Raw genomic sequence first — 72,089 nt, forward strand, 5'->3', positions numbered from 1 at the left:
CGGATCAATGATTCTCTCTCATCATTGATGTTTCTATCTCTCTCTCCCTCTCTGAAATCAATAAAAATATCTATCCTATATAATAAGACAGTAATATGCAAATTAACCATCACCCCGCTACACCCACAAGCCATGCCCACCAGCCAATCAGGAGCAAATATGCAAATTAACCCAACCAAGATGGTGGTTAATTTGCATATCCAGGAGCAGAGTGAAGACTGAAGACAGCATAGAAGGAAGCCAAGCATTGCAGAAGGGAGCGAAGCTGCGAAGAAGCAAGCAAGTGGGTCTGCGAAGAAGGGAGGGAAGAAGGCGGGGTGGGGGAGGAAGCCCTATTGCAGGACTCTTCCTGCAAAGGGCCTCTAGTATATATATAAAAGCATAATATGCAAATCGACCGGACAGTGGAATGACCGGTTGGCTATGATGTGCACTGACCACCAGGGGGCAGACAATCAACGCAGGAGCTGCCCCCAGCCCGCAGGCCCCAATTGGGGCCTGCTGGCCAACCTCTTGGTCCCTCCCCCTGGCCAGCAGGCTCTGATCGCCTGATGGGGAACGAGGAACCCGGGGTGGGTGGTGGCTGATGTGGGCGGCGCCAGGGCCCCATCACCCCGCAGGTCGTCCGACACACAGAGGGTGACCAGTGGCGGTGGCGGGGGGCGGGGCTGGCAGCTGGGGAAGATCAGCCCTGATTGCAGGCCAGGCCTAGGGACCCTACCCATGCACGAATTTCATGCGCCGGGCCTCTAGTATTTAAAAGAAAAATACACACACAAAAAAAGTACAAAAAAATATGGGAGAATATGTTTATTCTGGGGATAGAGGAATCTTCTTTAAAAACCATAAAATGTGCCGGGTCAGCATGGCTCAGTAGTTGAGTATGGACCTGTGAACGAGGAGGTCATGGTTTGATTCCTGGTCAGGGCATATGTTGGGGTTGCAGGCTCAATCCCCAGTGTGGGGTGTGCAGGAGGCAGCCAATCAATGATTCTCTCTCATCATTGATGTTTCTATTTCTATCTCTCTCTTCCTCTCTGAAACCAATGAAATAAATAAAAACTATAAAATGCAAAGCCATAAAGGAGAGGGCCTATACATTTGATAAAAAATAAAAAGCCTCTGTATAGCCTGAGGAACCACTGATAAGTTTAAAAGGACCAGCTGGCCTGGAATGGGGGGGTGGGGGGGGTTTGGCTCGTTTTACCTGGAAGCAGAGTGGGAGACCATATGGCCTTGAAGGCCTGTCTTTTCCTTCACAATTTCTTCTCAGAAGCCCAGGTTCAGGAGGAAGCAAAATAAGTACCAGCGGGTGATTATTCCCCATTGTTCATCATCCCCAGAGTCCTACAATCAAGAGATAACTCAAGTCATAGTTATTAAGACACAGCTCAAAACGGTTGGATTAAGTGGAACAGGGTGCATGAGAGGAGACTTGAAGTAAGATGGAAGGAGTAAAATTAGTTTTGCTGGCCCTGAGGGGTGGGAGGAAAAGCTGCCTCTCAGACATCATGGTCTCCAGTCCTTAGGACGATCTTTCACAGAGTAGATGTTGCTCAGGCAGGCCCTCCTAAGACCACATTTTTCCTCTTTTAGGAAGAGCAGGCAGAGAAAATGTCACCCTGTGTGGGCCTTAATCACCTCCAAGACCCCTCAGCTCTGTGTGGATCAGGGAAGTCCTGGGATGATGGCAGACTCGCCCAATGGCAGTGTCAGTGGATGTGCCTATGTTTTTGGTGGGCTGGGTGGTCTTGCATGGTTTGATGACTCCAAGTCAGAGGCTTATGTTTTGGAGATTTGACTGTTTCATATCTGGAAAACATTCCGACTTAAGGTCTCCAAAGCAAAGTGAAACTCTTGTCTCATGGAGCCTTCAACCAATTCATCCGATGGGGATCAGGCTCTGCTCTTGGGGGAGCCCAGGGAACCACTGTGCTCAGCTATTCCCAGCCCGTAACTTCCCACTGTGAGCTGACTCTGAGCTCAGAGCACATTAGGCTGGTTCAGGCAGGATAGCCACATCTTAGGAAAACTCTGCAGCATCTAATTCTAGTAAGATGGGTTGAGCACATGGACTTGGGGTTTGAGAGGAGGGGAAAATTCTCAGCAGGCAGGTCACTGCCATTTTCTAGTTTGGATATGAAGTTGCAAAAAGGAGTGATGGGTATTAAGAAAAGCAGGAGACAGTGCCATACTGCCCAGAACTGGGGTGTAGCTTCAACAATAAAATAATATTCCAGGAAGTATCAACCTCACAGGCCTCATCCAAGTTGGCTTTCAGAGATATTTTTCAGGGTTTGAAGGGTGAAGGGTAAGGAGTAAATAAGCACAGTTGGGTTAAGACCAAGGCACCTGACCCCTCATGAAAGGATGCCATTGGGGTAAGGAGAAGCCACTGGCCTCTGGGAAATTAAAAAAATGGACTATGGCACTTAGATTCATGTCTCCAAAAGAAAAGGAAACCACTCCCATATCAATGCATAAACTGTGGCTAAGTACCAACTATATAGCAAGCATTCAAATGAGGGCAACATAAAGAGACCCCTGCACCCTCCACCATTACTTTCACCAACACACACCTAGTGAAGTCACCCAAAGCTGCTTCCTACTTTTTAGATGACACCAAACCAGTTCTTCATCTGGCACAAAATGTGGCAGTTTAGAGCAGCGGTCGCCAACCGGTGGTCCACGGACCACTGGTGGTCTGTGAGGTCCGAAAGGTTGGCGACTGCTGGTTTAGAGTACCTTATAATATTGCAACTAAATTTCAGGGAAAATAAAAGATACTTAGCTAGTTCAAGAGCTCCAATTTCCCAAATGGGTGTGGCAGACTCCAACCATCTAATACAGGTCCAACAAGGAGAGTAGCTCTGTTTCTTCGAAGCCTAAACAACTAACAGTCCTGCTGATCAGCCAGGCTGAAGGAGGCAGCCTCTTGGAGACCACCTAGAAGAGGGTTCTATTTCTACTCTCAGATCAGGAACAGTGATTCTGACCTATTTGGGTTGTGACTTCCCTTGAGAGTTTTGAAGAAAACTATGGATCCTTGTCTCAGAAAAATGCACCTTGCACATACAGGTAATCTTATATAAAACTTTAGGAGCTTTATAGACCCCAAAAAGCCCAGGCTTAAGAATTTCTGCCATAGGCGAATCACTCTTTTTCTTACGCAAGAGCTGTTTCCTGTGGCTGATTAACTGCTATCTTAGATGTCCAACAGGTGAATTAATATTCAGCATTGACCTCTAATCACCCCACATCCTTGGCAGATGGCAGAGTCTATGCTGTTGCCTATAGCCAGAAGGAAACAGAGTCCCTAGATGGAGACCACATATTGTTTTCCAAAAGAGCATTCTCTTCTATCACCAGAAAACCTCAGACACACCAGACCTGGAACAAAGACACTAAGTGACAGATCAAAAATAAACCTGGTCCAGTATACAACAAGGCCTGTGAAGAGAGAGCCACAGACTGAACCCTCTTTGGACTTACAGGAAAAAGGTAAGAGGGTAGGCCAAAAGCTGAACAGAAAGGGACCCTTTAGCTAAATGCAGGCTAATTAATGGTTCTACAGAGGCATGTGCTGTTTTCATGGTTCCTCCACTGGGAATGCAGAGGCTGCTGGAGGCAGTGCTCCTATCGACTACTCAGGTCCCACATTTGTCTCCCCTTTTTCCAACAAGAAGGTTGATGATGATGATAGCAGTTATTGAACATTATTCTGTGCTAAGAACTGTGTAATAAACTCTTAAGAAAAATTATTTAATTTAACATTCCCAACAATCAAATGAGGTAGGCACTTTTATCCCATTTTCAGCTGAGGAAACTGAGACTAAGAGAGGTTAGGTAGAGACGCTTAAGACCACAGAGCTAGTGACAGAGCCTGGATTTGCATCTAGGCCTGATGCCAAACCTAATACTTTTATCTCCACCTCCATGCTTCTTCAAAACAAAAAACAAAAAACAAAAAAACAAAAACAAAAACAAAACAGGACTCAAAGGCCTTGGAAATCCTCCAGAGTGGTGGTCTGATTTCCTAGTTCTCCCTCTGCCCACCATGCAACAGCCTGGTTCTCATCAGGGACTCACTTTATGGAGAGTTGGTTGCAAACTGTCAAACTCTATCTCCACATAGGGATCTAGAGGGAAGTATGTTCTAGGAAAAGCCAAAGACCCTTAGTTGGCAAAGGGCTCTGTGCATTCAATATATGGAAAGATGTCCAATATGGCTTAAGAGAAATGAATATGGAGGTGAAAGGACAGAATACTGTAGAATTAGGCAGGGGCCAGATCATAAGAGCCTTGTAACTACATTTACAAACTAGCTGCTGTGTGGAGAATGGATTGCAGGGGGCAAGCATGGCAGTGAGGAGGTTGTTAGGTGAGAAAATGGGTGACCATATAATTTGTCATCCAAACCAGGATACTTGTGCAAGTGAACCGGGATGCTACAAACAATTAATCAGAGACAACAGGCATAACCAGGACTTGCCATTGACTAAGCTCTAGCTGCAGTCCACATTCCCAGTTAGGATGATCACAGGAAGTTCAGCAGTTTTTATTTAGCAGCTCTGCTCTGACAGAGCTCCCAGCTCCAGGCTGGGAGGGGAAAAATGAAAAGAAGGAATCACTTTTCTATTTGGTCCAGGCCCCTGGCCTGGTGCCCCATGCCTGAGCATTTGGTTTTTGTCTCAATGCATGGGCTACAGTTACAGCACATACAAGGAGCAGCAAGCCTTTTTCTCTGTGCTATCTGGTGCAGGGGCTGCCCACTCTCAGTGACAACCAACAGTATACGTTGAAAAAGCAAAGAGGGAGTATGTTGCCACCCCTTCATGAGGTTGTGTTGAGGGGGTGGAAGCCACAGAGACATGAACAATTTCTGAGTTCCACAGCAGGAATTCTTAACTTGGACCTTGGGGTTTGGGCGGGGGGTGGCGGGGGGGAGGAGTCTGTGAAGCAGGTGATGGGGCCCTAAACTTTCATCATTCTCAAATCTAAGATTTCAAAAGAGTCGACCTTTGCTTTAGAGAGCAGTGGTTCTCATACTTCAATGTGCATCAGAATCAGCTGGAGGGCTTGTTACACTGAGCATTGCTGGGCTCTAGGCAGGTTCTGATTCTGTTCAGTCTGGAGTGAGGCCCAAGAATTTACATTTCTAATAATTTCCAAAGGATGCTAATGCTCTTAGTTCTGGGGCCACACTTTGAAAATCACTGTTAGAGGATACAAAAAACATGAGGGTTTCCAGTTTAAATTATGATATTCCTTTTTCGGATAAGAGTTCTAACAAATGCCACCGCCCTCTAAACCACCCTTAAGTCCCAAGGAATTTCATATTTTATTTTTGGAAGAAGCCCCAGGAGAGTGACAGACTCTGGACCTCCCCTTGGAGGTCAGGAAGCATCTGGGAAATAGCATTTTAGAGGACAGAGGAAAATGCTTTCAGAAACGTAAAAGCCTAAGGCCCCGTGGTCGGCAAACTGCGGCTCGAGAGCCACATGCGCTCTTTGGCCTCTTGAGAGTGGCTCTTCCACAAAATACCACAGCCTGGGTGAGTCTATTTTGAAGAAGTGGCATTAGAAGAAGTTTAAGTTTAAAAAATTTGGCTCTCAAAAGAAATTTCAATCGTTGTACTGTTGATATTTGGCTCTGTTGACTAATGAGTTTGCCGACCACTGGCCTAAGCAAAACTCTGAGCTGGAAACTACAGAGCTGGTCCTGGCAGATCCGGGCAGACACAGACCTCCTCGAGACTGCCTCCAGATCCTTTTTGAGCCTAACTGAACATAAATGGGTCAAGATAGGAGGTTTGTTGTAAGAAAGATAGGGTGTCTGCTGGGGGCGGAAGGGGAGGTGGTATAATCTGGGAACAATAAAGAAATCAACAACTCCACTAGACAGAATTCAAGAGCTTCATTCACACAGCCCTTTGATCAGGTCATTGTGGTGAGGGCGCCAAGAGGCAGGAATAGTACTCAGGGCCGCGCTTACTTTAAGCAAAAGCAGTGGAGAGAGCCTGGGAAGGCCATTTGCCAGCTTTTTTCAGACCTGCTCTAAGTCATTCCCTCATGAAAGGATAGGGGAAAAATGAAAATGTAGATTCATTCATGAATCAACTTTCAAAACAGGAATTGTGGCTTTTGAGCTATACAGAGAAATCATCGTTTGCTACAGAGAACACTGGCTTTGCCATCCAGCTAAATACATCCTGAGGTGAGGCAACATCAAAGTCAGGGAGACCGTACACATTAGGGAAAGAGGAGACAGAACCTTACAGGGAAGGCAATGCACTGGAGTGATGGGATGTGCTTTGGCATCAGCCTGCTGGAACTGGTGACTTGAATTCTAACTACATGACCCTGGGCATGTTAATTTCTCCGTACGTTAGTTTCCTCTTCTGTATGATGGGGATATTAATAGTGCCTATCTCACAGGGTTGTACTAAGAATTAAAAGAAATAACCTAGAGTACAAAACACTTACTTGGTGCCTTGCATATTTTAAGCACTCAACATTAGTTTAAAAAAAAGGGGTGGGTTTGGAAAAATTTAGGATAGTAACAGTACAGACTCATCCTGGTGTCACAGACAGAGATAGAGAAAAGAAAGCAGAGCTAGGTTGGAGATACTGCCAATCTCTCCAGGAGGCTGACAAACTCCTGCTCCCTGGGGAAGGTCTGAGGTATGAGTTGGGCATGTAGGGTTAGTCAGAATTCTTAGGGGTTAACTGGATAACTCTGCAGGGTATAAGGTGGGGATATCCTGCTCTTTAAACATTACAACATTCAGTGAGTGTTTTGTGACTTTTCCCACTGCCAACCTAAGTGCCAAATGGCCTGATTTGAAAAAATCAAGATGAATGAAAATCAATGTTGGTAGAAATGACGTTATTGGAAATGCTATGGAGATTTGCAATATTAAGGTAGAATCCCTGTTTTCAAGGGAAAAAAAGTGGCTCCTCCCCATCAAGTTCTAGAAGTATGGGGGATAATGCTGAGGTGAAAGCAGTGGAGACGTATGCTGGCCTTGGGGTTAGGAAGCAAAGCCTGAAAAAGAGATCTCTCTTTACTCTGATCCTGAATGAACAGAACTGTGCCCAAAACCCAGTTCTCCGAATCAAAAAGTCCTGTCTTCTTAGAAAAAAGTTGTTACTGGAAGTAGAAACAAAGAGATTTCCAAAACCATGCAAAAGAGCCAAAGTAAATGACATACCACAATCTTAAATAAAAGTTAACAACAATGGGAGGTGGGGGTGGACAAAGATTGTCAAATACATCACTAGAAAAGAAATGGTTCTGTTGAACATGGTGGACTTCTTATTTAAGGGGTTCCTGTGGCCCTACAAGGCCTGGCTCTGTAGTTAAAACCTATTTCAAATCTGGGATGTTACCCTGCAGCCCTGTATTTGGATTCTTTAAAGATTAAGGCCACAGGACAGTTAGGAAGGGGCCTGGCTTCTGGCTTATTACTTCCTATACTTACTGCAAACCATGGCTAGAGTTTCTACTACAAGCTCCTGTGCCTGAAAAGCCCTCTTCTCAGACTGAGACCAGGAGTTGGTCTGACCCCCCTCTTTGAGGAGAAAGAGGAATCTAGTGTCCTTAAGACCCACCCGTCCTCTGTATGCCCGCCCCCCCCCCCCCAAATCAGAGGCATGCAAAAGATAGGGAAAACTAGTTTCTTTAAAAAAAATATTTTTATTGATTTTAAAGAGGAAGGGAGAGGGAGAAGGAGAGAGATAGAAACATCTATAATGAGCCCTAGCTGGTTTATCCCAGTGGATAGAGCATCGGCCTGTGGACTGAAGGGTTCTGGGTTCAATTCCAGTCAAGGGCACAATCCCCAGGTTGTGGCTTGATCCCCAGTAGGGGGCATGCAGGAGGCAGCTGATCAATGATTCTCATTGATGTTTCTATCTCTCCCTCTCCCTTCCTCTCTGAAATCAAGAAAAATATATATTAAAAAAAAAGAAACATAATGATGAGAATCATTGATTGGCTGCCTCCTGCACGCCCTCTACTAAGGGTCAAGCCTGAAACTTGGGCATGTGCCCTGGCCAGGAATCAAACCGTGACCTCCTGGTTCATAGGTCAACACACTCAACCACTGAGCCATAACGGCCGTGCGAAAACCTCACCTACCTCCCCAAAACAGTAGCACATGTTAAGTTTTTATATGGTAAAGTCTCTACATTATTTTTTATTGGACTTAGTGGTTATCAGAAGTAGAAGCTAGTTCAATAGCTAGTCAGCTGTTCTTTAGAAAGAAGGGACATTTTAGCAGGAAAAACAAAACAATAACGACAACAGTTTCTTAGGATTCGCCCAGGGAAGCCTGGAACTGTGATACTGTGAACCTGAAATACTTCAATGGCCATGCATTTTCAGAATATAATCACTGTCATACACATTTAAATAACATTGTATTTTTCCATAACGTAATTTCTGCAAGAACCCTGTTCCTGCAATTACTTGTTTCAAACCTTCCTACATCCAGGCTGAAGGTAACTGAAAGCACCAGAAAAGATAAAATGAGGAGAATGCCACAAATAAAACTTCTAACTCCATTTCTAAAGGTCAAGGAAATGTCATATCCCTGGGCTTCCACTGATTTTTGAATTAGGGGCAAAAACTGGGATGGTTCTTCTTGGTCAGATAATCTAAAATTCAATGAGAAGGTCCCATTAAAATTATTCTGAAGGATCACTCCTGTGCCACACCTTTATTGGTAACTTTACTCATTGTCCACCATTCCACTTACTGGAAAAGCAGTTTTAAAATACCTGATTTTCAAGCACTTCTATTATTTCAGAATATTCTCTTCATCTTTTGTCATATACTCTTTTATAACCCTTCCACTTCCCCAAACCAACTCCAAATTTAAAACAGAAAACAAAAACCTTCCATGGGAGAGGCATGATATAGGGGAAAGTTTTTCTTTCTCTTCAACTGTGATAACAAGGTTAACAGTCTCACAATCAGAAAATTTTCAAAATGAACTCAAGAAGCAAGATAGGGACTCCATTTATGTTGTCATCAATAATGAAAAAACCAAAACCACCACCAAAAAACCCCACAAACCCAATTCGTTTTAAAAAATCGTTTTCCAGTGTGTGAGTACACTTAATGCTGCAGCCAATTAATGACCAGGCAAGTATACCTGTCACTGGGTCCTAAAAATAGTTTCCATCAATCAAATATTAAAAAAAAAAGAGACTATCCAGGAGCAACCAGACCCTCCCCAAAGGCACTGAAACAAAAGACTGATCTGTTTATATAGTCACATGAAAAATAAACATCTTTATTTTTTGCCTACTTTATTTCATTTTTTTCAAATAAAATTTAAATCTGTACAAAGTATACTGTTACAGTATATATTTTGTAAGAATCAATGCCTAAAAGAATCACAATACTTCAATAAGCAGTACAGCAGACCTCGCTAGTTTCAGCTTTGATATTGAACAAACTCAAGCCGGCTGATGCACAACACATTTGCTTGGTTTCCACATGGTGAGTTCCCAGCACTGAGATGGGAGAACATGACAGCAAGTATGGTTTATATTACAGCCTGACACACGGTGCTTCTTCATATGATAATAACTACACATATTTAATACAGAATGCTCAAATTTACTTTTTAAATTGCATTTGCTTACATCTTTGTTGGCAAATTTCAGCATTCTTAATGGGGTCCCCAAACAGTGCAAATTAATGATATTCTACTATATAATTGGCACATCTCCAATAAGGATTAACTTGTAAACTCAAAGAATATCACAACTTTGTCCTAAAATTTAACTGATACACATCTGGTCCATTTAACCAAAGTCATTTTGGAAAGATATTAAAGAACAATTCTATTTCTGAAAGGATATCACTTTGACCATTCTTTAGAGAAGATAAATTTTTAAATTGTCATTAAAATGCTTTACTATAAAAATTTTACAAACTTGATTAGAAATTTCAAGATGATTCACAGCAGACAAAAACGAACTGTTTATGTTCCAACAATACCTACTTTTAGACTTTCAAACAGAGCACAACCAGGTCAGCTGTGTTAACTGAAATTCTGAACAATGTGCTAAATTTGTAAGTGGTGCTGGGTCTAGCAAGTGTAAATACACAGTATATTTTAATGAAAAGAATTGTCTTCTTTATACTTTATTTGTTTTCCCATAAGGAAACATTAATGTTTACATTCTTTAATAAAGTTAATCTTACATCAGAATATAACTTAATACTGTCAGCAACAAGAACCACACACAGTAAATAAGAAGCACATTTAAAATAAGTCTGAATTCACATAGATTAACATTTGTTGGTTAATAAAATATCGACAGTATTACAATCTTACAATATTTACAGTAAGAAAAATCTAGAGTAATATATACCTTTCACAGCAGGATTCCTCTTTTTTTTTTTTTTAAATTTCTTCCAGTTTGGGATTGTGTATACACAAAAAGCTCAAATAAAGCAACTCTGTAATATAATCTTAAAATAATGGCTACTGGGGGAAATTCTATCACAACCATTGAAAATAATGGTGACTTTTCACGGAGTCTGTGGCATCTGAGAATCCAGTTAATTAACCAAAGTCTTGCTCAAACCAGCCTCAGTTACCTAGATTAAAGCTGCAGAACTCCGGCTTTCCCTGACTACTGAAAACCCAACAGATTTTCTCAAAATGCTGTAAGAAAAGAGGGAAAATAGGTTTTAGCTCACACCTCATGGCTAGAAGCCTCTGGCCAGTGCACATTCCCCAACTTATATTAAAAGAGGGCCAATTTAATCACCAAAGTATTACAAGAGTTTACCCTCTGATTACAGGGCACTCTGACACTGCGCTCAATCAATCCTTAACTCTTGTTCAATTGGGGTAAGACAAGAACTTGGCCCATATAATACACACCAGCATCTTAAGAGACTTGGGACTGGGGCAAAGAAACAGACTAGGTTGGTTTGCATTGAGACCAACAGGGAAAATGGAAAGCAATGCACATTTCCAATTAGAATGGCAAGAAGACCCACATCCCTAAACTGGAATTTTGCCAGGGCATCAGAGTTAGCACCCCCTCTCTGAGTACCACAAGCTATTAGAATGTGTGCTCTGGGCCTCCTCTAAGAGAGAGCAACTACAGTAAGTAACACTGTGTGGGACATTATTTCAGTGATGACTCCCAAGAAAGCAGTTACAATTCTTGAAGCTGGGGCTGTCCACAGCACCTGAGAGCACTCATCTGAGCTGTGACTTGTCCCAACCCTGCTTACTTTAAGACATCTGATGGGCACAGAGTTCTCAGGGATATAGCTGCTGGCTACTTTGGACTCTAGATCTTACAGGTAATCAACAGGTATCTGAGATTGAATTAGCAAACTGTACCATAGCTCCTTAAACAGACACAGTCAGGTTTGAAATCAGGTGAAGTATGAATCTTCACTGTCAGGTCAGAAATCAAAGTGGGAATCTCCCCACATCAGCCAAGGTTATTTTGTCAAAACCTTAGAGGAGTTGGACAGTTTTTCATGTTGCAAGTGATTAGTTAACTTATTTCAGTCAAGCTGGATTGGCAAATCAGACTGATCTATTTAGTTAGCTTCGTTTTATTGATTCTTAATGTATGTGTAAACCCAAAACTGTTGTATTTGGGTTAAATACACTGACAGAGAAAATTCAAACAACAAAAGTTTTCAGCAAACTTCTGTGGCATTTTCTTTTTGTAAGTCAATGCAAGATCTAAAGGTATTTCTACCCAACAAAATCTGTTTAAGTGTTTAATGTTATTTCCTTTTTGGTCCTATACAGAATGCTATGACTTCTATATAGGTCTGAATGCTGCTCCATGTAGATTCCTTCTGTATATCTAAAAATATATACTTCTCAGTAGTTCAATACATGGTTAATCTTCCCACAGAGGAAGATTTTTGTAATCACATGTTGCAAAGTAGAAAAACATCTCCTTTCTAAGAAAGGAAATATACTTTCCTATTGTACACTTTTGAATAAGCCCAAAGGCATGCACCAAAAATCATTATTAAAACTAATACATGCACTAAAATGGTGTAGAGTTAGACTTAAAGTGCTGCTTCTCAATTTTTAAATTTGGAGAAGACATCTTGTCAGTTGTTGACTCAAAGATCTCCACCCCGCCACCCACCCCATTCCATGGCATCAGGAGAGAAAAGTAAAACATATGCATAAATCTTTAAACTATTCTTTACATGGGGGAAAGGACAGATATACCAACTATCCTATTTATAAACTGGATTCCCAGTTTTAAATAAAACCAATATTTACTGGTAAAAACTGTCAAAGCGAATACATCCAAAGAAATGTTACTAATAAATAATGTTCTACACAGAGAATAACTTACTTTGGTTTTATGTACCTTCTCAAAAATAATACTGGTGTCCCATATATCACCAAACTGATGTGTTCCAGCAAAGTTGTAAGGCAAATCTTTTTTTCCTAATGACATCTTGTTTCCCAATAGACAAAACTAAAATCTTTTGGTGAGGAAGGGGTTAAGATAATGGTTAACCCCTTGGCATCCTGAGCATTGTGGTTTATCAAACTCTACCCTGCTAGAAGCTATCAGGCACTCTGACCCCTGCCTTGAACCAGAAATGGCTCCCATTTCTAGAGATGCCCTGACTCCTTATAAATAGCTCTCAAAACTTTGCTTTCTTCCTTCTGTCTTGACGTTGTAATATCTAACAAAGCTGGTTGCAATGTCATATTTTGCTAATAGGGGCCACCATCTAACAGTAATTCCAGATATGTTTTAAGCCAATAGCTAAAACATTAATTTTATCAACTGAATTAAAATTTTCTCTATAGAGTTACGTAGAGCGAGATCTTTTAACTTGGGTTTCAGATGTGTGATGCCCCTGAGGTTATTTGCAAAATTACCTATGTGCATTTTTTTCTGGGGAGAGGGTCCATCACTTTCATCAGATTATCAAAGGAATCTGTAACCCCAAAAAGGGATTATAGGTACTTAGAGCAATACCCGTAATTCATTTTATATCAGGATTGGAAATGGGGGCAGAAAACTAAAAAGAGCCTAAAGAGTGGGGGGCAAATTGCTGATCTTTTCCCTTTATTCACATTTGCAAAATAGTGCTTCAAACTAGAAAAAATAATTAATTAAACTGATTAAACTCCATAAAAATAATAAAAGCCACTTTCTAAAATATTTTTCATTTTCCATACAGGGTAAATTTAGTCTCTAAGAAAAAGTTTGGAGACTGAATTTTTCTCTTTTCCCCAAGGAAATTCATAGATATAATGCTGATCATCATCCACATTTAAAAATTTGTCAACATAAAACTTAAGAGAACTCTAATGATGCAAGCCTTTATAGTTTTGAGTAAAGGATTATTTGGAGTCAGATACACATTTGTTAACCTTAGTGTCCCCAAATTGGTCCATATTTAGATAACTACCAGGCACAATTCCACTACATAAGCCTAAAACCTGAACAATGGAAATTTAACTTTCTACCCAAATTAAAAACAAAGCTACAAGGCTCCAGCCACAAATATTCACACTATGTCATAGAGGACTTTCTCTTTTCAAATACATCACTGAATTCTCAACACAATTTGCAAACAATAAGATCCAGAATGACTAGCCAGACATGCCCAGAAGAGCATGTCAAGAATTAAAACATTACTCCCAGCTCCCCCCAATCCAAAAACACACTCTGGCATTCCAAAAATAAATCAGATCTGAAGAGAGGCCTCTTACTTGTTGGTTTTAAGTATGAATTGCCTAAAAGGCTATGGGAAAGGGAATATAAAATGAAATAATTAAACAACTTACAAAAATAATTTTAGCCAAAACACATCTTCACACTATTGACAAAACTATCAACCTTTTTTTTTTTTTTTGCAATTCTGAACCTGTGTTGCACAATTTCACTAAGACAAAATATATGTTCATAGGTATACTTTTTGTCCTCCTATTCTTTCTAGAGCACATATTTACGTTATAAGAATGCCTCTAGTTAAAATAAAGTCTCTTATCCCTTGCCACACCCCCCCTCAAAAAGTGAGTCAACCTTGAATTCCAAAAAGGAATATTCATTTAATATAATTATTCAATACCAGTTATATCACATTGACCATGAGAAAACTCTATGAGCATTATGGAAAACTACATGAAAGAGGGAGCTGCCACTTGCCACCCACTTCACTTCCAGATTTTTAAGCCAATACCCAGCTAGACTCAAATCTCATTGATTTCAGTGAATACAAATCACTCCAAAACCAAGCCATCTCAGGCTGGAAGTTGGATCTCAAAGACATCATTATATATATATGTATTTCTATCCTAAGCTTTCACTTTGTCTATTCAAATAGTTGAATAAAGCTCACATTTACAAAGGATTTTATTGGCAAATAAAGGTCCATATTAAAAATTTCATCAAAACAATTTTTTTTCTTCACATAGCTAACACTATGAAATGTTTCTCGGATTTACAAAGCATATTTAATTGCATATAAGCGTGCTTTGGGTGGGATATTAAAAACATAACTCTGTAAGAAATTAGAAAAGACTAGAAACAAAAGTGAAAGTGACTAGTCTTAACTTCCAAAAAATCAAGTGCAAAGGTAAATAGTGCAAATAATGAAAACTAGAAAATTTATAGGCAATTTTACATAGTTTTACCCGCTTTTGCACTTTTACATATTGACAACTTTATAAACCCTAACAACTATGCAGCATGGAAATGGGCTATCATTTATCTCCATTGACTAGACTCAAGGAAGCCTTTCAAAGACATTTAAATCACTGGTTCTTGACACAGGTTTGGGAATTCACTTCTTTTTCAACATTCCTAAGGGTGGGAGCTATTAAAGAAGGCTCTGGACTGTCTTGTAACTGTATTATAATTTCAAATCTGACACACAATGAATTGTGCAAATCATACTGTCAATTTAACAAAATAAGTTATAAAAACAATTCTGCTATTGTGAATGATCTTAACAAAAAATTACCTTCCAAATACAAAATCAACAGCTTTCTTTTAGCTATCTTTAAAGAGATTTTATCACATATACAGATTTGGGTAAAATGAAACTTGAAAGTGATCTGTCAAAATCATGAGAATAAGTCCATACTAAACTAAAAAACAAGAGTTAACCCAAATATACTTGAATTAGGTAACTTTAAAAGTAAGTATTATAGCAATTTTTTATCTTATATAATTTAAAACACTTCTGGGATATTGGGAACAGAAATCTAAACATGATCAATTCATTCTACAAAGGGCATAAGAACTTACAAGATGTGCTAAATTATATTATTACATCTCCCACCACTGAACTCTTGGGAATTCTACAATTTTAAAGTAATAGGAAAAGTGGGAAAACAAACAAACTTGAGTTTGGGGGTTGGTATGTTGTCTGATTTCATAAATATAGTATTCTGAGGTTCTCATAAGGTTCACAATGTTAAAATGTTTGTTAGGATTGCAAATGTAGAACAAATACAAGAGATGCCAAATATTGCAATTTAGTGTTTTTATCTGGTTTATGGTCCTCTTCTAAGAAATGTATGTGGACCAAAGGCTCAAGATTCTATAAAAGCAAGGTATAACATAGATCTTTGGAGACTGCAAAAAAAGTCAAATGATTTTGATCTAAGGACCATTTTGAAAAGTAAAGGTAAGTTATCTTATAACACGAGCCCAGGAGAATAGAGAGTACATATGATATATATTCCTGATAGTTTATAAATTACTAGAGGCCTGGTGCACGAATTCGTGCACAGGTGGGGTCCGGCCAGCCCATTGATAGGGTTGGGGGGGCTACTGGGGGCGGGGCTGGCCGGGGGGAGGGGCCTTGGGCTGTTGGCTGGCCCCATCCCCAGTCTAACTCCCGGAGGAGGGGACAATTTGCATATTAGCCTTTTATTATATAGGATACCTGAAAAAGTTCTCAAAATAGTAAGTCTGCAGGACCAACTTGCCTTGACCAGAAAAGTTGCCATTCCACAATTGTTCTACTTAATTTGTCCAGAAAAGCAAAAATCCTCTGTCTGAAAACAGATCTGTATAATGCATCATCATTGTAACATCTAGCTACAGACCAAAAGCTTTCCCATAACCAAAAAGGGACCCATTTTCTCTGGCTATTGAAATTTCCTTAGCAAAGATCAACTTCATTGTCCTTAGTAAACAACTCTCATTTAAGACTCCACCTTAGTACTTTTCCTACCTCTAATAAAAATCCTCCCACTTTACCTCCAAACCATTCCCTGATACACATATCACACTCACACAAGCACATCAAACAACTCCCTCCTTTCTGCTCTCAGATTTCCAAAGCTGTAAGTCTCAGCCCCAGTAACTTACCTAAAATACACATACTTCTTACTCTCTTCAATTCACAAATTTCTTAATTCACAAATTCTTAACAAACAATTTTGATGTCCTTCAAACTACCAACTTAAGACTATGGGGAAAACAGCAGTCAGAAAAACTGCCTGATTACCTCATAATACAAAAATTTTCCTGGGGTCAGTTAGCTATGTTCTAAGACAGGAGTCAGCAATTTATTTACTTCCTTCTCAATGGGGTAAGCTTGAGTGCCACTGGCAAACCTATGGCAAGAAGAATAAAGAAGGAGAGACAAACAAGGAAAAAGGCAGATGGGTTAAAGAAAATGCCAGATGTAGAAGGCAGGGAGGTAGATGAAATGCCACCAACAAACTACCTGAACTGGAAACCGTCAAATCCACTCCAGCTGAATGCGAATTTGACTCAATCCCAACATGTGTCTAATAATTCGTTAGCTGATTGCCATCATTGTTTGACTAAGTCAAGGTGAATACTTAAGTCACCTATCTCATTACTTTGACTGCCAGTTTACAATAAAGACATCTTTTCTTAAGTCCTCTTAGGATCCTTCTGCATTAATCCAGGTTAGACCAAAACACATGCTAACAAGAATATTTCCATGTTTCTTAAGATTTCAAAACATAAAGGTTTGGTCCTTGAATTCGGGAGACCTCTTGAATTATTAAAGTGCATCCTAAATCAAGAAAATTAAATTCTTTAGCTTAAAATTTTCCCATGAAATGCTACAAAAATTTAGTAAGAAAATTACTAATAATCATTGAAACAAAGTATGCATTCATAAAAATGCTAAAATCTTGCGATTCCAAAATGAGTAAAATATTTCTGGTAAGAAGTAATTTTATTTTACATAGAATATCACCACCATGTTTCCACCTTTCAAACAAGACAATTTTCCACAAAAGCAAAGCACATCAGGAAAAAGAAAATGAATACCAAATGTAACATGGAGACAAAATAAAAATAAATGAGTAGCTATGAAATTCTCTTTAAGAAAAATGTTTTTAACACATAACTTTTGCCATACTCAAACTTTCCTGAAGGCATAAATTGCCCAGACCATTCAACATCAAAACTTGGTAGTCAGTTTGGCAGCTGAAAGATGACAAACCGTTGGCTTGAAACAATCAACTTTCACTTTTCATCTAGTTGTTCTTGCATCAAGAAATTCTACCTGACTCATGCTACTGCTAGTTTAGGTGATCTTCACTTAGCCCATAATAATTAATGCTCAAAAAGAGCCTGTCAAATGGCCTAGGCCAGTGGTCGGCAAACTCATTAGTCAACAGAGCCAAATATCAACAGTACAACGATTGAAATTTCTTTTGAGAGCCAAATTTTTTAAACTTAAACTTCTTCTAACGCCACTTCTTCAAAATAGACTCGCCCAGGCCGTGGTATTTTGTGGAAGAGCCACACTCAAGGGGCCAAAGAGCCACATGTGGCTCACGAGCCGCAGTTTGCCGACCACTGGCCTAGGCCTTGAATTTAGGTTAAGTTTTAGGATTAATAACTTCAAATATTAAAATCAGCTGTTTTAAAAAAACATATTGTAAATTCCCTATAGTAATTAATGCTGCTGGATGAAAACAGTAATTTTAATAGCAGTGGTCACTTTTAGTTTTATAGTGTACTTCATTATGAATGGCCTATATTCAGTTAAGTTGCAAGGGAAAATACCCCCCAGAAATATTACAATGTCTGATTTAAAAATGGATAAACTTTAACAGACAACATTGTACAAATAATTTCAGTTAATTTATTCACTTCAGCAATTCCAATAAATTATCTTTCCTATTCATTCCATTCTCATGGGGAAGTGTGTGTGTGTGTGTGTGTGTGTGTGTGTGTGTGTGTGTGTGTATATATATATATATATATATATATATATATATAATCTCCAAATTATTAAGATATTCAAATTTAGGGAAAATCAACTATAAATGTTATACTCAGAATTATCACCAATTGTTCCAAAGTTAAGTTGCTAAAGATCCCCTGGTTTTAGCATCCTTTTACTTAGAATGCAGGATCTCATTCTGATATTGAAAAGACTCTGAAAAGGGGAAAAAGCCATTAGATTTGATATCTCATGTTTTAGGGATATTAAAAATCTGTTTAGCAATCTTAAAAATATGTTCACATGTATAATAAAATGAATTGTGGAGCTATGAAAGCCACCAGAGCAACAATTTCAGAAATCCCCATTCTAAAATCATCTGGAGTGTGTGTAAGTAATATTAAAAAATGAGTGGGAATATGAAGAAGAGAGGGTGAACATTTGAGGGAGATAAAAATAATCATGCCCATGATCGGGTCACCAATGGTTGGTAGATATCTCAAAATGTCATGAAAGAAAAATATGTTTAGAAAGTTTCAACAGTGCTAAATGCAAAATGTTAAAGCACAGAAACAGTAAATGAGATAACCCCCACAAACATCAATTTCCATTTAAAAAAAAAAAAGGAACAAAAAATTGACATGAGCATCTTTTTTAATATACCAAATCTTAACTGACTTAAAGATTATGTAAAATGCTTGGGCCAGTAGTACCCACCCAGATTCTCATTATCAATGAACTTATTTTTTCTCCTCCCTTCCACCCAAATTTAGTTCAGTTTTCCTGCAGGAAAAGTACAGCATTCCTATATTAAGAAGAAATGAAAACAGTGAGTACAACTGATATAGATCCATTGACTTTTATTACAAATGTACTTGATCACTTGGCTTCAAAAAGTTTAAAATCAATACCCTATTTTCTGTATGCCAGTACAAAGCAAACTGTTTTACAAATTAAATACCTAAAATTTTGACAAAAATATTAAAATTTGATGAAAAACAATTATAAAAATCCTTAATATCTCTCTCTTCAAAAAAGGAGGCAGTCTTCCAAGTCCTATTATACAATATTAATAATATTCACCATTTTTAGAGTATTAGCTAAATTATATTTTTCTGTTAGCATACAAAACTCTTAGACTAATAGATTTATTTGTATATACTCCAGTTAAGTTTGTGAATGCCATCTGATTGCAATATAATCAACTATCTTTAATTGAGTCCTAATTTACACTTGTTTAATAATTTGCATAGTTTCAAAGGGATAAAGATTATTCTACAACTAATTATCATAGGCTATTACAGTGCTATTTTCAAGGCAATAAGTATTTGCTCCCAAATGAAATTATCTGTCTTCTTTAGGCAGGGGTTAAAATTACTAGCAGCTTTCTCCATTACCTGAAAAATCAAATTGGAATAGTTATCCATCTCCAGATGTGAAGACCTAAAAAACACACTGATATATTTTCCACTTTGAGTCAAATTTCAACCCCTGCATGGGACAACTAGAAAGTGAGACTTTCAAGGTTTTTTATTTTCCCTCTTGGTTTTGGTTTCTACTCTCCATGGCTTTTGAGAAGCTGGAAAAGTCTGTCTTTCCTAACTCGCATTGTTGTTTTTTCCATTTGGCAAATATTCATCTATCTCCAATCTGTATCTAGTGGAGGAAAAGCCGACATGACTTTTCTTATAAACTTCCTTTGTTGTCAAAGGCATGTATAATGATTTCTACAGTTCTGGTTAGTTAACTTTAGCTCCCTCTGTGGCTGGATGACTGCTGCTTCTAACATCAGCATGACAAATAGAGGAGGCACAAATAAAAAGTAGCTTAAAAAAAGATTTGGTGATTTAAAAGGAAACAAACAAACAACACCAAACACACACACATATATATGGGCATTTCAAATCTGGTGGCTGATATCTAGATTAAATTACTTGACAGTGTCTCTCATTTTAAAGAACATCAATATTGCAATGCATTTCAAGTTTTCTTATATACTTAGGCAAATAATAGTTTAACCAAGCTCTTGGACCTTAATTATAAGACAAAGCAGATCATAAAAAATAAGGCATACTTGTCAGGAATTAAGTTTTGTTTGCTTATTTTTGGCACATTTGATCATACTGTCTTCTATGAATAACACATATGGTCAAATATACCAACCATTTCCTTTTTTGTTTCAGCACAAACAAGGTTTACCAATTAGTAAAATAAAAACAAGGAAAAACTCCAACATAAAACACTGAGATATAGACCTTGGTAAAGTACCGAGCACCTGGGGGGGTGGGGGGAGGGATGAAACAGGAGAGAGAAGAAGGGAAGGTTTGGGAGGGTGCTTGTGGAGTAAAGTGAGATGCAAAATAAGAGCATCTTTACAGTCACTTAGTCTTTTCTATGATCATCTCTTAAGTGTTACAAGATCTGCATGTGGATTTCTTTTTAAACCCACTGACTATAAATCAGACAATGGTTTCAAAATCTTGGTAAGATTGTATTTAACTGTAATAGTGTAAAGACAACTGCACAACTGTGCTTCTTGATCCGGTAGGATTCCAAGCAGAATCTGAAGTCTATAGGTAAGAAAGGCTTCACTTTAGGTAACTCAGACCCTAAAGAAAACCTTATGAAAGAACTCGCATCTCAAATGAAAGGACACTTAGCCTAAGTTTGCTGTGTTTTTGTTGACCTGCACTACTTATTGCTGGCTACTATAAAACACTGATCTAGGAGTACTCCAACAACCTGTAGTACAAGGATTAACTTTAAGAAGCTATAGTAAACAAGAGACAAAATCAAAGCAATTCTCTTTCCTAACTAGTAACAGCACAGATAATGCAGTCTTTTCCATATCACAGTTAAAGTACAGTGAACAAAACAGCTCAACAAACCTTAAGACAAAAAAGTGCAGGTTATTAATGTTTACATGCAGTTGGATAAGCATTCCAAATGTCACATTATGCACTGTAAAAGCTCAACTTTACTATGTGGAAATAAGAAAATGCACCTTGGGGAAAGGGGAAAAGCAATTTAACTATTTCCAGTGATTTTGTAAGTAAAGAAATTCCTAACTATTGTACGGTCACTTCATATTTAACATTGTATGAATAGTAAAAGCAAACTATTTAATGGGGAAATGCACAGTACGATGGAAATAGCTTGTTATTCAACACATACAGTAGATCTCAAAAACAGACAACACACTCAACCAGAGAGCTTAAAAATATCAAATCAAATCCAAAGAACCAGCAGAAAAAAAAAAATCCTTCAAAAAGACAACTGTTTCACCTTCCTAGGCCAATGCTTTATAATATGAGAAGCACTGACACCTTCCAGCTCCTACAGGTGATGTCTCCTATATACAGCAGTTAGATCTATATGTCTGGATTTGCCAAGAAACAATTCTATCTCCAGAACTCTCTCTGTCAGACAAGGTCCTTTTTAAAAAAACAAACACAAAACACAAAATGCTTTCTACAGAATTCTAAACCAAAATGTACTGTTTAAGGCATCTTTTTTTTTTATAACATTTTCTCTTCACTCAAAGATGATAGTCATGCAGCAGTTTAATGATAAAAATATATTAATATTTTACTATACAGCAGCAAGAAGTTAGTTGTCAATTAAAAGCACACAAACATCTTTAAATGAAAACCTGTAAAAGACTATCGTTACAAACAATTTCAGTTTGGAGGACACCAGCTTGGTAAAGTGCTCTCCTAAGCTTTCGATTTTCATGTGCTACACCTTGAATATATGAATTATAGAACATACTTTTGATAGGCTTGTACACTTAGGGAACACAAATACACTTAGCATATAATGTAGCCAGTAATAACTAGCACCACAGCTACATGGAAATCCTTTACATACACCAACTTAACTTAGCTTTCTCTTTTAAAATGAAACTCAGAATCCATGGCTCAGTAGGATAACTATAATTGTGTTGCTCTGCTTTTTAACAGGTCTACATACGTTAATAGCACTGGCAAAAACCAAAGGATAGCTTCAGACCTCTTACAAGTTTAGGAGACAGTGCTAGTGACCACAAATAGACTCACTACCTGATGTCCAAGTACAGGTTCACTGGAAATTGCTGCACGTTAGTTTTTAAAATCTTTCTACACATAATAAAAAAAATATATTATGAACAATACAAGTATATCTCATATACACAATGACAAAATGACTACTCAGTCAAAGCAAACAGATGCAGAAAAATATTATGGGAGATTTCCTTTTTCTCTCTTTCTCTATTTCCTTTTGCTATTTGAATAACTTTGGTTCCAACCATAAAAATCACAACTTAGCAAATTTCATTTAAATGCCTTTTTTAATAATTTCTTCATGTTCACAGAAGTTTCACTGACCATTTTTATATGTTTAAGGTCCAGATGCAATGCATATTGTATAAAAGAGAGCACTTATTGTTTACCTTGCATGAATTATACCTACGTACCTTTAACTCTACAAACTTCTGCATAACATTTAGACAAAGCTCAGACACACAGCATGCCTAGCCCTCATATATATACACATCTCTAATCACAGGTATATAGGGTGTCAAATATACTATAATAACCTCCATGTAAGGTTTGAAATTTGGTAACAAAATGAGAAAAACTAAAAATATTATTTTACGTGTTCTAAAATATCTCTTTTTTGTGCTAAAGTCAAATGTTAGCTCAACATGAAAAGGACTTTTATATAATTCAGCAATATTATAATCTTGACCATTTTGCAAACACTTTTAATAATAATAGCTTAAACGTGTACAAAAGTTCTTGGTTAATTAGGGAAATAAACACTCAGTTCTTTATATTTTTTAATCAAGTAGGAAACACAGTTCATATAATGTTATTACTTTTTGTATTTTTATTTTGTTTTAGCAGCTGCTTACTGTTTTATATGGTGGATAAAGTGGACAACATCCAGCGATGGGTGGCAAGTCAAGAAGAGAAACTGTCAGTTGGTGGAGGTTCTGTGGGTGGTGCTCCCTTGAAGTTTTTTTTTTTTTACTTTTTTACTTTTTATTTTTCTCTTTCTTTACAGTATATTTTCTCTGTGTAGTTGTGTGTGTGTATGTATGAGTGTGTGTATGCATGTGTGTGGGGTTTTTTTCCATTCAGTTTGATCAATCTTCTTCTCCTTCTTCCTCACCCTGCAGTAGCAGGGTGGCAGCGGCGGTTTCCTCCTGCTGCTGCTGCTGCTGCTGGTGGAGTTGCTCACAGGCAGCTCGCTTCTCCCTCTGCTTCTCTTGAATCTTCTTCATCTCCTCCGAGTATTTGCAGAAGGTGTGTCCGAACTTGGCCCACACCTTATAGGGCACGGTGATGGAGTTGCGGTAGGTGGGTTTCACCTCGCTCACTCGCATAAACACCCCGTACTTGTTGGAGCCCACATCGAAGAAGAAGCGCTTGTTGTCCACAGTCAAGGAGGTGCCCTCGGGCAGCTCTGCCGGCTCCTCCTCCACTCCGTAGTCGTCGATGAGCTTGGCCAGAGCGTCGCGGAACTCGATGAGCCCTTGTGCGGGCAGCGCAATGGTCTGGCCCTGCGTGGAACCCAGGCCGGGCCCCCGATTGACCGTCTGGCGGATGCGCAGGAAGCGGCCGCGCTGGTTCTCCTTGAGATCCATGTAGTACTTGCGGTTCTCGCGCACCAGGAACTCACTCTTGAGCGCCCGGCGCGGCTCGTCCTGCGCCTGGGCCAGGTCGGGTGGCTGGCTGGGGCCCAGTTGCGCGTAGTGCTCGATGAAGTCGCCCAGGTAGTCGCGGAACTCCACGGCCACTGACATGGAGAGAGTAAGGCGACTCTTGTTGCCGCCCGCGCCCACCTCAGCGATCTTCAGGAAGCGGCCCTTGGCGTTCTGCTTCACGTCCAGGTAGAAGCGCTTGTTTTGGATGTCCACCCGCTTGGAGGCCAGCTCCTGCGTCTCATGCTGCAGCCCCCCCGGGGCCCCGCCGCCGCCACTGCCGCCGCCGCCCCCGCCGCCACCACCGCCCCCGCCGGAGCCCGAGCCTGAGCCCGGGTGCCCCAGGGAGCCGCCCGAGCCCAGCGCCGCACCACCCTGCTCGCTGCCGCTGTCTCGGTCCGCCATGATGCTGCGCTCCGCCGCCTTGCCGCCGCCGGCTGCCGCTCCGCCCGCCGCCGCCTCAGTCGCCTCAGCCGCCGCTGCTTTCCCTCCCCGGCTCCGCCTGCTGCCGCCGCCGCAACCCCCACAGCCAGTCAGCCACTCTCGCGAGATCTGCGGGAGAGACGAGACAGACGAGACCCGGTAACAGGGCACTGACTCCCCAGTACAGTAGCAGGGCGCCCTACTGTACGCGCCCACCCGCCCGCCGGGCACGTGACCTGCGCCCCCTCCCCACTGCCAGCCCCTGTCTGCCCGCCACCCGCCCGCCCGCCAGGCGGCGCCCACCCCAGGCCCTCACCCTACACCCCTGGCTGGGAGGTGGGGGGGCAGGACGCGCCGCGTCGCAGCTGCTGCTGCCGCCACCACTGTGGCTGTCGCTGTTGGCCAGACCCTGGGCGGCCTTGGCCCGGAGAGTTGGGGGACTAGGGGTGAGAAGAGAGCTGCCATACTAAGCATAGGGAGCGGGCCTGAACTCTGCTTTCCAGTGACCCCAAAGGGATGTGGGGGCAGGGGCCTGCGTAGCGCAGCAGAGCCCGCTGCAGAGAGGGACACCAAGTCACGGCCACCCCTCCCCTGCAGGCCCCAACAAGACCCAGACCCAAACCCAGAACGGCCCACATGCCGCCAGGCTGGGCTGTCTCCTACCGCAGAGCCCTGGCCGCAGAGGCGGGTGAAGAAGAGGAGAGGTGGTGCAGCAGTAACCCTTAGCTGCAGAAGGGGCTGCCGGGGATGAGGTCGGGGCGCCGGCAGCCGTGGCGCGGAGCAGCAGACACCTAGCCGGTCCCTCCCCTCGCTCCCGCCGCTCCCCCTCCCAGCGCAGCGGCTCTGGCCTCAGATGATCCCGCTCCCCCCTCCCCCCAACCGCAGCCCCGCACAGTCGGGCGGGCGCACTCACCGGCGGGAGGGTGGGGGGGGAGCTGAGCAGAGGACGACGGCCGCACCAGGGCCGGGGTGCCCGCAATGCCTGTTCCAGTTGGCTATGCCCTTCCCCCCAAACAACAATCGAAAAGAAATCCCACACTCACCCAAAAACCTTCCACCAGCCCCCTTTGGGACCAAGACTGCCTGCCTACCTCCCCCTCCTCCTTCCGAGATTTGGGGAAGGGGGGCAACTCTGCTTAGGGCTGAGCCCAGTCTAGGTTGCCGGCCAGCTCTGCAGATGAACCAGGCCCTGTCGAGCTTTCAGCCCCTAGCCCACTCTCCTTCCTCTCTGGAAGGACCCAGAATGGAGGAGAAAATCAAACAGGCTTTAGGATATTCACGAGCTAAAAATGCCAGGAATTTCCTGGGAAACGCAGTTCCTTACGGGATTCATTAACACAGGTTCACTCATCATTTTGCCCCTCCCAGGAACTCCCGAGTGTCAAGGAGAGCCCCCACCTCTCAAAAAATAAAACATTAAATGATTGCTGTTTTTTTAGGCAGACAGCTAGGTTACCGACCATTAGTTAACCAATGAGTCTTTGGACAGTGACAGCTAAAGGGGTTGTCTCTGGTCTCAGAAATCACTGATTTTTCTCTTCCTAGATTTGAGGCATAATCTAAGGCCTATATTCCTTCTCCAAAATATATAGCGAATGCTCATAACTACCTCACTGCAGTCTGCAGTCCTAACAGCTGTGGGAAAGCTAAGGCCTAGCTCCAGAGGACCCCCTGCCAATGTCCCTACCATCTATCCATCACCTTCTATAGGGGGCTCAGAAGGTACAGACCTCACAGCCCTAATACCCACTTTCTCAAGCATGGATTGCTGCCTCCATCCTGAGAAGAGTATGCTTATCCCATCGATGGGTTCCATTCCCATTGAACATACTGCACCCCTCCCGCCCCTGCAGGTAAGGGGACTTGTCTCCCTCCCTCTTAGTCCTGGAAACAGCAGACTACATGGTTGCCCAGGCTTCCTGGAAAAGAGAGGGGTAAAAATAGTACTAATGATCAAGAAACCCAGACCAGTCCAAGGAATAAGCCTTGTCAATACCTGAGCCTTCAAAGCCCTAACATTTCCCTTCACATCCTGGGCAAACCTGCCTGCTAAGTATTCACAGCTTTCTTTTGCGCTTAGCAAGGGCCCCATTCTACCCAGCATTAGTTACTTCAGCTCTAGGCTGACGTTTGCTACTCCTATTCAAGAGATAACAGGGCAAAAAACACCCTGGCTACCAAAGAGCAAACTGAGGTAATCTTGTGAGCCAGCTCTAGAATGACCCACCTGTCCAGTGGTCTTCAAAATGACTTCCTAATGGGGAAGCCCACTAAGAGGTAGAAATCCAGGCTTTGGGCACCATAAAGAACTTCCCCTTAGTTTGGGGGTGCATCCTCCAGTATCACATAGTCCCCTTTCAGTGCTGATTTTCCTGCACTCCTTCTCCTGTCGGGAAGGGGACGTAGGAACTGTAAGCGCACTTCGAGCCACACAGAAAAACGTATAAAGAAGCGGAGGCTTCTCCAGGCTCCCACAGTAGTGATCAGGACCCTGGATAGACCCCAGCCCCAAACAGGGACGCAAAGGCTGAGTGGCAGGGTCTCCTTACAGAACCCAGCGGAGCAGGGGCATTTCTGGTACCACTTGTAAGCTGAGGGTAAGATCTGGCGAAGTCCGAGCTAGAATAGTCGCTGCTCTTCCTCAAGGGTTTATCTTGCGCTATACCCAGCTCTTGCCCCCTCAGAAGAGCGCAAGGCAGCGACAAGGCCAATAGGATTGCGATGAGGGGGCACGCGCCAGCCCGCCAGCCGTCCCAGCCTTCTTCGGTGCTAATGATCACTTCCCCAGGGCAGAAAACTAGGGCTTTAAGCAGTCAGCCTTCTTGGACCACCTTTGGAGTCTAAATTTCTTGCCCTGTCCCAAACGATTATGTTCAGGGGTTCTGAAGCAATTTTAGTTTGGATGTTCTGATTTTCTGAAAAAGTGTATCCAGGAACCGAGTTCTTAGTTCCCCAGTACAGAAGTAACTGATGACGTTTCTAGACAAAACATAAGTTAAATATCATTTGCACGATTAAACTGGGAATATTAAGATCAAATAATCAAACAACTGAAACCTGGGTCTCTCTGCATAAATATGTACTTACTTATTTTATGCTATTTATTCTACATGTTTAAAATTTTTGCTATTATAAACCAGCTTCTCACCTACTTTTTAAATGTATCTAAAAAGCAAACGAGAATAATGTCTTTTCCAAAATAATTCAATGAAAAATTTGATATTTAGTACATTTTTTCACTGCTCAAACAAGAGAGTTAATTTTAGGATAAGCCTGTAAATCTGGACTTTTGGTCAGATTGGGAGGATGGTGAAAGGTAGCTTTCCTTAGGTTATAGAATATAGTAGCCTTAAAAAGGTAATCTGAGAAGAATGAATAGTGACTCAGAGGAAGTCTTAAAACAAAAAGTTTGAACCTTAAGTAGAATTTCAAAGTCATATTTGTATTCTAACATTGAAAATCCATTAGAAAATTTGTGGATTTAAAATGACTTCTAACCATTTGTTAACTACCTAAACAGTATACTAACTTGGTAAATGAAAAGCCAGTTTTAGTGTCTAGCTGTTTAAATATGTAATTTTAAAATAGTTGTAAAATTAAATTTATAATTTCAATACAATGTAGGAAATAGAAAGGAAAACGAAATATATTATATTAATATGCAACAAAATATGTGTTAATGAAAAAATCAAAAGATTCCCTTTTTCAAAGTATGCTTACATTTAAAAAATGATAAATGTCTCTAGATTTTTTGTGCTTTTAGTAACACTAACACACATTTTGAAGAGAATAGATTGCTTTATTTTTAATCCCATCATCCGTCTTTAACAAACTCTGACCAACAAAAAATGGTTTGCAAGTGAAACAGACATTAGGCAAAACAAAAAAGAAAAAAGCCTCAATTTCCCTCAGCCTGAACTATGGGTGATTCTGAAATAACCTAATCCAGCTTTGCTTTTTAAAAGTAAAAATTAGCACACGTTTATAAAATAAACTTGGAGAGAGGGGATCTACTTCTGGGTAATAAGCCCTTTTGATTATAGAGTTTCCAATAGAAACAATATACGATTAATATTTCACAAAATCACAATTTCTAAAATAAAAGAGAACAAGAACACTAAAACATGTTTTCAAGTGCTGCTTAGGTTAAATGCCTGTCTTAAACTAGACAATTATCTTCAATATCCAAATCATTAAAACTGGAATGTTGTACTGCAAGTGTTCAAAGTGGAGAAATTACCCACTTCTCATGGCTATCTACCAGAAAAATTATGGGAGACTCTCAAGTAGATTTCAACATTTAACGACAACAACAAAGGCTAATAGTAATATTATTTCACCAATTATTTTTTAAAATGCGCATCCCCTTTCTATAGCTCACCTGAACTTTAATATTATGCCTCTTCAATGCTATTTTAATGCGTAGGGTTAAAGATATGAATTTAAAATTTAAAATCTGAAGAGAACAATCCATGTAATAGAATACTCGCCTTTCACAAAATGTTTTCATTTTAAGCATTCTCAGAAGAGTTCAATAAACGTACCACACATTCTAAATTAGACAAAAATTTTCAGAAAACTGACATTTTATGTATCCAACAGGTCCAAACAGAACCAATGCAAAGGTCAATAGCTCTCTCTCTTCCGGAAGATACTTAAATGGTTTTACTAGTACCCAAAGGAATGAAATCAACAACTCCCTCCACACACTAATCGACACTACAATTTTCAAAGCCGAAATTTGAAAACGTCCGTTTGGGAGGGAAACAGTGGGGGGTCTTGGAGTAATAAAAAAATCCCTTTTCTTCTCTGACTGTCTACCAAAAGCTGTCAAACCGAATTCCACCTATTGTAAAGCACTAGAACCTCCCTTCCAAGGACACGAGACACAAACACAGATACCGCTGCAAAAAGCTGCCCCAAAGCGCCTGGTCGGACAGAAACGTAAGGGGCCCAAATAAGAACGAATTAGAACCCTCACGAGGGTCCGCAGAGTCAGCGAAATTAAGGTGGCATTTATTCAGGAGTAGACAACAACGAACCAAAGAAAGTTGCCCCAGTCGGACTCTTGGGCCTTTCTCTATCCAAGTTCAGGTTCAAGGCAGATATATCTGTGGGAGTAGGAGGTCCCTTGGTCCTTTCCCCTACACACATCTCATCCGCCTCTGGAGCCCACTGTTGCTCAAAGGGAAGCCCCTCCGGCTTCACAACCTTTCCTTTTGCCCCCGATCAAAGGCAGAGGAGGCTGTTGAGCTGACCTAGCTCTGTGGGGCAGCAAAAATGCCTTGCCCGGGCCACTCATCCTTGGGCCTGGCTTCATCTGCGATGTCAGCATCAGTGTTATTATTTTTCATTTTTACAACGAATCCTGGGCGGGTGTATGTATTACGGGGGCGGGGGGAGGGGGAGGTTGACACAGGAGAGGAGGGGTTGGTAGTGGAGCCTAGAACCCTCCTTCCTCTCCCTTTCTGCCAGGGTTTCTGTGCAGGGAGTGCCGGCCACGTTTGGCGCACTGTCCCAGGCCCCGGGCGAAGGTGGCCAGGGAAAATAGGGCTTAGGGATTGCTAAGCAAACGGCACCATTGGTGGTCTCCAGTGCCTGCGGAGGTAGGATTTGTTTTCTTTCTTTAAGGGGCGTGTTATTTTGTTCTTTTTTGGAGGTGTTCGTTCTTGCGCTACGGGGGAGGGGGGAACGTTGCTGCACTGCCAGGGTCTCCCGAGGGAGGATGCAGGGATGTCTACTACAGTACAGTAATTATTCCTGGGGGGTAAGAAGGCGATTAGAGGGACGGGGTGGGCTCGAGCTGTGGCAGTGGCAGCAGCAAAGGTCGCGAGGGGCTTACCCGGGCGGGCGGGCGGGCGCTGTCCTGCCGCAGGTGAGGGAGGGCGCGCGCTAGGCAGGCGCGAGGAAGGGGAGAGAAGAGGGCGCGCGCGCGCACACCTGTCCTGGACAGCGGCGCGAGCCGAGCTGCGCCTCACTGGAGCTCTGCTGCCCGAGGAGGGAGGAGGGCGGGCTGGCAGGCGGGGGCGGGACGCCGAGGGGAGGAGGAGGAGGCGACTCGGAAGGCTGGCTCGGCTCTCGCTCGTTCTCCCTCCCGCGGGCAAGCTCCGCTCACACCCTTCTTCTCCCGCTCACTCACAGCCCCCTTGGCTCTCCCTCCTCCTCCTCCTTCCCTACGGGATCCGCTCACCGCTGCCGCCGCTGCAGACGGCAAGTCGTGGCAGCCAGACGTCGGCGCGTAACCCGGCGCTCCGTGCGTGACTCCGGGCGACGTCAGCGCGCGCCCCGCGCTACCCACCATTTTCCCCCCTCCGTGGCTCTCGCCCTCCGCCCTCACGTCCCTCCGATTCAGTGCTGCGGCGGCGACCGCGGAGCGCGCTCCCTCCGCCCCCATCTTGCGCGTGCGCGCGCCCTCCACCGTTGGCGCGTCAACAGTCAGCGGCCCAGGCCTTGAAGCACGTCTGAGGAGGGGGCTGCCTGCGGCCTCTTGGCCCGCACTTCCTCCATCCGCCGCCGGTAGCGGCCTCTGGAGGACTTATCCCTTCTTGAGCTTTGAAGGCCGAAGCCAGGCTCCAGCGGGAATAGAGCCCTTCAGGGCCTGCGTCAGCTCCAATTTAGGGCCCTCAGAGTCATAGTTGGTGCTGCTACTAGCGCGTCACCCTCCCTCCGCCCCTCTCCGCCCCCCTCCGGCCCTTGTTCCGCCCTCATTTCTCAGGAGGCTAAGGGCCTTTTATCTCCCGGGAGGGTCTCACCTTGGCCTTCAAATGCCGGTCGGGAGGGGCTAGAAGGGCAGAATTAGCATAGAGGAAAGTGGCTAGACAGCGTTTGGGCTGTAGCCCCAGGAATCCTTGACAGGAAGTGTGGGGTTTGCTGCCCAGCCTCCCACGCAGTGTAGGTGAAACGGCCCCTTTGAGGGACTGTGACTAAGGACAAAACTCTAATATTATGTATGCGTCCTTGGGCCGAGAGGGAGAAAGCAAAAGGGGCGAGTTAATTTTCCTAAATTGCTATGCAGAGATTGAAATGCAAAACTATAAAATGTCCCTTTAAGAGTTGTCTTGAAATCTTACCAAGTTTAACAAGATTTTTGGTGCACGGCAACTTTTTTCCTGGCTTTGTATGCTGTCATATCTCCATTCTGCGTATATAGAAAGTGCATCTGTTAAAAATTATTGGTTACAAAATAAAAAAACTGCTTTCACCATCTTTATCATTTTAATTTCAGAGAAGTCAATAAGCTTACTTTTCCAATAAGCTTATCTAACCTGCGAGGTAAGTAGGAGCAAAGTGAAATTAACCCCATTTTATAGACGAGAAAATTGAGTTACAAAAAATAAGTATTCACAGTTGCAAGAAGTCTGTAAGTGATAGAGGGAAACATCATAGATATATTATCCCCCACTTTATCCACTAAATTGGAAATCCCTCAAATGTTTACTTCCAGGTATCTTCATGTTCCCCCCCACCCCCACCCCATGTATGGTAGGCAGTGCCTAATGTCTGAAAGAAATAAATTTGGGAGATATTCCTGGAGACCCCAAATCATAGAAGACATCTGAAAGACTTGAAATTTGAGCTTGAAATTTTTTGCCATAGGAAATTGCAGCTCAGCACTAAGTTATTGTGAAACAGTTCAACTCCCATACTAACAACATAATGTTTATTAATGCCTAGTTAGAGGTGAGAAAATGTTTGAGACAGGTTTAAGAATAATGGGTCATTTCCTTTGAATTGCTTCTTTATTCACCTCATCTTTAGGTGGCAGCACTACTATATAAATATCTTTGAAACTTCAGTCTTCTGCAACTTGATATCCTAAAGAGTGTTTTGTCCTAAGTGCTTCCAACTATATTGTGGAGATTAGAAGCCAGTGAAAATAGGAAATCATAGCTGAGAATTGGAATACTTAGGAGGTTCTAGAAGAGGAAAAATAGAAAGCCAGAGAAATTATTAAAATACATGGAGGTACTGAGGGAAAAGATTAGAAAGTTTCACATCAATAAGCTCCCCACCACCACCTTTTTTAGTTATATGAGGAGCAAGCATCTTTACTGTAAACTTGATCTCTTGTGGAAGCATAGCACAAGCTAACCTTCCAAAGCAAGCTATAGTTTCCCAATACTGCATATTTATCAAGCATTTACAACTTCTTTAAAAATAATATTTTTATTGATTTCAGAGAGGAAGGAAGAGGGAGATTGAAACATCAATGATGAGAATCATTGATCAGCTGCCTCCTGCACGCCCCCTACTGGGGATCAAGACTGCAAACCGGGTATGTGCCCTTGACCGGAATCGAACCCCGGGCCCTTCAGTCCCCAGGCCAACACTCTATTCACGGAGTGAAACCGACCAGGGCAAGCATTTATAACTTTAAAGTTACTAGTTGTATAGTTGCTGGTATTCTAACTACAATTTTAAAATTTAGGTGCAGTTTTCCTCATTAAATGTCATCAAGCTTGTGAAGATCCCAAATAGGACCTAATTGTTGAATCTTTTTAAAAAATTGTTTTTCCTTTATTGATTTTTAGAGAGAGAGGAAGGGAGAGGGTAGAGAGATAGAAACACCCATGAAAGATTGGCTGCCTCCTAAATACCCTTTACTGGGGATCCAGTCTGAAACCCAGGCGTATGTCCTAACCAGGAATCAAACCAGTGACCTCTTGGTTCCTGGGTCAACATTATCCCACTGATCCACACTGTCCAGGCTAATTCTTCTTGGTTTCTTTCCTCACTTCCTAAATTGTTCAAATACAAAATAAATGATTACTCAAATTCAGAAAAATGAGAGAACAAGCTAAATCAAATGCAAACTAATAGCAATTTACATATATTCAATATCTTAATTTCTCACACTTTTGAGGGTAATAAATTGTGATATATGGGGGTTATTTGGTGCAAATGTTTTCTAAGTAAAACTTTGTCATAACTGATTTAGTTCTCCCTGTAATAAACAAAATTGAATTTACATGCATTGTAAAATAGACTGCATTAGATTTATAGCATAAACATAACCATCAAGGAATATAGAGGTATGACCATCAGGAGTGGGGAAACAAATTATTTCTAGACAGAGGATAAGTCTTAATAAAGTCTTTCTTGATGGCAGCTTTCATCTTAAGTCAAATTTGGGGAAGGTGTCTCAAGCAAATTGGTGGAACTCAAACTGAGCAGTATTATGTTAAGATTTTTAAGCTTTCTGGTGCCAGCAGATCATGCAGCCTGGGGGCCTTGGCTCCTAATTTCTGCCAACTCCATTTTGGCAGTAAAGTGTTCTGTTGAACAAAGTTTGCACGTGTTTAGGGTGTGAAGTGGCTCCTCAGGCATTTATCTGGTTTCATTGCAGTCTTGGGACTTAAGGAACTGAGGGTCAAAAGCATGAGACTTGTGTAGTTCATATGTGCCCTGACACAGACTATGCTAGTGATCTTGAATTTTCACTTAAACAAAGGCAGTTTTTTCTTTGTTGGTGTAACAGTTATTGAAGTGGACCCTTTGGTTTACTCCTTAAATGCTAACATGCTATTGAACCAGTTCTCAGAAGCAGGTAAGCAGAACCTTCTCTGCTGAGGATATAGAGCTGTGGAAATTCACTCCTCACCCTCCTATCCACAGTACCACCTAAATGTGTTCTCACTAAGTAATATGGGACTTGAGAGCAAAGGGGACAGTAATTATTAAAACTTGATCTCATGGTCAGATTATAACTGAGCTACTGATCTTTTTTTTGCTATGAGTTGTCTGGCTTTACCACTTTTAACCACCTCCTCCCATCCTGAAGTCAAGGTTAAGAAACAACACCTGTCCCAGTGCTAACTTGTCTTATTTCAGGAAGAGAAACATATATAGTCTCAATTCCATTATTTTTTTCAAGTAATTCTAATTGAAAATCCTTGCATGATCTGGGATAACACAGTTTAAAAGCTATTAAGGTGCAGTTAGAGCATTTTTTTATTTTTGTGTTTTGGGTTGTTTCTATTTCCTGTTTTAAGAGTAATGGAAAGAAAAAAGTAGAAGTAATAGATGTTGAAATGATTATCTTACTTTTAATCATAATAAATGGAATGTCAATTTATAGAATACAAGTATGGTAATTTGAAAATGATAGTTATTTTTTATACTTTTTCCAAGAGTATGGCCTAAATTCTTAATATAACCTTTCCCTTTTCTTCTCTTTAAAGGTAATTCCCAAGTCACAACTAATATATGGATGAGGTTAGAGATGGAGAGGAAAGCTGGGCCTTTCCAAGAGTCATCTATCTAGACTGGAAAGTACTATTGAACATTGTTGCGCATTTTATGGTGACTCCCAAACTCCTTTGCTTGCTTACTTTAGAATATCAGTGTGTGGCCATTGTACTACCTGGAGTAAGACTAAATACATTACATGTATGTGTGTGTGTGTGTGTATATATATATATATATATATATATATATATATATACATACACACACACTAGAGGCCCAGTGCACGAATTTGTGCATGGGTAGGGTCCCTCAACCTGGCCAGCAATCAGGGCTGATGGGGGTGGGGGCCAGCTGGCTGCAGGCAGGGGCCACAGGAGGTTGGCTGGCTGGCTGGGGGGGAAGGGAGGGAAACACAGGAGGTTGGCCTGCCACAGGAGGTTGGCTGTGGGAGCACACTGACCACCAGGGGGCAGCTCCTGCATTGAGCATCTGCCCCCTGGTGGTCAGTGTGCGTCATAGCAACTGGTCATTCGGTCATTCAATTGCTTAGGCTTTTATATATATGTTGGTGTGTACATACAACCAGATACCACTGTTCTCTGAAGCTAATTTAGGCGATTTTTACAACTGAATGTATTAGCACTTTGGAATTAGATGATCATTTGTGTTTCTTTTTATGGTGAATAAAATGTGTGTGCATGAGGGGGAATACAAAGTAAATTTTTTAATGTTTTGTGCTATAGTATTTTTTTCTATTAAGTATACTTTTCCTTCTTGTTACTTAAATACTAAAAATCCTATATAGTAAAAGGCTAATATGCAAATAGACCAAACAGCAAAACAACTGGACAACCGGTCACTATGACATGCACTGACCACCAGGGGGCGCACACGGAACATGGTGGACACCGGCTGTGGCAGGATGGTGGGGCAGGTGAACGGGGGCGCCAGGCCAGGGCGGGGCACTGGTTGCTATCATCAGGGCGAACCTCTGGTAGTTACCCAAAATTGTTTTTTAAAAAAATCTTTATTGTTCAGATTATTACAGTTGTTCTTCTTTTTTCCCCCCATAGCTCCCCTCCACCAGGTTCCCACCCCACCCTCTGCCCTTACCCCCACCTCCCCCCAACTGTCCTCATCCATAGGTGTACGATTTTTGTCCAGTCTCTTCCCACACCCCACAACCTTTTCCCCCAAGAATTGTCAGTACACTCTCTTTCTATGCCCCTGATTCTATTATATTCACCAGTTTATTCTGTTCATCAGATTTTTCATTCACTTGATTTTTAGATTCACTTGTTGATAGATATGTATTTGTTGTTCATAATTTTTATTTTTACCTTTTTCTTCCTCTTCTTAAAGAATACCTTTCAGCATTTCATATAATACTGGTTTGGCAGTGATGAACTCCTTTAGCTTTTTCTTATCTGTGAAGCTCTTTATCTGCCCTTCAATTCTGAATGATAGTTTTGCTGGGTAGAGTAATCTTGGTTGTAGGTCCTTGCTATTCATCACTTTGAATATTTGTTGCCACTCCCTTCTGGCCTGCATAGTTTCTGTTGAGAAATCAGCTGACAATCGTATGGGTACTCCCTTGTAGGTAACTAACTGTTTTTCTCTTGCTGCTTTTAAGATTCTCTCTTTGTCTTTTGCTCTTGGCATTTTAATTATGATGTGTCTTGGTGTGGTCCTCTTTGGATTCCTTTTGTTTGGGGTTCTCTGTGCTTCCTGGACTTGTAAGTCTATTTCTTTCACCAGGTGGGGGAAGTTTTCTGTCATTATTTCTTCAAATAGGTTTTCAGTATCTTGCTCTCTCTCTTCTTCTGGCACCCCCATAATTCGGATGTTGGTATGCTTGAAGTTGTCCCAGAGGCTCCTTACACTATCTTCATATTTTTGGATTCTTTTTTCTTTTTGCTTTTCCGGTTGGGTGTTTTTTGCTTCTTTGTATTTCAAATCTTTGACTTGATTCTTGCATTCCTCTAGTCTGCTATTGGATCTCTGTATATTATTCTTTATTTCAGTCAGTGTACGCTTAATTTCTGGTTCGTCCTTTTTCATATACTCGAGGGACTCACTAAATTTATTGGCGGTTTCTAGAAAATTCTTGAAAAACCTTATAACGGTGGTTTTGAACTCTATATCCAGTCGTTTGCTTTCCTCCATTTCTGTAATTTGTGACCTGTTTCTTTGTCTCCGCATTTTGGCTGCTTCCCTGTGTTGATAGAGTGGCTTTGTGTGCTAGGTGTCCTATATGGCCCAGTGGCTCAGCCTCCCCAGTTACCTGAGGTGGACACTCTTGGTGCACCCCTTTGTGGGCTGTGCGCACAGTCTTGTTGTAGTTAAGCCTTGATTGTTGTTGGTATCCCTGGGAGGAATTGACCTCCAGGCCAATTGGCTGTGAGGATCAGTTGTGTCTACAGTGGGAGAACTTCTGTGCTGGAGACACCCTTATGGGGCAGGACTTGCTTCAGAGGGGCTTTGGTGCTCACTGAGTCTTCCCCTGAGTATGTACCTTATGTATCTGAGGAGTTGTAATCAGGATGGTCCCACTCTGACCACTGGGTACACTGGCTCTTGGATCTCCAAGGAGGTGCAAATTTAGCTCTGCCTGAGTCCACCTAGCAGGAGCTATGGAGAATCTGCAGATTCCTCTTCTTTGTTTGGGGTTTGGAGGTGCCCAGATGAGGCCCAGCTGTGAAGCAATGCAAGCTGCTGTGGAACCTTGGAAGTTCTGGGGCTCTCTGACCCAGCTGCAGTTTCTAAGGTAATTTTAGATTGCAAAGGGCCAGGCCATTCATATGCAAAACCTCTGCACACAGCTGGGGTGAGGTTGTAAATTGGTGGGGCAGGGTCTCAGGGAATCAACAGGGCAGAGCAAACAGCAATGGCTGACCTTCAGCCCTGCCTAAAGAGACTCCTGGGTCTCAGTGTCCCGTGGTAATCGCTGCAAGCACTTCTGAGAAAAAGCCGCCCTCGTGTTCCGGCCCAATGCCAGACAGTCCAGTTTCCCCCTTATGAGTGTGGGTCCCCAGAGTCTCGTCCAGAACTGGAGTTCAGAGCAGTTGGGAGCTTGTGTCTCCCTCTCGATTGAAAAAGACAACTGTGTTCTCAGTTGCCAGCCCTTTCCACGCACACTTCCGTACCTCTGCACTTTACTTACGCACCTCCTCTGAGTCTCAGTGTGCTTTTCTCTTTCCTTCTAGTTGTAGAATTTCCACTCAGCCAGCCTTCCTGTGGTTCTGGATGATGTCTGTTTTGTCTTTTAGTTGTAGTTTTAAAGTGGTTGTGCGAGGCAGCAATTTCAGGTGTTTACCTATGCCGCCATCTTGGTTTCTCTCCCAAAAATTCTTTGCTTCCATGCACCACAGTCCTGCCCAGTGCTTGCACCTGCTGCTGGTGCTGGCCCCGCTCACACCTGCTGCCAGCACTGAAGCTGCCACTCACACCCACTGCCAGTGCCTGGCACCGGCCCTGATCGCTTGGTGCTGTCAGTGGGTGGGAGTGGTGGCTGCCAGCCCCGATCACTCCTGAGGGCTTCTCCACCTCTCCCTGCTCCTGAGGGGCAATTGGGGCAGCAGCCGCTGCTCACACCCACTGACGATGCTGGCCCCGCTCACATCTATTGCTGGTGCCGGCCCCAATTGCTCCACACTGGCAGCGGTGGCGGCGGGAGCGGAGCTGCTGGCAGACAGGAGACCGGAGGCCGCAGCGGGAGGGGCCAGGCAGGGGTGCGGAGGATGAGCTGAGATCCACCCCTGTGCCCACCGCAGCCTTACAGCCCATAGTTTCTTTCAAGGTGCACGAATTCATGCACTGGGCCTCTAGTTAATTATTAAATACAAATGCAGTGTAAATGTAATGATTAGTTTTTACTTTCTAGATAGTGAATCAATATTTACTTGATAAGTATGTGTATAAAGATGAAATGTTTTCTAATTACTATTATGAAGTCCCATTAATATACATATTACATAAACATACATTTAAATAACTTCTTTTTGCCTTGAATTTCCTTTTTAAAATAGGTGTTGCCTGCTATATCAGGACTAGTTCTTGGGATCCACCACTGTTTATGTCAGCCTTATTTTCTTCAGTCATTTATTGAATAGTTCTATCAACTGCCTACTTGCCAGACATTGTTCTAAGTGCTCGATAAAAACAAATTCCTGCTTTCATAGTTTGCCAGTCTAGTAAGACAGATAAACAAATATATAATATATTGCTGGATAGTGGATAAGTTCTAAAAAGAAAAACAAAGAAAGGAGAAAGAGTTTTCTGTGAGACTGTGTGTGTGCATGCCTCCCACTTGACATTTTAAATAGTATGATCAAGAAAACCTTTCTGAAGAGGGAGTAACATTTGAGCAGAGACCTTAAATAGTCATCCATGGGAATATCTGGGGAGATATTTCAGGCATTGTGAACAATTTATGACACATAAAATCCTCAAGTATAATCCAGGTAACATCCCATGTGATAATTACCTATACTGGTACATTCTTTTTTTTAAACAGAAAAAACATTTCATTAGGTTTTCTGGGTACTCATTAGGTTTTCTGAAAAAATTTTTTTTCACTTAATATCATTGTTGCTCTATATTTCCCATGATTACTTCATTATTTAATACAATAAAAGTTATTACTACAGAGATTCACAATAATATATCTGCAATTCCAAAATATAAAAAAATTGTTTTATTTTCTATTTTTATACAATAAGGTTTTAAAAAAATCTTTATTGTTGAGATTATTACAGATGTCCTTCTTCCCCTCTCCCCCCAATTGCCCTCCTCCACCTGGTTCCCGCCCCACCCCAGGCCTTTGCCACCCTATACTGGTAGTCTGTGTGCATATGTAATTCATATATGCATGTAAGATCTTCATTTAATCTCTTCCCGCCCTCCACCCCCTTCCCTCTAAGAATCATCAGTCTGTTCCATTTCCATACCTCTGATTCTATTTTATTCACCCATTTATTCTGTTCATTAGATTTCTTATTTATTTTGATTTTTAGATTCAATTGTTGATAGGTATGTATTTGTTGTCATTTTGTTGTTCATATTTTTAATCTTTTTCTTCTTCTTCTTCTTCTTCCTCTTCTTAAAGAATACCCTTCGACATTTCATATAATACTGGTTTGGTGGTGATGAACTCCTTTAGCTTTTTCTTGTCTCTGAGGCTCTTTATCTGACCTTCAATTCTAAATGATAGCTTTGCTGGGTAGAATAATCTTGGTTGTAGATCCTTGCTATTCATCACTTTGAATATTTCTTGCCACTCCCTTCTGGCCTGCATAGTTTCTGTTGAGAAATCAGCTGACAGTCGTATGGGCATTCCCTTGTAGGTAATTAACTGTTTTTCTCTTGCTACTTTTAGGATTGTCTGTAGCCCTTGACATTTTAATTATGATGTGTCTTGGTGTGGTCCTCTTTGGGTTCCTCTTGTTTGGGACTCTATGTGCTTCCTAGACTTGTAAGTTTATTTATTTCACCAGGTAAGGGAAGTTTTCTGTCATTATTTCTTCAAACAGGTCCTCAATATCTTGCTCTCTCTCCACCTCTTGCACCCCCACAACATGAATGGTGGTTTTCTTGTAGTTGTTCCAGAGGCTCCTTACACCATCCTCACATTTTTGGATTCTTTTTTTCTTTTTGCTCTTCTGATTGAGTGTTTTTTGCTTCCTCATATTTCAAATCGTTGATTTGATTCTCAGAATTCTCCACTCCACTGTTGAATCCCTGTATATTATTCTTTATTTCAGTCAATGTATGCTTAATTTCTAACTGGTCATTTTCCATTTTTTTTTTTGAGGTTTCTGGAAGATTATTGAATAACCTTATAACGGTGGTTTTGAATTCTATATCTGTAGTCTGCTCTCTTCCATTTCTTTCATTTGTGACATGCCTTCCTGTGTCTGCATTTTGGCTGCTTCCCTGTGTTTGTTTCTATGTATTGGGTAGAGCTGCTAGGTTTCCTTGAGTTGGTAGAGTGGCCTTGTGTAATAGGTGTTCTCTAGGGCCCGGTGGCTCAGCCTCCCCAGTCATCTGAGCTGAGAGCTCACCCCTTTGTGGGCTGTGAGCCCAGTCTTGTTGTGGTTGAGACTTGATTGCTGTTGGTATCACTGGGAAGAATTGATCTCCAGGCCAATTGGCTGTGAGGACCAGCTGTGACTACAGTGGGAGAACTGTTGTGTAGGAGACACCCCTATGGATCAGGACTTGTTTCAGTGGGGCTTTGGTGCGCACTGTGTCTGCTCCTTGAGTGTGTCGCTTATGGATGTGTAGAGTTGTTAACTGGTATGGTCTGACACTGACCACTGGGTACACTGGCTCTTGGGTCTCCAGAGAGGTGCAAAGTCAGCCACTGCCTGGGGCCACCCAGCAGGAGCTACAGAGCGTTGTTCAGATTCCTCCTCTTTGTATCGGGTTTAGAAGTGCCCAGATGAGGCTCAGCTATGAAGCAAGGCAGGCTGGTGCCTGGTGCCTGGTCTTGGTCCTTTTATTGATAGGTTTGGAGCTCCCTAACCCAGCTGCAGCTTATTTGAGAGATTTTACCCTGAGCAGGGAAAGGCCATTTATATGCAAAAGCTGCTGCACACAGCTTGGGTGGGGTTGTAAATTGGATGAGGTAGGGTCTTAGGGAATTACCAGGGCGGAGCAAACAGAAATGGCTGCCAGTCAGCCCTGTGACCTGGGAGATCCCAGCATAGGAACAATGATCCCTGCAAGCACCTCTGTCTGGGAGAAAAGCTGCCCCAAGTTCCTGCCCAGATGCCAGACAATCCAGTTCCTCCTCGTATGTGTCTATGTTCCCCAGAGTCTTGCCCTGAAGCTGGAGCTCGGAGGAAGCAGGACCGTGTAAGTTCAATTCTTGGTGCTGGCCTTTTAAGAGGAATAGCTGGGTTTCCAGTAGCCTCTGTGTCACTGAGCCCCAATCCGCACTGGTTTTTATAGCTTGTAGTTCTCACTGCCTGTAGGGACTTCTTTTCCCAGCTCTGGGACACTGGGCTGGGGGTCTGGTATGGGGCTGGGATCCCTTGCTCCTCCGGGCAGCCTCCACAGAGACCATCTCCCTCCGGATTAAAAACGCGGCACACGTGGGTGCTGGACCAGCCCATTCCGTGCCTCGGCACCTCCTACCAGTCTCAGTGTGCTTTCTTCTTTACTTCTCTAGTTAAAGGACTTCCATTCAGCCAGCGTTCCAGTAGTCCTGGTTGATGGTTGTTTTGTATTTTAGTTGTAATTTTCAGCTGCTAGGTTGTGAGTACAGGCATTTACTATCCTGCCATCTTCTGAGAAAAACCCCAAAATTTTTTTCTTAATTGGTTTGGTAGCAAAAACTGGAATTACTATTGATGCATTTAATTGTGGAAATATGTGTTTGATTAAGGGCTGCTGCCCAGGACAATACATGTTTTGTTTTGTTTTGAAAAAATATTTTTATTGATTTTAGAGAGGAAAGGAGAGGGAGAGATAGAAACATCAATGATCAGAGGGAATCATTGATTGGCTGGCTCATGCATGCCCCCTACTGGGGATCGAGCCTGCAATCCTGGGCATGTGCCCTAACCAGGAATTTAATTGTGACCGCCTCGTTCATAGGTCAATGCTGAACCACTGAACCACACTAGCTGGGCTATACATGTTAAGTGAAATATAGATAGCATAATATACAGTATTAAACTCCTAAATTATTTTTAAAATATTTGATTTAGAAACTCATCTGGCCCCAAGAATTTGGGATAAAAGAATGTACACTTGTATCAAATTTCTTCTTGATTCTCTGATTAAATATCTCCATTGATATTAGTCTTTAGATATCTTTTATTAAAAAATGGAATGTTTATATAGTGCTCTTATTATAAACCTGGCACTGTGTAAACACTGTATACCAGGCATCCTCAAACTACAGCCCGTGGGCATGTGGCCCACCGAGGACATTTATCCGGCCCGCCGGGTGCCACTGCCTGTCCTGCTTAGCAGCCGACTTGTCCCGGGCCCGCAGTGCGCATAGGAATTTGTTCATAGTTTCTTTTTTTAAAAACTATAGTCTGGCCCTCCAACGGTCTGAGGGACAGTGAACTGGCCCCCTGTTTAAAAAGTTTGAGGACCCCTGAGTGTATACTGTATATTAGCTCATGAAGTCCTCACAGCAACCTTATAAGTAAGTTCTGTTATCCTCATTTTACAGATGAGAAACCTGAGGCACAGAGAGATTAAGAAAACCTGTCAAAATCACACAGCTACCAAGTGTCAGAGCTAGGAATTGAACCTAGACAATTTTCTTTCATAGCTTGCACTCTGCCATTGAATTAATTTTCCCTGTCCCCTTCACTCCTTCCCATACCTCTACTTTGGAGAAGTTTAGAATATTAACCCTGTCTAAGAATGTGGTTTCTATCTCTACTCTGAAATATCAGACATAAAAACTTTACATTTCTTGCCAGCTAGTGTGGCTCAGTGGTTGAGTGTCCCAGTGGTTTGATTCCCAATCAGGGCACATGGGAGCGTACAGGAGGCAGCCAATCAATGTTCCTCTCTCATCATTGAAGTTTCTCTCTCCATTTCCCTCTCCCTACCTCTCTGAAATCAATAAAAATATATTTTTTTTAAAAAAAGAAATAAACCCTTTACATTTCTTTACAAATATCTTTCAATAATTTTTAAATTTTTTTTTTATTTGGTCCTGCTATAATTTGAGTCATTTTTTTTTCCAGAATAAAATATTGCTTTATTATAACACTAGAGGCCTGGTGCATGGAATTTGTGCACTAGCGGGGGGCATGGCCTGCGGGGATCAGCCCACTGTGGGAGCCCCACTCATCCCAGTCAGCTGAGCAGCTGTGGATCCGCCCTCTGAGTGGCTGCTCCCTGGTCTGGCATTTTCCGTGGAGGTGGAGCACTCGCCTCTCCAGGGGACCCAGTCGGGGCCAGGCCCAGGGACAATAGCACTGAGAGGCGGTAGAGTAGGCCTCAGTCCCGGGCGACCACAAACCTGCCTCCCAGCCTCTAGGGTCAGCTCTGTGAGCCCAGTGGTGGCACTGCGTGGCCTGCGGGCATCTGGAGGGGGTGGCAGGGAGCAAGGAGGAGGAGCCTGGGGTGAGGAGATGATGATTGCAGCCCGGGTTTCTGCCTGTTGGCCTGGGGTTCACAGCGGGAGCAACTGTTCATACCAGTCAGTCGAGTGGTGCTCCCACTGTGATAACGCACTGACCACCAGGGGGCAGCTCCTGTATTGAGTGTCTGCCCCCTGGTGGTCAGTGTGCATCATAGCAACTGGTTGACTAGTCGTTCTGCCGTTCGGGCGTTAGGCTTTTATTATATAGGATAGGAAAGACTACAAGCATGAAGGGAGGGAAGGGCCAATCAGTTCCTTACATAACAGGTGAAAGAGATAAACATCTTGGTATTAAGTCCACAGCACGATCATTGGAATCTTTTCCTTGCAATGTTTATTTTGGTTATAACAATCACTTCAATTATTAAAAAACAAACAAACACACAAACACACACAAAACCCCACCCTGGCAATTTTACACAATGAAAGCACACACACCAAGCCAAACCACAAAAGCTCTGTCTATAGTCCTGGGGCTGTCTATCCCTTGCAGGAGGGGCTGCGTGGGCTGCAGGGAGGCCAGGCCACTCAGTCCTCAGGCTGCCCACGGGCCCACCACCTCCACTCCACATGTCTGAAGAGGGAAAGCCCACCATTTCACTGAGAAGTGTGCAGTGGCAGCCACATCTCAGAAGTTCAGGTTATTTTAAATCCAATGATGGGAGTGGAGGGGTCACTTAAGATTCCTTAGTGGTCAGACACACTTGGTGATGCTAGGAACCTACATAGCAGTGGTTGTTAGGAAACAAAAAACCATTTTCCTGAATTTAATAGATGGTTGGGAGCTTTTTAAAAAAGAACATTTCATGAAAAAAGATGCCAAATAGCCACAGCAATCCTGAGAAAGAAGAACAAAGTTGGAGGGATCACAATACCAGATATCAAGCTATATTACAAAGCTACTGTTCTCAAAACTGCCTGGTACTGGCACAAGAACAGACATATAGACCAACGGAACAGAACAGAGAACCCAGAAATCAACTCAAGCCATTATGCTCAATATTTGACAAAGGAGGCAAGAGCATACAATGGAGTCAAGACAGTCTCTTCAATAAATGGTGTTGGGAAAATTGGACAGATACATGCAAAAAAATGAAACTAGACCACCAACTTACACCATACACAAAAATAAACTCAAAATGGATAAAGGACTTAAATGTAAGACAGGAAACCATAAAAATCTTAGAAGAATCAAAAGTCAGCAAAATATCAGACATGTGTCATAGCAATATCTTTACCGATACAGCTCCTAGGACAATGGAAACTAAGGAGAAAATATACAAATGGGACTACATCAAAATAAAAAGCTTTTGCACAGCAAAAGAAACCATCAACAAAACAAGAGAGCCCACTGCATGGGAGAACATATTTGCCAATGTTATCCTATCTAATAAAAAGTAACATGCAAATTGACCATACCTCTGCTACACCCATGAGCCACGCCCACCAGTCAATCAGGAGCGAGTATGCAAATTAACCCAACCAAGATGGCTGCGGCTATGGAGGGAGCAGGAGGCTTGGGTTTCCCTGGCAATGGAGGAAGCCAAGCTTTCCGCCTGCCCTGGGCCCAGGCCTCTGCTCAAGGCTACAAAGTTTCAATTATAGAAGATGAATAAATCTCAACAAAAATGGCAGCAGCCACGGAGCTGGAGAGAGCAGGAGGCTTGAGTTGCCCCCAGCGATGGAGTAAGCCAAGTTTCCACAGCCCTGGCCTGCCTTGGCCTCTGCTCAAGGCTACAAAGTTTCAATTATAGAAGATAAATGAATTCCAGATACCAGGGCCTCCACTTGGGTCGCTGGGGGGCATGGCCAGCCTGCAAACCACCACAGGGCCCTCGCCCAGGCCACCCCACGCCCCAAGGGAACCCCCACACTGATCCAGGACACCCTTCAGGGAAAATCAGCTGGCCCCCACCCATGCACCAGGTCTCTATCCTATCTAATCTTTCCTAATAATAGAGAAACATGTAAATTGACCGTACCTCCTCTACACCCACAGCCAATCAGAGTGAGTATGCAAATTGACCCAATAAAGATGGCGGTTAATTTCCATACATACCTGGGTCCCGGGAACGTCCTCGGCACCCATGTCACTCCCAGCCGGCCATCCCGCGGAGGCTTTAGGCTTGGGGGATGGGAGTACCTGCTTCCCAAGCCTACAGCCTGTTGTAGGGGCCAAGCCTGGGATCGGAGGGGCGGGGGGATGCCTGCTTCCCAAGCCTACAGCCTGAAGCAGGGGCTGGAGGCTTGGGAAGGGGCTGAGCCTGTGATTGGGGGGAAGGGGAAAAAATCAATGGAAACATATCCTCAGGTGAGGAGAAAAAGAAAAAGAAAGAAAGAAATGTCATATCTTATGAAAGGCACATCTTGAAAATGCCTAAAGAAAGTTGTTGCCCTAGCCGGTTTGGCTCAGTGGATAGAGTGTTGGCCTTCGGACTGAAGGGTCCCAGGTTTGATTGCGGTCAAGGTCATGTACGTTGGTTGCGGGCACATCCCCAGTGGGAGGTGTGCAGGAGGCAGCTGATTGATGTTTCTCTCTCATCAATGTTTCTAACTCTCTATCCCTTCCTCTCTGTAAAAAATCAATAAAATATATTAAAAAAAAAAAAAAGAAAGTTGTCATTTTTTTCATGGTGAAGGGACTGGAGTCCATGTTGATGAAAATACCTTGGTGGCTGTGGTGACTGTCAGTGGCTGCAGTAGCGGGGTGATGGGGCTGGCGCCTTCCCCTGATCATCCCGGTTGCCTCCTGCAAAGGGAGGCCAGACTGCTCCAACAGGGAGCAGGCCTAAGCTATCAATAGGACATCCCCTGAGGGCTCCCAGTATGTGAGAGGGGGCAGGCTGGGCTGAGGGACCCCTCCCCAGTGCATGAATTTCATGCACCGGGCCTTGCAAATTGACAGTCACTCCAACACACAAGATGGCTGCCCCCATGTGGTCAAAGATGGCTGCCCCTATGTGGACACAAGATGGCCAGCAGTGGAGGGCAGTTGGGAGGGACCAGGTCTGCAAGGGAGGGCAGTTGTGGGCGATCAGGCCTGCAAGGGAGGGCAGTTGGGGGCAATCAAGCCTGCAGGGGAGGGCAGTTAGGGGTGACCAGGCTGGCAGAGGAGGGAAGTTGGGGGCAACTGTGCCTGCAGGGAAGGGCAGTTGGTGGGGACCCAGGCCTGCAGGGGAGAGCAGTTGGGGGGGACCAGGCCTGCAGGGGAGGGCAGTTAGGGGTGACCAGGCCTGCAGGGGAGGGCAGTTAGGGGCAAACAGGCTGGCAGGGGAGCAGTTAGGCATCAATCAGGCTGTCAGGGGAGTGGTTAGGGGGTGATCAGGCTGGCAGGCAGAAGTGGTTAGGGGCAATCAGGAAGGCAGGCAGGCAAGCAGTTGGGAGCCAGCAGTCCTGGATTGTGAGAGGGATGTCCGACTGCCTGTTTAGGCCCGATCCAGGTAGGATCATCCCTTGAGGGGTCCCAGATTGGCGAGGGTGCAGGCTGGCTGAGGGACACACCCCCATGCACGAATTTCATGCACCGGGCCTCTAGTATCCCATAAAGGTTTAATCTCCAAAATTTATAGGGAAATCATACAACTTAACAAAAGAAAGATAAACAATCCAATCAAAAAATGGGCAAAGGACTTAAATCGATCCCTTTTGAAAGGACATACAGAAGGCCAAGAGACATATGAACACATGCTCAAAGTCACTAATCATCTGAGAGATGCAAATCAAAACGAAAATGAGGTACCATCTCACACCTGTTAGAATGGCTATCATCAACAAATAAACAAATGACAAGTGCTGGTGAGGATGCGGAGAAAAAGGAACCCTCATGCACTGCTGGAGGGAATGCAGACTGGTGCAGCCACTGTGGAAATCAGTATAGAGTTTCCTCAAAAAATTAAAAATGGAGCTCCCATTTGACCAGTGATCCCACTTCTAGGAATATATCCCAAGAAATCAGCAACACCAATCAGAAAGGATATATGCACCCCTATGTTCATAGCAGCTCAATATACAATAGCTAAGATTTGGAAACAGCATAAGTGCCCATCAGCAGATGAGTGGATTAAAAAACTGGTACATCTATACAATGGAATACTATGCTGCTGTAAAAAAGAAGGAACTCTTACCATTTGCAACATCAGGATGGACCTGGAGAGCATTATGCTAACCAGTGGTCGGCAAACTGTGGCTCGCGAGTCACATGCGGCTCTTTGGCCCCTTGAGTGTGGCTCTTCCACAAAATACCACGGCCTGGGCGAGTCTATTTTGAAGAAGTGGCGTTAGAAGAAGTTTAAGTTTAAAAAATTTGGCTCTCAAAAGAAATTTCAATCGTACTGTTGATATTTGGCTCTGTTGACTAATGAGTTTACCGACCACTGTGCTAGGCAAAATAAGCCAGTTGGAGAAAGATAAATATCACATGATCCCACTCATTTGTGGAATGTAATGAACAACATAAACTAATGAACTAAAGTGGATCCACAGACATAGAAACATCAAACAGACCATCCAACCTCAGAGGGAAGGTGGGGGTGCGGGGATGTGAGAGATCAACCAAAGGACTTGTATGCATGCATGTAAACATAACCGATGAATATAGACAGTAGGGGGGTGAGGGCATGTGCTGGGGAGGTGAGAACAACCGGGGAGAGGTCAATGGGGGGAAAAAGGAGACATATGTAATACTTTAAACAATAAAGGATTTTTTAGAAAAAGGACATTTCATGAAATATTTTGTTCCTACCATGGACCCAGATCCACTTGGAGGAGGAGGGCAGACCTGGGGCACCCCTCCCGGGAGCCCTTCCAGGACAGGGATGGGGTAAGTGCTTAGAACCCCAAAGCCAAGGGAAGAGAGAATTTGCATACACACATTTCAAATAATGTCCACAAAAGACATGCATGGCCCCACTGCTCTCCCTGTCCTGTGTCCTCAGGGCGGCTGAGCCTCTGAGCACCAATGACAGCGGGAGGGTGGGGGGAGCACAGATTGGGGAGCAGGCCAGCCAGCCCAGATAATCTTCCAGAAACTCCCAGGCCAGCATGTCTGCTCTGTCCCCACTCTGTCCCAGCCCGGCAAGGAGGACCCAGCAGCAGGCACAGTGAGCAGTGAGACCTCAGGGCTCAGAACTTCCTGTGCCAGCGCAGTCAGCTCGCCCCGTCCAGTTGTGCTCATCATTAAGGACAACACCTCTCCCTCACAGCAGCCTTCCCAGCAGGCTCGCACCCCTCGGACAGGCAGTCATTCCTAAAGATCTGCCCCACTCATACTTCTCTGAAAACACTTGCTATTTTAAAGAATGCTTTAAAGGCTGCATTCCATAAATTCAGAAACAACTGAGAATGAACTGAGCAAATGCTTCAAAAACCATCACTAGGCCCATATGTTCATTGCAGCGTTATTTTCAATAGCCAAGATTTGGAAGCAGCCCAAGTGCTCATCAGTAGACGAGTGGATAAAACAGCTGTGGAACATTTACACCATGGAATATTACTTGATCATTAAAAGGGAGAAAATTTTACCCTTTGTGACAGGATGGAGGGACCTGGAGAACATTATGCTGAGTGAAATAAGCTAGTCAGAGAAAGACAAGTATCATATGATTTCACTATGTGGAATCTAATAAATAAGCATAGAGACAGACTCATGGACAGAAAGCAGGCTGACAGCTATGGGGGGCAGAGCGCTGGAAGGGTGGAGAGAATGAGAAAAAAAGGAAGAGAACAAAACTCATGGACATACTAGTAGACAACAGTGTGGGGACTGCCAGGGGCCTGGGGAGTGGGTAGAGGTGGAAAAATAAAGATAATTTGAGCCATTTCTATTTCCAGTTGAAATTGGAGATTTAGTTATTCTTAATCTGATAAATTTTCATATTAACATTGCCTTTCACCATCCTTTTCCTTTCCTCTGAATATTCTTGGGTAATAAAGAGGCATCTCCCCTGTTATTGTGGCCTTGTCAGATGTCAGAGTGCATGTTAAAAATTTGGCTTTAGTTTAGTGAGCAGTAGAATCTGCTAAATAAAGCTCAGTCACTGCTTTGTGGGTTTCTTTCACTCAATGAATTCTATAACTTGCTTCAGATCACTTTATTGTAGGCATATTAAATTAGCACTTTTAGTTAGGGTTGATTTTATTTTTATTAGTTTGTTCTCATGTAAGGGTTCCTCCATAAGCAATTAGAAACTGAAATCATTTCTGTTCTTATTTGTTTCTTCACTGGCTATATAAAAACAAGAGTGATTGAATATATATTGCGAGGTTAGGCAAAGACACTATCATGTATAACTGGATAACATAGGTAAGGTCAATCTGAGCAAGTATAGTATATTAAGCTTTTCAAGTATCCTTTTTTTTTTCTTTTTGCCAGAGAAATTCTTCCTTATAATAAAGGCCAGCAAATTCTTTATTATAATAGTCTCCCCTTATCCATGGTTTCACTTTCCACAGCTTCAGTTACCTGTGGTCAGTGGTGGTCTGAAAATATTAAACGAAAAATTCCAGAAATAACCAATTCATAAATTTTACATTGTGCACAGTTCTGAGTAGCATGATGAAGTCCCACCCCATCCCACCTGGGTAGGTAAGCAATCCCTTCGTCCAGCATATTCACGCTGTATAGCTCCCCACCATTTGTCACTTAGTAGCCTTCTGTTACCAGATTGGTTATCAGATACTTTCAGAGAAAGAGAGAGAGAGAGAGAGAGAGAGAGAAAGAGAGAGAGAGAGGGAGCGCACATTCACATAACTTTCATTACAGTATATTGTTATAACTGGTCTATTTCATTATGTTATTATTGCTAATCTCTTATTGTGCCTAGTTTTATGAATGAAACTTTATGATAAGTATGTACATATAGAAAAAAGCACAATATCCATAAGGTTCAGTACTATCCTTGGTTTCAAGCATCCATTGGGCGTCATGGAACATACCCCACAGATAAGATGGGATGACTTGATATAACAACCTCAAACCCACACCTCCCACAAATCCTACTCCTCTGCAAACAAGGATAAAATCTACCTGACAGGGCCTATCGCTGGCCTCGGCTATGCTTTATTTCATTTTTAAAACTTTTTATTGTAAAATTTTTCAAAATATGCAACAGTAGAAAGAATATTTTAATGAACTAGACTATCCCATCACTGTTTCATTGATTACCAGCTTGTGACTCACCCTTTTATTCATACCCCACCCATTCTCCCTACACCCATCCTCGGATTATCCTGAAGCAAAGCCCAGAGGGACATCCTATCAGGAATTCTCACCCATGGTCAGTCTCAAATGGGCTATAGGTGTGCTGACATCTCAACAACTGGGAGCAGCTGGGTGGGGCCTGGGTGCCCAGAGGCCCCTGGGTACCTCATTCGCTCACTCCAGTGTGATGGGTAACACTGCCATTTGACACACCCTGAGCTGCAAGAAAGAACACCAAACACTGGTTTCCTACATTCCAAGCTTCTAAGGCTAGTCAGCCAGCCTTGGTCCTCATATTTCTCACAAGTTTCAAAAGATTCATGCCTATAGCCCTGATTATCTCGTAAAGAATCAACATTAAAATAAATAAGCTCAAGAAATAACAGCTCAGATACTTCTGATGAACTAAAATCAATGGGGGTCAGCATAAGGTAAGCGATAACCTATCAATTATCCATTTCAGAGTCATCAAAACAGGAGGAACCAGCCAACCAGTCTTGAATAGTACAGAAACTTGACCCTGACAATTTGCTTTATCATGCCAGAGTGACCGAGACAGTCCCTGACGCCCAGGTCTGGGATGTATTTTTATGTTTGTGTCTCTGGAAATTTCTGACACTTCCCTGGGGTACCAGGATGCATGCAGGAGACATCTAGGAAGCATCTCCTCCATGATGGGCTAGCAAGAGCATTAAGCATCACCCATACCTCCCCATCTGACTTACTCTGCAAAGCGAGAAGGTTCTTCCAACCCTAGGACTCCAGGGTTAGGCAGTAGCCCTACAAGGCAAGGGAATGTCAGGTTCTAGACAGCAAGGCGTGCGCCTCACTTACACCTCCAAAGCACCTTGCACAGAGCTTGGGTTACCTACTTGCCTCTCTTATAAACAGAGGGACGTGTGCTTCCCTATCCTGAGCTGCCGATGGCCAGGGAAGCGCTCTCTCTGTTGCCTTCATTTCTGCAGGAGAGAGCCACAATAGCAACCTGGGTTCATCTTGGGCATTCTCCTCTAAGCCCAGCTGATTCCCAAGTATGACTTGGCTCTAGACAAGGCTCCACGTATCTATTCTTGATTGTTCCAGAGATTCATTGTGAGACATTAAAAATATCACTTTTATCATTCTCTGTGAGAATTAATGTGTTGTCCTTGAATACAAAGATGAAAGTTCTGACACACACTCAGTAAAGCATTATCTTTTGTAATGTTGATAGACTTGTTCTGAGCCAAACACAGTTTCTCTAGGGTCATTCAACTGCTCATGTTTGCTAAGGTTAGGGGTGCAATTCATGGTCACCCAAGCTAAAAAGGAATTAAACCCATCAATTTTATCACATTAGCATACTGCTGAACCAAATGGTCCTAACAAGTCAGTTATTAGATTGCTGAGAAAGAAATAAAAAAGAGACTGAATAAATACATACATGCACTGAGACTGGCTATAAAGTATATCAGTCTATTATGTGAGAAATTGAGGGCTTTGCCAAGACTTACCTTGAGTAATTTTCTATCTCCATATCCCGAGGGATAAAAAAGATGAGATTTTTTCCTAAGATCATGATCCTGGAGACACAGCTTTTCTCCACTAGGTTCTCTGTAATATTCTCTATTCATATTGTCCAGTACAAAATTTTGAGGCACACCAATAATATTTACCAAGTTCTGACCTGGCTCAGTTGGCTGAAGCATCATCCCATGTACCAAGAGGTTGCCGTTTTGATTCCTGCTCAGGGCACATGTCCAGGGTTTTGAGCTCCATCCCCAGTAGGGGGCGTGCAGCAGGCAAAGGATGCTTCTCTCTCATTGATGTTTCTCTCTCTCTCCCTGTCCCTTCCTCTCACCCTCTCTAAAATAAATAACATACTTTAAAAAATATTTGCCAAGGTGTAACATTGGGGATAAAAATTACTATTTACAATTCACCTCACCTGTATATAAATAAACTTTAATGAAATTATGTGAACAACTTTTCTAGCTCTTCTGTTTTTCCCAACTTTTATTTAAGAAATCCCTCTTGTCTGGCCAGTGTGGCTCAGTGGTTGAGCTTCAACCCATGGACCAAGAGGTCACTGTTGGATTCTCAGTCAGGGCACATGCCCAGGATTTCCAGCTGGATCCCCACTGGGGAGCATGCAGGAGGCAGCCGATGGATCAGTGATGTTTCTCTCTCATAAAAGTTTCTCTATCTCTCTATCCCTCTCCCTTCCTCACTCTCTAAAAATCAATAAAAAACATTTTTTTTTAAAAAAGGGTTTAATGCACATCTTAAAGTGTTTTTCCCTCATGAAAAAAGAAAAAAAGAAATCCCTCCTATGGTAGTCAAGAATTGGGCTGGGTAATCCAATCTCCAATGTTCAAAACGCTGCTTTTAAATTTCTAACTATGTGACTTTGGGCAAATTACTTAACCTCTATAGGCCCCAGTTTTCTCATTTATCCAATGAGCATAATAATACCAACTTTTACATAGGTATATTATGAGGATTAAATTAGTTAATTCATAAAAAGCATTTAGAAGAGGATCTGACACATAGTAAGCACTCCATAAATGTGAATTCCCACCTGCTGGGGCACTAACTTTTCTTGCTTTTCTCAATCTCTCTCTCTCTCTCTCTCTCTCTCTCTCTCTCTCTCTCTCTCTCTCTCTCTCTTCAGATTTCAGGCTCAACAGCTTTGGCTTAAGATTAAAACTGTCCTCTTATTAGATTCATCAACTGCATTGCTTTGAAAACCTCCAAGTATTCTTTTCTTTTCTCAGTGCTGGACCATTTTACTCTCTTTCTCTGTCTGAACACCTTTTTTATTGGTTCTGTATAGTAAGTTTTCCATTTACACATTGAAAGCTTTTTTTGTGATTGCTAGGGTATGAGTTCCTTGAAGACAGGGACTGTCTCAGTTTTCTCTATTACTCCAGTGCCTTTCTACCTCCCTGCTGCAAGTCTATGCTAAAGAAAGGTTTGTTTAATAAATGAATTAATTCATTTAGCTTTTGTATTTTTTGCTCATTTTATGCTGGGTATTCTAATCTGAGCTTCCAGTTTTCCTGAAAATTCTCTTTCCCCATTTATCTCTGGACATTTTAACTTCAGCTGGTGATGCTGAGATCCCATCCTGTATCATCATACTTTTTTGGCAGGTAGGAGGTTCAGTTTACCATATACTCCATTCATATGTTAGAAAAAAATCCCATTTAATTCACCTGAATTTAATTTTACTTCTATTCTCTTGATTTCAGATAAACTAATTATTCTCTTTAAAAATCTATCAGCTTTGAGAGGGGTTCTATTTTGCAGAACTCTGTTCCATTCTTTATTTGGAGATAGAGCCATACCACCCTCAGTTTCTTTACATGCAGAATAAAAAGCACTTCTCTCACCTGGAAGAAGGAAGAATGAATTATGTCAATATTTCTAAAATTTTATTTTTAATATATACAAAAGATATACGTAACAGATAAGATTAATAATATAATAAAATATACCCAACTTGAGTGTTAGAACATTTCTCAGTAACTTGCACCTACTTTTGTGTTTCTCCTCTCTCTTCCCCTGCTTTCACAGGTTACCAGTATTCTACATTTTGTGCTTCTCATTCCATTGATTTTTTTTAAATTTAGGTTTATGACAAATGTATATATGCTAACACAATATGTTGTTTAGTTTGTGTGTTTTTGAGCTTTATAAAAATGCTATCATCCAATATATGGTTTTTTGGGATTTACCCTATTAGCATTATGTTTCTAAAATTCATTCATGTTGTTGTATAGAATGTTTTTTTTTCTCCAATATATTTTTATTGATTTCAGAGAGGGAGAAGAGATAGAAACATCAATGATGAGAGAGAATCATTGATCAGCTGCCTCCTGCCCCTCACTACAGGGGATGGCGCCTGCAACCCAGGCATGTGCCCTGACCTGCAATCATAGGTTGATGCAAAACCACTTAGCCACATTGGCCAGGCTGACTGTTCACTTACAATACTATATAACAGTCCATTGTGTGAATATACTACAATTTATTCTCCTGCTGGTATATTGTTGGGTTGTTTCTAGCCTTACAAAAATTTGTAAACAATTATGCATGCTTCCTGGTCACATATGCAAATGTTTCTTTCGGTTATACACCTAGAAGTAGGGGTGCTGGTTTGTGAAGTTTGTGAATATATAACTGTGAGATAATGAATGCCAAATCGTTTCTCACTCTCCCACAATTTATAAGAATCCTACATATTCCTCAGTATTTGGTATTTTTACACTTAATTTTTGCCAGTCTACTGGGAGTAAAATGGTATATACCTATTTCTTTTTTATAGAATGGAAATCATTCTTACCTAAAGCTTTTTAAAACTTCCTCTTCCTTTCGATATTAAGAGTTTGCGGCCTGCCCTGGCCAGTTTTCTCAGTGTTAGAACGCTGGCCTGCAGACCAAAGGGTCTTGGGTTGGATTCCTGGTCAAGGGCACAAACCTGGGTTTCAGGATTCCCAGCCTGGTTGGGCGCACATGGGAGGCAACCAATCACTGAGTTTCTCTCTTTCTGTCTCTCTGTCTCCCCCCGCACCCCCACCTTCCCTCCTGCTCTCTCTAAAAGTCAATGGAAAAATATCCTCAGGTGAGGATAAAAAATAAGCCCTGGCAGCTTGGCTTAGTGGGTAGAGTGTTGGCCCACAGACTGAAGGGTCATGGGTTTGATTCCAGTCAAGGGCATGTACCTCAGTTTTAGGCTTGATCCCTGGGCCTGGTCGGGGCATGTGCGGAAGGTAACCAGTTGATGTGTCTCTCTCACATTGATGTTTCTCTCTCTCCCCCTCCCTTCCACTCTCTAAAAATCAATGGTAAACAATATCCTCAACTGAGGATTAACAAAAAATAAAAACTAAATAAATATGCCCATTCTTAAAAATAAAAAAAAGGAGTTTGCAGCCTGATCTGACATTATTGTGCTTGGGATTCTGTTGAGAGAAAGCCATTTATTTGTGTGATAGTTTCTGCTAAAGATATAAAAGCTGAGATGGGGTGGAGGCTGCTAACTAGGTTGTTTGAATGTTGCTTTTAAGTTGATCTTATATAAATACCAAATTATACACAGTCTAAAAGTTCTTGTTACTACTTTACAGAAATGGAAATGTGTTAAATTATATTCTTTGTTATTGACCCATCACAAATCAATCTGGTCTTGAGTTTATACCTATCTGTAAAACTATCTATAATAATAAAAGCATAATATGCTAATTAGACCAGATGTCCTTCCAGACATCCTTCCGGATGACCTTCCGGATGAAGCCAGGGCTGCGAGGGAAGCCCGGATCCCAGGTGCCAGAGGGAAGCTGGTGCTGGCAGCCAGGGAAAGGAAGGCCTATTCTTGCACGAATTTCATGCATCAGGCCGCTAGTCTATATATAAAAGCCTAAGCAACTGTCCAACCATTCAACCGGTAGCTATGATGCTCAATGACCACCAGGGGCCAGACACTCAATGCACAGGCATGGAAACATGGAACAGACTGATTAATCTCAGAGGGATGGGGGGAAGGGGGAGGACAGGAAGAGATTAACCAAAGATCTTATATGCATACTAGAGGCCCAGTGCACGGATTTGTGCACCGGTGGGGTCCCTTGGCCTGGCCTGCGGGGATCGGGCCAAAACCAGCCCGGTGCACTCATTCATGCACCTGTGGGGTCCCTCAGCTTGGCCTGCAGGGATGGGGCCGAACCTGGCAGGCTGAGGGACCCCACTGGTGCACCGGCCCCCTAGTTTTAAATAAAAAGCTCCTTCAATCTGTTGATCTGGAAAATTTCTACTGAATCGAGCTTAGTAAAAGCTATCTTTATATAATTCCTTGTATTTTAATTGTACCAAAGAGATTAAACTTACCCTCTTTTAACATGGTTATACCATCTAACACAAATTAGTCTCTCAAAGAAATGTCAGAACTCCAAATGTTCACCTTACTACTGTTATCCACTGAATTGACACACACATTAACCAGGAAAATAAGCCCAAACAGATGGTATAGCTACATTGTGCTCTAAAACGTGCTGTGTTTTTTTTTTTAAAATTGAAAAAGCCATCTTGTATATAATAGTTTTCATCAATAACTAAAAACACATGAAAATGGAAAAAGAGAATCCAAGATAAATGGCAATATATGTATATTTTAAAGAAAAACTTTTATAGCACCTTGTGTTTATTGTCTTTAAAAACAAACACATGTGTCATTTTTCTAGTTTTTCTTGATTTTGAATGAAAGATTTTTGAAGGAAGGGGCTGTGTATTTGCTTTACGTTTCCTTATTATATTGCTAAGTATAGTGTCATATCACAAAGGGGAACTCAGAAAATATGAATTGAGTGTAAAAGTCCCATCTTTATCATCAGTATATGTTGACTGACAGAATGACTGAGTGAATATTTATGACCAAACCATAAGAAAGCTGCAGTTTACTTGCTTCTCTATGGTCTATAGCTATTGCTGGAATTCAGGGTGAATACATCTATTCCAGTTAAGTGTTTTTCAACTTTACTTATATAGTAAAACTGTGTTTAGTAAAGTTGCTATCAGTGTTTGGTTTCTGTCTCTGTTCTCTTTTCAAGCCAGGTGTTAATCCTCATTTCCTCATTCCAGATATTCACCACTATATTGACCAAGGAGCTGCTGAAGGGACACTGACTCCTGCATGGCTCCCTCCAAGTGGGAGCTTTTTCTTTCTATCATGCAGAGTAAGTGAGCTTTTCTGTTGTTTGTAAGTGGTAATCTATAAAATGGGGCAAACTTAGAGGTTAAGCCTTTACTTCTCACATGGATTGCAACATGACAACATTCTCACCATAGTAGGCAGCCACCATGAAGGCCGTCAATGATTCCTGACTTCTGGTATTTACACACTTTTATAGTCCTCATTGTATGAGGATTGGTCTGTATGACCAACAGAATATGGCAGATGTAGTGGTATGTCACTTGCAAGATTAGATTATGAAAGACTACAAGGACACAGGGACCACAGGCCAAATTGGAACCTCAACTAGTTCTAAAGGGAATTGTTTCTGAGGTTGGAAAGTGCTAACCCAAATTCCATGCCAAGAAGGTCCAGGTCTTTCTTGGATCTAGAAACAGTGAGCGAGAGAAAGACCTAGAGATAGAAATAAGTAGGAATGTCACTAAAAGATAGTGGACAAAAAGAGACCACCCAATGAGAAGAAATGAAATACTGATATATGCTCTAACATGGTTGAATCTTAAAAACATGCTAAGTGAAAGAAGCCAGCCACAAAGACCAGATACTATATAATTTTATATATAATGAAGGGGTGGAGGTAAGGTGGGGGTTTGGGATGTCATGGCTTTGTTCAGGCTTACTTTGGAAGTAATAAAAATGTTCTAAGACTGATTGTGGTGATGGTTGCATAACTCTGTAAATAAAGCCATTGAATTATACATTTTGAATGGGCAAATTGTATAGTTTATAAATTATATCTCAATAAGGCTGTTTAAAAAAAAGATTGTGGCTTCCATCTTGGACTTTCTCTCTCTTCTATCACTTGTTCTGAAGGAAGTCAGCTGCCATGTCTTGAGGACACTCAGACAACCTAACTATGGAAAGACTTATGTTATGAGGAACTGAGGTTTCCAGCTAACAGTCAAGGAAGAACTGAAGCCTGCCAAATAACCTTTTCAATGATCTTTGCTAATCCTATAGGTGGAAAATGGTGTCTTATTGAAGGTTTAATTTGCACTTTCCTATTATTAGTGATTAGGCATGTTTAATATGTTTAAAGGCATTTGCAAGAGAACAAGAAATAAAAACACGAATGCCATATTCAATGGTGTGAGGAAACATCTTTAATCCCAAGGCATCAAATATGAAAGTTAAAAGTGGATGGAGATGCCCTAGCTGGTTTGGCTCAGTGGATAGAATGTCAGCCTGTGGGTCGAAGGATCCCGGGTTTGATTCTGGTCAAGGGCACGTATCTCAGTTACAGGCTCCTCCCCAGCCCGGCCCCCCCCCCATGCCTCCCCCCCCCCCCCCCGCCATGTCAGGGCTCATGTGAGAGAAATCGGTGTGTTTCTCTCACATCAATATTTCTCTGTCTTTTCCTCTTTCTTCTACTCTCTCTAAAAATCAATGGAAAAATAGCCTCAGGTGAGGATTTTTTAAAAAAGTGATGGAGAAATGACAAATGACTTAGTTTAGAGAAAGGCAAAACCTAGGTACTGCAGCAATAAGCACACAGATTTGTCCCATGGAACCTCAGAGAGCCACGGAATTGGAGGGGTAAAGAATATATGCAGAGGGAGAAACCAAGATGGCGGCATAGGTAAACACCTAAACTGCTGCCTCGCACAACAACTTCAAAACTACAACTAAAAGACAAAACGGACATCATCCAGAACCACAGGAAGGCTGGCTGAGTGGAAATTCTACAACTAGAAGGAAAGAGAAAAGCACACGGAGACTCAGAGGAGCTGCAAAAGGCTGAGGTACAGAGACATGTGCACGGAGAAGACAGGTGGCTGAGTGCCTGGCTGGCTTTCTCTAGCGGGAGTGAGACAGAAGCTCCCGGCTGCACTGAACCCCAGTTCCGACTGCACTGAACCCCAGTTCTGGGCGAGACCCTGGGGACCCAGGCTCATACGGGGGGAATCTGGACTCTCAGGAAAAGAGAAAAGCACACGGAAACTCAGGGGAGCCGCGAAAGGCAGAGGTCTGGAGGCGTGTGCGCAAGTGCATGCAGAGAGGACTGACTGCTGAGTGTGCCGCTGGCTTTCTCTAGCGGGAGGGAGATGGAAGCTTCCGACTGCACTGAACTCCAGTTCCGGGCGAGAATCTGGGAATCCACATTCATGGGGGAGAAACTGGACTGTCTGGCAGCGCGCGAAACTCGAGGGCGGCTTTCTTTCAGAGGTGCTTGCAGCGATTACTGAGGGACACTGAGACCCAGGGGCCTCATAGGGCAGGGCTGATGGGAAGCCAAGGCTGTCTGCTCAGCCTTGAGACTTCGCCCCATCCAAGCTGAGCACAGAGGCTTTTGCAATTTTGCAAGTGTTGTCTCATAAGGCTGTCTCCAGCACAGAAGTTCTCCTGGCGTAGACACAGCTGATCATCACAGCCAATTGGCTTGGAGGTCAATTCCTCCCAGTGATACCAACAACAATCAAGACTTAGCTACAACAAGGCTGTACACACAGTCCACAAAGGGGTGCACCAAGAGTGTCCACCTCAGGTAATTGGGGAGGCTGAGCCACTGGGCCATATAGGACACCTACCACACAAAGCTACTCTACCAACTCAGGGAAGCAGCGAAAATGTGGAGACAAAGAAACAGATCATAAATGAAAGAAATAGAGGAAAGCAAATGACTGGATATAGAGTTCAAAACCATGGTTATAAGGTTTTTCAAGAATTTCTTAGAAAAGGCCAATAAATTTAGCGAGACCCTCGAGGATATGAAAAAGGACCAACTAGAAATTAAACATATACTGACTGAAATAAAAAATATTATACAGAGACCTAACAGCAGACTAGAGAACCGCAAGAATCAAGTCAAAGATCTGAAATACAAAGAAGCAAAAAACTCAATCGGAAAAGCAAAAAGAAAAAAGAATCCAAAAATTTGAAGTTAGTGTTAGGAGCCTCTGGGACAACTTCAAACGTACCAACATCCGAATTATGGGGGTACCAGAAGAAGAGAGAGAGCAAGATACTGAAAACCTATTTGAAGAAATAATGACTGAAAACTTCCCCTACCTGGTGAAAGAAATAGACTTACAAGCCCAGGAAGTGCACAGAACCCCAAGCAAAAGGAATCCAAAGAGGACCACACCAAGACACATCATAATTAAAATGCCAAGAGCAAAAGACAAAGAGAGAAAATTAAAAGCAGCAAGAGAAAAATAGTTAGTTACCTACAAGGGAGCACCCATACGACTGTCAGCTGATTTCTCAACAGAAACTATGCAGGCCAGATGGGAGTGGCGAGAAATATTCAAAGTGATGAATAGCAAGGATCTACAACCAAGATTACTCTACCCAGCAAAGCTATCATTCAGAATTGAAGGGCAGATAAAGAGCTTCACAGATAAGAAAAAGCTAAAGGAGTTCATCACCACCAAACCAGTATCATATGAAATGTTGAAAGGTATTCTGTAAGAATAGGGAGAAGAAAAAGGTAAAGATAAAAATTATGAACAACAAATACATATCTATCAACAAGTGAATCTAAAAATCAAGTGAATAAAAAATCTGATGAACAGAATAAACTGGTGAATATAATAGAATCAGGGGCATAGAAAGGGAGTGGAGTGACAATTCTTGGGGGGAAAGGCGTGTCGGGGGTGCGGGAAGAGACTGGACAAAAATCGTACACCTATGGCTGAGGACAGTGGGGGGAAGGTAAGGGCTGAGGGTGGGGTGGGAACCTGGTGGAGGGGAGCTATGGGGGGAAAAAAGAGGAACAATTGTAATAATCTGAACAATAAAGATTTATTAAATTAATTAAAAAAAAGAATATATGCAGGGAAGGAACGGGCTGAAGGGCGTGGATTATTTAGAAGTTCTTTATAAGGATCATGTAGAACCCAGATGTTCAGCCTCCACTGGCACCATAAGTAGTCAGATGCTTTCTTCTACTTCACCATACAGGAGATGGAAGGTGTCTTCTCTGGAGAAATTGAACTAGAGAACCTCTGGACTTGGTTACATCAAGCTCTGAGGAATGAGTATGAAAACAAATGTATGAGCCCTGGCCAGTGTGGCTCACTTGGTTGGAGCATCCTCCCATACACCAAAAGGTCACAGGTTCAATTCCTAGTCAGGGCACATACCCAGGTTGCAGGTTTGATCTGCATTTGGGGTGCCTGTAGGAAGCAACTGATTGATGTTTCACTTTCACATCGATGTTTCTCTCTCTATATATATATCCCTCTCCTTCCTCTCTCTGTCTCTCTCAAATAAATAAAAGCATGCCCTTGGGTGAGGATTAAAATAAAATAAAAAATAAAATATAAAAATCCTTGTGTAACTTAAAAAAAAGAAAGAAAACAAATGCATGGGATGAAAACATGAAAGTCTATATTCTAAACAGGATATTCTGCTTGTTTCCCTACGCAGCTTTATTTTTATTTATTTATTTTGCCTACGTAGCTTTAGAAAGCTAGTAACCAGATTGTTTTATCTCCAGGCAAGAAATAAGAGGATATTTCTTTGAAAACCTGAACTAATACAGTGAAAATATAATTTTCTCCACATTAATTTAAAAAAAGCCATGGTATAGCCCTAGCCGGTTTGGCTCAGTGGATAGAGCGTCAGCCTGCGGACTGAAGGGTCCCAGGTTCGATTCCGGTCAAGGGCATGTACCTTGGTTGCGGGCACATCCCCAGTGGGGAGTGTGCAGGAGGCAGCTGATCGATGTTTCTCTCTCATCGATGTTTCTAAGTCTCTATCCCTCTCCCTTCCTCTCTGTGAAAAATCAATAAAATGTATTTAAAAAAAAAAATAAAAAAAAATAAAAAAAGCCATGGTATAATAGATTCATAACACATCCAGAATATAACTACCTCTCCCCACCTTCACTTACTACCATTCTGGTGCTAGCCACCATCATTCCTTACTTATTATAGCATTTTCCTGTCCCTAGAGCTAACTGGCAACTTAGCAGTCAGAAGAATCCTATATAATAAAGAGCTAATATGCAAATGGTCATCATGCCATCAAGCCAAACCAAAAGGCTCAGACACTCAACACTGGGGAGAGAGGAATGGGGACAGCCAGGCACAAATGAGCTCGAGAGAGAAGAATGGGGACGAGCCAGGCAGCGGCCCAGGAGAAGGACAAGCTGCACTCCCCATGGTCCCGGGCCCCAGTGGCTACGCCTGTGCCTGTGGCCCAGCCCAGGAGAGGGACAAGCCGCATGACCTGTGGTCCCTTGTGGCTGTGGCCGGCCTGGGTGAAGCTAGCCTGGGTCCTGGGTGCCTGCAGCCAGCCACAAGAAGGGAAGCCCAGGTCCTGGATGCCTGTGACTAGCCAGAGGAGAGAATCCTGAGTCCCGGGTGTGGGGCAAAGGGGATAGGGACGATCAGGCCAGCAGTGGAGCAGTTAGGGATGATCAGACCAGTAGGGGAGCAGTTAGGGGCAATCAGGCAAGCAGGCAGAGGTGGTTAGGGGTGATCAGGCAGGCAGGCAGAGGGATTAGGGGCGATCAGGCAGGCAGGCAGGTGAGCAGTTAGGAGCCAGCAGTCCTGGATTGTGAAGAGGCAGTCAGACATCCCCCCAAGGGGTCCTGGATTGGAAAGGGTGCAGTCTGGGCTGAGGGGATTCCCCCCCGCCGCCCCGCCATGCACGACTTTTGTGCACCGGGCCTCTAGTCTTTTTATAATAGAGGTTAGATTATATCACTTTTCTATCCTTATAATTTTTATCTCCCTTTATTTTTTCAAAGCATATTATATTTTTCCAGATATTATATACTTATTTGCTTAATTATTTATTACATATCAACCTTGACTAAAATGTAAGCTCTCTAGGGCAGAGATTTTTTCAATTTTTGTTGACTGCCATATCCCCAGAATCTAGCACAGCATACATTTGTTGGCTGGAGGAGTCTATAAATAAAGAGGTGCTCATATATAATATTACTCTTTTTATTTTTTAAATGGTTAGTTATTGCAATAAATTTTCTGATGTTGAACTATCCTTGCATTCCTTATGTGATTCCACTATGTCTAGTGTTTAATTCTTTTAAGATGCTGCTGAATTTTATTTGCTAGTATTTTAGTTACTATTTCCTCAGTAGATTTTCTTTAATTGTGGTACCTTTACTGGATTTTGTTCTTTTATCTGCTTTGGATTGAAACAAAGGAGCATTTTAAATATATATATACACACACACATATTATTGATTTTAGAGAGGAAGAGAGAGAGATAGAAACATCAATGATGAGAGAGAATCATTGATTGGCTGCCTCCTGCATGCCCTCTACTGGCGATCGAGCCCAAAATCCAGGCATGTGCCCTTGGCCGGAATCGAACCTCGGACCCTTCAGTCTGGAGGCTGACAGTCTATCCATTGAGCCAAACCAGCTAGGGCAAAGGAGCATTTTTTTTTCCCTCAAGGCAACCTAAATTTATCTTGCTTAGCAGAAAAGAGATGAAATTTCTCTAATTTAAAGAACCAGGATTATTTCAGCTCATATTTTTCTCCAGTGTTTGAGGCTGAGGTTCCTCTCAACTCAAGTTCCACTTACTGATCATGTCCATCAAAGTGTTGGTGAGGATGTGGAGATATTGGAACTTTCATACATTACTGATGGGAATGTAACTGGGTGAGCCCATTGTGGAAAACTGTTTGGCAGTTCCTCAAGAAGTTAAATCTAGCCCTTGACATTTTTCTCAGTGGTTAGAGCATCAGGCCTCAGATCGAAGGGTCTCAGGTTCAATTCCCATCAAGGGCACATACCTGGGTTGCAGGTTTTGATCCATGTCCCTGGTTGGGGCATGTGCGGGAGGCAACCAATTCATGTATTGCTCTTAATCGATGTCTCTCTTTCTTTCTCTTCCCCCTCCCTTCCACTCTCTCTAAAAACCAGTGGAAAAAATATCTTCAGGTGAGGGTTAAAAAAAAGAAGAAGTTAAATATAGAATTACATATGATCTGATAATTCCACTCCTGGATATATTTCCAAAATAATTGAAAACAAATGTTTAAACAAAAACTTGTACACAAATGTAAATAGCAGACAAAAGATAGGAACAACTCAAATATACACCAACAGATGAATGGATAAACAAAATGTGATACATCCATACGATTAATATTATTCAGTCATGAAATGAAGTACTAGTACATGCTACAACATGGATGAATCTTGAGAACATTATGCTAAATGAAAGAAACCAGGCATAAAAGCCCAAATATTATATCATTCTATTTATATGAAATATCTAGAAAAGGCAAATCTGGATATTGAGGTAAGTCAGTCTCTATAGCCTAATAGACAGAAAGCAGACTAATGGTTGCCAGGGGATAGGAGAAGGAGGGAATAGGAAATGACTGCTTAATGGGTACAAGGTTTTTCTTGGGGTGATGAAACAGTTCTGAAACTAGATGGTGGTGATGGTTGCACAACATTGTAAAAAGTACTTAATACCATTGAATTGTATACCTTAAAAGGTTAAAATGGTAAATTGGATGTTATACAGAGTGGGGGAAAAGAGTAGGTTTACGGCCCTAACCGGTTTGGCTCAGTGGATAGAGCATCAGCCTGCGGACTGAAGGGTCCCAGCTTCGGTTCCCATCAAGGGCATGTACCTTGGTTGTGGGCACATCCCCAGCAGGGGTTGTGCAGGAGGCAGCTGATCAATGTTTCTCTCTCATCGATGTTTCTAACTCTCTATCCCTCTCCTTTCCTCTCTGTAAAAAGTCAATAAAATATATTTTAAAAAAAGAGTAGGTTTACGGTTGTTCATATGAAAAATAATACAATAATTAATTCCACTTGTATTATAACACAAAAGTAAACCCTGTCTCACATACTCATCACTGTAAATCTACTTTTGGCCCCTCCTGTATGTATTTTACGACAATAAAAAAAAAAGTAATACCTTATGCTTTGACCCAGAAATTTCAATTTTAGGAATTTACCAGAGAAAATAATGGGATGGATGCAAAGATATAGCCAAAACGATGCTCACTGATAGGTTATATATTAAAATGCTTTTAAAAATATATATTTTTATTTATTTTTAGAGAGAGAAGGGAAAGGAAGAGAGAGAGAAACATCAATGTAAGAGTGAAACATCCATCAGCTGCTTCCTGCACGTTCTCTGCCAGGGATTGAGCCCACAACCCAGGCATGTGCCCTGACCGGGAATCGAACTGGTAACCTTTCTATGCACAGGACAAAGCCCAGCCAACTTGAACCACACCAGCCAGGGCACTGATTGGTTATTTAGAATGGTAAAAAAACAACAACTGGGGCAGTCCAGAAGCAGGGAGTTGGGTAAGTAAATTATGATAGCTCCATATTAAGGAATAATATACAGTTATCAAAAGTCATACTAGAAAATAGTTATGGACATGGGGAAATGTTTTGGATAATATATATGTCAAAAAAAGGCACAGATCACAGAGCAGATATAATGATCATCTTTTTAACAAGAAAATAATCTACTGTAAAAGTACCAGAAGGATATACATTAAAAGGTTAACAATGGTTATCTTTGTATGTTGAAGTTATAGGTGAATTTTGATAGTGTTCCCTTAATTTTATGTGTATGTTCTAAATTTTCTGCTTTGAAAATGAATTATTATTTTTTATTATGTAAATGCCTTTATTTGAACTAATACATTGCTATCAGATTACATCATTTTTCAGAGTTAGAGTAACATAATCTTGGAAACTATAGCAATAGCTTGACAAAGCAAGAGTACATAAGTCCTACATATATATTTTTATGTTTTAGTGACCACATCTCCTTGTGTTAGGTATAAAATTAGAAAATCTATTGTACATTTAGCATACCTGGCCTCCTGCATCCTACCTAAGTTCTGAGCATACTCTCTCCTCGAAAGTGTCCTATTCAACAGCATTTTAAATCTAAAGAGAGAATTTGATGATACGGGTTTTAAAACAAATAAGCCGAAATTGAACCAAGTGTTTTAAGACAAAATATATGTCAACTGTTTACAGCTTGGGTATGAGGGGGAAGTGCAAATTTAAAGTACAGAAAATGAATTATTTTTGTAACTTGAAAAAATAAACAGTGAGTGTTATTTATAGCAAGAAAACTATCCCAGGATCATTATAAAAATTTAGAAAAATAATTTTTAAAGTAGAAAATAGAAATCATCTAGTATTCTACTACTTTATGAAAAAATACCATAATTGTTTGGCATGTTTTCTTTTACATGAATTAGTGCTTACTCTTACACTCAGTTTGTGTGTGTTCATATGTGAATTAATAAATCCACATAAATATAGAGTATATTAATTACTTCAGTTGTTATATATCAGTCACTACAAATGAATCTTTACTGTGAAAGGGCTACATGACCATTGTAATAATTTAAATTGTTACAGAAGTACTTTATAAAGTCTACTGTTCCCCCAGTCCTTCCCCAATCCCACTTTAAACTAACTACTAATATTTATAATATTCCAGAAAATTTTGGTCATAAACATACATCACACACACACATTATATATATATATTTAGTTTTACCTAAATTGAATCATAATATTTATAATGTTCTGAAATGTAGGTTATTTCATAATTTTGGAATATTTGCATGTTGTTATATATAATATTTCTTATTCTTTTAAAATATGTTTTTATTAATTTTAGAGAGAGGAAGGGAGCAGAGGAGAGAGAAAGAGAGAGAAACATCAATTGGTTGCCTCCCTTATGTGCCAGGGATTGAACCCACAACCTGGGCATGTGCCCTGACTAGGAATTGAACCAGTGAACTTTCCGTGCATGGGACGTTGCTCAACCAATTGAATCACACCGGCCAGGGCTATCTTATTTTTAAAAAAATAGTATTAGAGTTTTACATAATATGAATTTACCATACTATATTTAACCAGTCTCCTAATGATGGACATTAAGTTACTTCCAAGATTGTAATTTGTGGCTATTAGAACAGTGGTAAGGGAGCCCCTCTGTTTATATATCTCTGCATGCTTGCCATAGTATTTCTTAGATGTGTATGATATTTTATTTATTTATTTATTTATTTATTTATTTATTTATTTTAATAAATCTGTTTTGTTTTTGTTTTTTAATATATTTTATTGATTTTTTACAGAGAGGAAGGAAGAGGGATAGATAGTCAGAAACATCGATGAGAGAGAAACATCGATCAGCTGCCTCTTGCACACCTCCTACTTGGGATGTGACCGCAACCAAGTTACATGCCCTTGACCGGAATCGAACCTGGGACCCTTCAGTCCGCAGGCTGACGCTCTATCCACTGAGCCAAACCGGTTTTGGCTGTGTATGATATTTTAAAGGAAGAAATGATAAGGCTTGATGACAAGTTGGTCAGAAGCTTGGTTTGTATCAGTTCAACAAGGAGTTGAAATTGGCATCAACTCATATAAAGCTCTGAATTATAAACCAGAATGCCACTTCATTAAATTATAGTAGGAGGTATATCTTTTTGGAAACAGAAATCCATTGTCCAGAACTCCCCTTTTCTTGGTTACAAATTATCCAACAACCAGAAAGTTGATCCAAGAACAGGGTATTTTAAAATAAGGAGGTTCTAGCAGGGGAGCACAGCTGCTCGTATACCCTTGACTGAGGACTGGTCCTCGTCTCTAGGGGGAAGGTTGTCCTCTTCGACTGAGTGCGCAGCTTCGTAAAATAAGGAGGTTAAATGCACTAAAGGTATTTTTTTCAAGCTGTGAAGGATTGAGTCATCTTTCTTCACTGAACTATCTACTTGTCACACAGATTGCAAGGCTCCCACCCTCTGGTTCTAGTGCTGGAGTTATGTTGACATATTCTTACCTGTTCTACTCTTTAAAGCAACTCTATAATGAACTTGCCCTTGCTATTCACAGTATTTCCATCATTTTGGTTGCATCTCATTTGGGGCCAACCTACTGTCCCCTATTTGTCTCTTGAGATGAAATCTGTGTAGTGTTCATACCAGACTACTCCTTTCCTTTCTTAGTTCTTTCAGCTCCCAAAGGGGCTGAGGGGGGATGAGGAGAACACTCCTTCCTTTCCTCCCTTTTAATAGGTACTTCCACTCATTCATTTCATTTCAAATGGAGAAATCAGTTAACTGGAACCATCAGACTTCCACCCCTTAAGTAGTGGCTTGAAGGAGGAAAAAAGGGCCATTTTCAGCTTTCAGGGGCTCTTGGCTCAAATTTCTACAGGAATAGTAGAGGAAGGGGGTGGCTATTTCAGTCATGAGTGATTATGTTCTGCAAGGCTAAACCTATAAATATTAAATGCCAATTTTTGTGGTGGTAAACGCCACCAAATTGGCTTGCCTTTAAAACTACACATAACCCTGGCAAATATAACTTCAGCTCTTTTCTCACACTGCGGTATCCTTTTACTTACGCCATACTTTGACAGAAAAAGAATGGAACAAGCTTCATTTTGATTCATGAATGTTGTTTTTATTCTAAATACCCCATGTGAGGGGAATGCAAATGGACACAAGATATATGCAAATTCACTTGCATACCCAAAGAAGGCAAATGAGGCTTATAGTTCTTAGGTTCCTTGATCAGCCTCCCTGGGTGAAAAGGCTAAGGAAAGAGGTGTCTGTAACTGAATTACAGAGAACGTCATGTTTGAGAAGGGAGAGGAGAGATGTTGGCTGCCATACAGCTCCCAGCATTCCAGAACCTGCATATAAAAGTGAGTGCAGCTGCCAAGGCAAGAGAAGGAGCTCAATGAAAGAACGGCCTTTACTGGCATGAGGGCGCCCAGGGCACAGAATGCATAGAGCAGGATAAAATGGAATCTCCAACTTTTCTGCTTTAGGGTTTGACCCCAAATCCCTGCATATAAGTCTTTAAACCACTGACTATCTCTTCTTGCCTCCTCTCTTCTCTTTCAGCCCAGGCCAGGACTACAGGGGCACAGTGAGTGAGACACAAAACTTAAGGAGAGCCAAAACACTCAGTAATCAAGGTCATGTCTTAATGTAATATTTTTTAAAATTAAAAATGAGTGCAAAATAATCTATGATGAAAAGACAAAATTTTAAATAAAGACAGAATTCTGTCCTGCACTTTTCCCTGCCTGAGTCACTTCACCCTAAACCTGACCCTGATTCCAGTGAAACTTTATTTGCAAAGCAGGTGGCTGGTTATAGTTTTTTTGTTTGCTATTTTTAAACCACTGTTTTAAAATATTATTTTTCTTGATCACTGAGGGATTTTTTTGTTTTGTTTGGGGCACCTATTAAATTTGGTGCCCAATGGGGAGTGTGTTACTCATCTTACCCTAGTTCTGGCTCTGTTTGATTCTCTTTTTTCCTTTTTTTTTTAAAAATAACTTTATGATTCTGTTTGTGAACAAGCTCTTTCCTGAATTTGACTTATTATAGCGAGAACTGGGAACATGCAGGCTTTTGCAGAGAGCTTTCCTCATTCCACCTTCATTCTTTGACTTCTTTCTCTGAAATCAGTTCCCTGGCAGAGCACTCTTAATTTTCCTTTCCTGTCCTTTTGTTGCTTTTTTTTTCTTTTTCTGAGCAGTGTCTCACATCTCCTACATTTCTTGATCCCAGCTAGCCAAGATCAGTCATCTGTGATCTCTAAGAGCCCCTCAATTCCTGTACTGACTTTAGACAACTAGGAAAAAAAGAGAAGTTTGCTCCACTTGTGACGGAGGTTCTTATGTTTGAATCATGTCCACCACTCACAGGGCAGGGTGAGATGGCTCACTTAGAAAAATGTGTACACGCCATGACAGAGACATGCCAAAATATCTCTGAGTTACTTATGCCTGTGCTGTGTTTATAGGAGAGGATTTATGAATGGTCTTTACTTTGGGTTGCCTTAACGTTTCTGTTCTATCCTAGGTTTGCATTGCAGTAAAATCAGAAGTATTTTTAAGTAATATATATTCAACTATACACAATGAGAGGGAGGGTGGAAATGAGAGAAAGAAAGCATTTAAATTTTGAAGGTAAAGCTGAGCCATTCCCCAAAATGAGGATGTATTCCGGAGCATGAGAAGGGATATGTGAATGTGGTGTTTCCTTACAAAGCTATGTCTACAGAACTGTACTTTATGAAAAGTTTTAAGGATATTTAGAGTAATTTGTCTGTGATTAACTTTTTCCTTATGTGTGGATTTCAGCGCTCCTCCCCTGCCCCCATCAATGCTATTGCACTGCATAGTAATGAATGATTGTTGCTCTTGTGTTTTGTAATAGTGTTTTTCACTTGTTTTCTCATCCCTAATATTGGGATAATACTAATACGGACTTCATAGGGTAACGAGGAGGATTAAATGAAATAATGCATATAATGTGCCTGGTGTTTAGTAGGTATTCAGTAAATATTAGCTATGACTATAATAGGTCTGAGGTTGCACATGTGAATGAAGAAGGAGCCACATACTAAACCTGACAAGCTCACAGGAGGCCTGCATGATGGGCCTTACAAACTCAGAGACGGAAAGTAACCTCATAGGTTGGTATGAACATAAAAATGGTGGGTAGGCATGTCCTAGGCATGCAACTTCCTTAACAAAGGTCAATCTTTACTTAAGTGAGCCTGTTTATTGCCTTTTTGCATTTAAGATAACATATTTTTGAAATGTCAGAGAAATCTCCTTTTCCAAACCCTTCAGGGCACAGCCATTGCACCAGAATACAGACCACAGAACCCCTCATTGTTATCTTGTTTTCCACATACCATCTCTATATGCTGTAAATGTTAATTATTAACTATCCTATACCCATCAATGTGAAGGAAGTATGTGTCTCCTGTTTTGCTTTTTATCCAATCCCAGAGATTCCCTCCCCTTTTACTTTCTCCTGCCTCCTTAATCTACCACCAATGGATTTCATGTAACCCTCTTACTTCTTGTCCTTTTATTTTAATGTATAAAATAAGCTGCAAAACTGCATTCTTTGGAGCATTTTCTCAATCTTTTAAGATTTTGCTTCCTGGAAATTGTCATCAAATTGGCTCAAATAAATTCATAAAAGTTATCTACAGGTTTAGACATCAATACGTGGCTGCCTGGTAAGTCTACAGTTTGAGGAGTTGCTACTAAAAATGTTGACTTCTGACTATAATGCTAAGATCTAGTCAGGCTTTCTTCTAACAGCATGTTATGAGTTTGTTTTTCATAACAATATGTTTAGTAAATTCATAGATATGAACAATTACTAACTTCTAAGGACCACAAAGAAAATGTGATACACTTAGAGCAAAATGTTATGAAATAGACTTACAGCTTGGGTCCCTTTTTAATTTCTACTAATAGTTATCAACTGCATTTTAATTCCTTGTTCTATTCCCAGGTGTTAATGGGAGATTATCTTCCTTCCATTCTTAAGCTTGCTTTGCATGTTTAAAAATATCAGTTTTGGTACTAGTGCTAAAAGTTTTAGCAATTTGGTAAAAAGACCCTAAACCCTAGCTGGTTTGGCTCAGTGGATAGAGTGTAGGCCTGTGGACTGAAGGGTCTCAGGTTCAGTTCCAGTCAAGGGCACATGCTGGGTTTTGGGCTCAGTCCCCAGTGAGGGAGAGTGTGGGGAGGTAGCTGGTCAGTGATTCTCATCATTGATGTT

The 72,089-nt window shown here is 41.8% G+C and overlaps 2 protein-coding genes across 6 annotated transcripts; both read right to left on the reverse strand.

The window, feature by feature from the left end:
• Positions 1 to 9,280: 9,280 nt before the first annotated feature.
• IGIP (IgA inducing protein) lies at positions 9,281 to 9,680 on the reverse strand (the record flags this gene model as incomplete). Its single annotated transcript, XM_080676239.1, is given in 2 exon segments — positions 9,281 to 9,556; positions 9,558 to 9,680. Coding segments are annotated over 2 exon segments (234 nt in total). The 3' UTR covers positions 9,281 to 9,445.
• PURA (purine rich element binding protein A) lies at positions 9,281 to 31,151 on the reverse strand. 5 transcript variants are annotated; one of them, XM_080676234.1, is made up of 2 exons: positions 31,069 to 31,151; positions 9,281 to 24,445 (listed from the first exon to the last, which is right to left on the reverse strand). In XM_080676234.1, the coding sequence occupies exon 2, from the start codon at positions 24,296 to 24,298 to the stop codon at positions 23,336 to 23,338; it is 963 nt and encodes a 320-aa protein (XP_080532360.1). In that variant the 5' UTR covers positions 24,299 to 24,445; positions 31,069 to 31,151; the 3' UTR covers positions 9,281 to 23,335. The 5 variants fall into 5 exon arrangements, with proteins under 5 accessions (XP_080532360.1, XP_080532358.1, XP_080532362.1 ...); XM_080676232.1 differs by lacking the exon at positions 31,069 to 31,151 and adding an exon at positions 30,159 to 30,539; XM_080676236.1 differs by lacking the exon at positions 31,069 to 31,151 and adding an exon at positions 26,544 to 26,560.
• Positions 31,152 to 72,089: the final 40,938 nt, after the last annotated feature.

Source organism: Plecotus auritus, assembly GCF_963455305.1.
Source record: "Plecotus auritus genome assembly, chromosome: 6".
Classification (NCBI taxonomy): domain Eukaryota; kingdom Metazoa; phylum Chordata; class Mammalia; order Chiroptera; family Vespertilionidae; genus Plecotus; species Plecotus auritus.

Excerpts from the sequence above, each read along its gene's own strand:
- PURA (XM_080676234.1), bottom strand. The coding sequence starts at position 24,298 with ATGGCGGACCGAGACAGCGGCAGCGAGCAGGGTGGTGCGGCGCTGGGC.